General features: G+C 38.5%; 1 protein-coding gene and 2 pseudogenes across 1 annotated transcript; all 3 read right to left on the reverse strand.

Annotated features, from left to right (window-relative positions):
- Nucleotides 1-12,302: 12,302 nt before the first annotated feature.
- Nucleotides 12,303-15,749, reverse strand: LOC115957502 (annotated as a pseudogene).
- Nucleotides 15,750-23,690: 7,941 nt separating this feature from the next.
- Nucleotides 23,691-46,584, reverse strand: LOC115960089 (annotated as a pseudogene).
- A 1,855-nt stretch (nucleotides 46,585-48,439) lies between these two features.
- Nucleotides 48,440-52,896, reverse strand: LOC115974704 (probable inorganic phosphate transporter 1-9). The gene is made up of 2 exons (XM_031095183.1): nucleotides 51,870-52,896; nucleotides 48,440-49,530 (listed from the first exon to the last, which is right to left on the reverse strand). Exons 1-2 carry the CDS (start codon nucleotides 52,580-52,582, stop codon nucleotides 48,699-48,701), a joined length of 1,545 nt encoding a protein of 514 aa, XP_030951043.1. The 5' UTR covers nucleotides 52,583-52,896; the 3' UTR covers nucleotides 48,440-48,698.
- Between the last annotated feature and the right edge of the window lie 3,653 nt (nucleotides 52,897-56,549).

A 56,549-nucleotide genomic window follows, 5' to 3' on the forward strand; every position in this document is an offset into this window, starting at 1 on the left:
GTCCTTGTTAGGAGAGGAATTAGTGTTGAGGGTTTATTTTTACTGCTTTCCTTATAACTGGTAGATTTCTTGAACTAACCCCACCCTTCTTGGTTGTTTGCAGATAAATCTCACGTAGCTCCTCGGCTTAGCCTTGTGAACATGCCAGCGTTGAACTACCTTCTTAGGTCGGAGATTTACGTTTCCGAGGACGGACAGTTGCGTGCGGCTCATCTAGTTTTGGGCTATCAACCTTTAAGCAGCTCTTTCCAGGCGATCGGTCACGCTATAAGGGCTGGCAGTCCGAGGCTGGCCAGGATTGACGTATCCAAGGACGGGTTCCTAGCCGACCACGATTTACCGCCAGTTGTGTTGCCCGGTGTTAGAAATCCCTACTTGGCAGAGCAGTTACCTCCGCCAGACGAGCCTGGCGTTGCCGTTCAAGTTGAAGAGGAAGCTGAGTCGTCTCGTCTCTCTCTTGAGGAAGAGATAGACGAGTTCCATTTTGGGAGGAAGTCCAGCAATCCCCCTTAGCGGAATTTTCCGATCCCGAAGGAGAGCGGGATCGACATTCGGCAGTTGGCGCTCCTTCCCTTGTTATCTGCTCGGACGATACTTCGGACGAAGAGACGGAGCCCATGGCAGGAAAGGGAAAATCTCTGAAGGAGCTGTTGGGTTCCAGAGGGAAAGGCCAATCATCGAAGGGACCACCTCCACCACAAGCCAAGGCCCTTCCTCCCGTGGTCCCTCAAGGAACTTTGGAACCTGGTCTCAAGGTCAATCCGGACCTGAAGAAGAAGAGACCGGTTGACACCCCTGAGGAGGGTGAGGTGGCTGCTCAGCCCACCAAGCAGCAGAAGACTGCTCGGGCTCCAAGGAGCAGAAGGGGCAATTCCTCGGAGAGTAGGGACGAGGAGAGCCTTGCGGATGTACGGGTTACTCCGCGTGTATGGAGCCCCAAATTGGAGTTGGAGGGGGTCGCAATCCCTTACAATGCCTCGATCAGAGAGTACAACCGCGGCCGAGCTGGGTACGTGGCTGAGGCCTTAGAGCAGCCCCTGCTCCTTCCTCGGGACATGGAGGCTTACAGGCGTTTCTCTCAGTCCGAGATCTTCCTATCCCTTAAAAGGGATCTCGCAATGGTAAGTGATCCTTCTACTGTTTCATTAACTCTTTTGATCTCGTTAGATATTTTTAAAGCATTTTGGTTTTGTCTGTAGATTACTCAGCAGGTATTTGTGGCTGAGGAATTCTGCCGAAGTGAACGTAATCGGACTGAGGCCGAGATCCAGGCTCGGACAGAGGTGGAGAAGACCTTGGGGTCCCTCAGGCACGATCACCTTATACTCACGAACGAGTTCAAGGAGTCGGAGCACCGGCGCAAGAGTGCAGAATCTGGTCTGAAGAGCGCCGAGACCCAGGCGGAGGACCAGCGCAAGGAGCTATACTCGACGCAGCTCAACCTTGTCACCGAGAAGCAGGCAGTGCAGGATCTCAAAACTGCCTTGCAAAAGGTCGAGGATGAACTGAGAAGGGTCAAAGAGGAGGCTCAGTTGATCCGAGAGGCTATAGAGGCTGAGAAGAATGCTGCTCGCCAGCTTGGGGCTGAGGAGACGGAGGCCAGGCTATCAGAGGAGGTCCCCGAGGTGTGCAGGGATTACTGCAGTATCTCCTGGGCTCATGCTCTCGATGCTGCAGGAGTTCCTGCGGATTCGGCACTAAGACTGCCCGAGAACATCTTCTACCCTCAGGAGATCCGAGCGAATCCTGATGGTGCCCAAGTGACTTCAGAGCAGGATTTGGCGGCGCCTGATACCGCCCTTGTGCCTGAGATAACGAAGAGTCCCGCCGTAGACTCAGTCGTTGAGGCTCCTCCTCCTCAGCCCGAGCAGAAGGAAGATCCCCCTGTTGAGGCTTAGTCTTTTAGGCTTTCGTTTTTTGTACTCTTTCTTTCTTTTTCTTTCTTTTTTTTTTTTTATTTTTTTTTTATTTTTTTTTATGAGAGCCGTCCTGTTTTTCCATTTTTTGTAAGGACCTCTCTTTCCAGTGTACTCGAAATATTAATCTGGAATGTTAGTTTGGCTCTCTATGGATGTATGCCAGTAGCGTTTTACTTTAAATACTTGCAATGATGCAGATATGGCTCTCGATGGATGTGTGCAGCGCATAGAAATGATTTCCTTTAAGCGATAATCTCCCGATCTGACACAAGTAATAGTTTCCCTTAAGTCTGTGGTCCGAAGTGCCATGCAGGACTTAGGTTCTGTTTAGAACTTATGCGATTCTGCTTTTTTGTACTTGGTTTCCCCATAGGCTTGAGTCCGAGGACCATGCAAGACCTTGGTTCTGTCCAAGACTTACGCGATTTTTCTTTTCGTACTTGGTTTCCCCATAGGCTTGAGTCCGAGGACCATGCAAGACCTTGGTTCTGTCCAAAGACTTACGCGATTTTCTTTTCTGTACTTGGTTTCCCCATAGGCTTGAGTCCGAGGACCATGCAAGACCTTGGTTCTGTCCAAGACTTACGCGATTTTTCTTTTCCGTACTTGGTTTCCCCATAGGCTTGAGTCCGAGGACCATGCAAGACCTTGGTTCTGTCCAAGACTTACGCGATTTTTCTTTTCGTACTTGGTTTCCCCATAGGCTTGAGTCCGAGGACCATGCAAGACCTTGGTTCTGTCCAAGACTTACGCGATTTTTCTTTTCCGTACTTGGTTTCCCCATAGGCTTGAGTCCGAGGACCATGCAAGACCTTGGTTCTGTCCAAGACTTACGCGATTTTTCTTTTCCGTACTTGGTTTCCCCATAGGCTTGAGTCCGAGGACCATGCAAGACCTTGGTTCTGTCCAAGACTTACGCGATTTTTCTTTTCCGTACTTGGTTTCCCCATAGGCTTGAGTCCGAGGACCATGCAAGACCTTGGTTCTGTCCAAGACTTACGAGGTCTTTTTAAGTGTTAATTTCCCCTAAGTCTGTGGTCCAAGGAGCCATACAGGACTTAGGTTCTGTTTAAGACTCATAAGAATTGTCATGCAGATCAGCAAGAAGTGGATAGCCAATAAACAAAATGTGGGCGAAGCCATTTTCATTAATAATAATATCTTCTGAGGTTATTTACATTCCATGGTCGAGGCACAGCTTTTTCATCCAAATCTTCTAGATAGTAGGCGCCTATTCCAGCTACGGATGTTATACGGTACGGTCCTTCCCAATTGGGCCCCAACTTGCCCCAAGAGGGGTTTTTTGCGCTGCCAAGGACCTTCCTCATCACGAGATCGCCGGGACCGAGGGGTCGTAGCTTGACATTGGCATCGTATCCCTGTCTCAGCTTTTGGTGATAATAGGCCATATGAATCGTTGCTTTTTCCCTTCTTTCCTCGGCTAAGTCTAGATTTCTTTCCAACAACTCATCGTTACCGTCCGGAGTAAACGAAGCAGATCTCAGCGTAGGAAAGTTGTTCTCAATTGGGAGTACAGCCTCTGCCCCATAAGTCAATGAAAAGGGGGTCTCACCGGTTGACCGCCGTGGCGTTGTCCGATAGGTCCATAGAACGTGCGGGAGCTCTTCTATCCATCTTCCCTTTGCCTCATCTAGCCTTTTCTTTAGTCCGTTCACTATGACCTTGTTCACGGCCTCCACCTGCCAATTTCCCTGGGGATATGCAGGGGTGGAATATCGGTTAATGATTCCAAGCTCGTGGCAGTACTTTCTAAAGCTTTTACTGTCGAATTGAAGACCATTGTCGGAGATGAGTGTACGCGGGATTCCGAAGCGGGTGATAATGTTCTTCCAGATGAATTTCTGGGCATCCACGTCCCTAATGTTGGCCAAAGGCTCAGCCTCCACCCATTTAGTGAAGTAATCGGTCCCGACTATGATGTATCGCTTGTTCCCCGCGGCTTTAGGAAAAGGTCCGACAATATCAAGACCCCACTGCGCGAACGGCCACGGGCTAGAGAGGGGGTTGAGAACCCCTCCGGGTTGGTGAATATTCGGAGCAAATCTCTGGCACTGATCGCACTTCTTGGCGTACTCCTGGGCCTCCCTTTGCATGTTCGGCCACCAGTATCCTTGGGTGAGTGCCCTATGCGCCAGCGACCTTCCTCCGGTGTGACTTCCACAAATTCCTTCATGCAACTCCTCAAGCAGAGACTCGGACTCTTCTGGATGTACACAGAGTAGGTACGGTCCAGAATAGGAGCGCCGATATAATTGGTGGTCCTCGGATAGCCAGAACCGAGGAGCATTCCTCCGTATCTTATCGGCTTCCAGCTTTTCTTCCGGCAAGACGTCATTCTGAAGGAAGTTCTTTATGGGATCCATCCAGCAGTGACTCTTTCTGATCTGATGGACTCTGGCCGGACTTCCGCTGATAGGGCTTGCCCGGGCTAAGTCTTCAACCAGGATCATTCGCGGCAGATTGTGCGCTGAGGACGTGGCGAGTGTGGCCAGCGAGTCTGCATGGGTGTTTACACTCCTGGAGATGTGCGTCAGATTGAAAGATTCAAAATTCGTCTGTAGCCGCTTGACTTGTCCCAGATACTCTTGCATCCTGGTATCTCGAGCTTCCAGCTCACCCATCACTTGTCCGACCACTAGTCTGGAGTCCGAGAATGCTTCTATTACTGTGCCGCCCAATCTGTGAACCATCATCATCCCTTGAAGTAAGGCTTCGTATTCGGCTTCATTGTTCGTGGCCGAGAACCCGAGCCTCAAAGATTTTTCAATAGCAGCACCGTCCGGGGATATTATAACTATCCCAACTCCTGACCCTCTTTGGTTAGCCGCCCCATCCACGTAGACCTTCCATGGCCTGGTCTCGACTGCTGAAATCACGCCAACCGACTTCTCATCCAATGCTTTCTTCTCAGTCATTGTTTCTAAAGAGGGCTCAGCAAACTCTGCCACCAAGTCCGCGAGGACCTGTCCCTTGACGGAGGATCTGGGCATATATTTGATGTCAAAGGCTCCCAGGAGCGCACTCCACATGGCGATCCTGCCTGTATAGTCAGCGCTGCGAAGAACTGCTCGAAGGGGAAGCTGAGTTAAAACGATGACCGTATGCGCCTGAAAGTAATGAGGGAGCTTACGGGTCGCATGCACTATCGCCAGAATTGCCTTTTCCAAAGGAAGGTACCGTACCTCGGCTTCGTGCAATGATTTGCTCACATAGTAAACCGGCCGCTGCACCCCATTGTCATCCCGTATCAGCACCAAGCTCACAGCATGGGGAGCTACGGCAATATATGCAAACAGCACCTCATCTGCCTCAGGGCTGGACATGATGGGTGGTCGAGACAGGTAGTCCTTAAGCTGCTGGAAAGCCTGAGCGCAATCCTCCGACCATTCAAACCCTTTCCATTTGTTTATCAGGAGGTAAAAAGGCCGACATCGATCCGCCGATCGTGATATGAACCGGTTTAGTGCTGCAATCATGCCAGTGAGCTTCTGCACTTCCTTCGGATTCCGAGGAACCTGTAGGCTGTTAATGGCTTTGATCTGGTCGGGACTTACTTCTATTCCCCTGTGAGTGACCATGTACCCTAAGAATTTCCCAGACCCGACCCCAAATGAGCATTTGGAAGCATTCAGCCGCAACCGGTGCTTTCTTAAGATAGCGAAGATCGCTCCGAGGTCACTCACGTGCTCGGAAACCCTTTTGCTCTTCACAACCATGTCGTCTATATAAATCTCAATGATCTTGCCCAGCTGTGGCTCGAACATCCGAGTCATCATCCTTTGATATGTTGAGCCTGCGTTCTTCAGCCCAAACGGCATCACCTTATAATGATAGTTTCCGATGGGCGTCATGAAAGCCGTTTTTTCTTGGTCGTCAGGCGCAAGGGGTATCTGATGATAGCCTTGAAAGGCGTCCAGGAAGCTCATTCGAGGGTGGCCCACGGTTGCATCCACCAATCGGTCGATTCGGGGTAGGGGGAATGGGTCTTTCGGGCATGCCTTGTTCAGGTCCGTGAAGTCCACACAGACCCTCCACTTCCCTGTCTTCTTTCTTACCACCACTGTGTTCGCCAACCATTCGGGGTAAAAGACCTCTTTGATAGCCCCTGCCCTTTTTGATTTCGCCACCTCGTCCCTTACGGCACTGGCGTGTTCCTTCGAAGGACGTCGAGGCGGCTGTTTCTTTGGAGTTGAAGAGGGGTTGACGTTCAGGTGGTGACAAATAAAGCTGGGATCAACTCCCGGGGCGTCGTAGGCGTCCCACGCGAACACGTCGACATTCTCTCTGAGAAATCCGACCAACTCCTCTTTTTCTTGGGAAGGTAATTCAGAGCCGACCTGAAAGAACTTCTTAGGGTCGTCATTGACAGCAATCCTATCCAGACCTTCGCACCTTATCTCCTCGGCCAGCCCCTCGCCTTGGCTCGCCGAGGGAGTTGGTTGCTATAAGCTCTCCGGGACCGAGGACTTGATTGGGGGCTGATGTAAAACGGCGGCCACCATACACTTCCTAGCCACGGCTTGATCTCCTCGGAGCTCTTCCACTTGTCCTCGGGAGGGGTATTTCACTTTTTGGTGAAGTGTGGAGGTCACGGCCTCCAGGGCATGGATCCACGGCCTTGCCATTATCGTAGTGTAAGGCGAATAAGCGTCAACCACAATAAAATTTACCTCCACTATCTCCGCCCCAGTCTGTACGGGCAGTCGGATCTGCCCTTTTGGCGTGACCATCCTTCCCTCAAAACTGAGAAGAGGGGAGTCATAAGCGGCCAAATCTTCTGGCTTCAGGTTCAGCCCCTTGTATAGGTCGGGGTACATTATCTCTACCGCGCTTCCCGAATCCACCATCACCCTCTTCACGTCGAAGCCCCCGATCCTCAGCGTGACCACCAAGGCATCATCGTGGGGTTGAATAGTTCCTCTCTTATCTTCGTCCGAGAAACCCAGTACCAGAGAGCTTCCCTTTCTTGACCTTTTGGGCTCTCCTTGCCTACCCTCAGGGGGGAACCGATCAACAACTAACACCCTGGGAGTGGGTGGCCCCGTCCTTCCTGGTGCAGCAAGGATGACATGTATCGTCCCGGTGGGGGGTCCCAAGGACACGTCCTTTCGGGGCTCTTGTGTTGTTTGGCCGGGATGGCCACTTGACGGGTGCAGTAGGTGACGTAGCTTTCCTTCTCGGACCAACTGATCTAGGTGATTCCATAGATTCCTGCAGTCCTCAGTAGTATGCCCATGATCCTGATGATAGTGGCAGTACAGGTTCCGGTTACGCCTGGAAGAGTCTCCGGCCATCTTTCCTGGCCACCTGAAGTAGGGCTCATTCCGTACTTTCTCCAACGCTTGTTGTACTGGCTCCCTGAATATGGCATTCACTACCTGCGGGTTGCTCTAGCCCGCCTGTCGCGAAAAATCTCTCCTCGGCTGACCAGGATGGTGCCGTTCCGACCTGAAGTCGTTTGCTTTGGGGGGGGATAACTTTATCCTTACCCCTCCCTTGCAGTTGATCTTCCTCCACTCTTTTATACTTGTTAATCCTATCCCTCAGCTGATCGATGTTGGCAACCGGTTTACCAGTGAGGGATTTCCTCAAGCCATGGTCGGTGGGGAGCCCGCTCTTGAACGTGCTGATAGCGACCGCATCATGGTTGTCATCCAGGTCGTTGTACACCTCCCAGTATCTGTCCGAGTATGCTTTCAGAGTCTCTCCCTCGTGCATGGACAAGGACAGTAGCGAACCGAGGGGCCTGGGGACTCTGGTGCTGGTGATGAAGCGGGTGCAGAAATCCCGAGTGAGCTGCTTGTATGAGCTTACGGAATTTGCCTTTAGGCCATTGAACCACCTCATCGCCATTGATCCCAGGCTGGATGGGAAGATTTTACACATCAGGGCCTCATCTTTCGAGTAGATCGCCATCTTTTGGTTAAACTGGCTCACATGCTCTACCGGGTCCGTTCGACCGCTATAGATGGTGAATGTCGGCTGGTTGAACCGTCGAGGCAGCTTAGCCCCTTCAATTCTATACGTGAAGGGGGATCTTGAGACCTGGTCCAACGCCTTCTTCATGGCATCGTTTCCCGAGCCCCTGCTGGATGTGCTCTCATACTTCCGCACGTGGCGCGGTTCCTTTACGTAGGAAAAGGTTTCACTTGGGGGGGTCCTTGACCTCCGTCGGTAACTCACATCCTCCGCATTAGAGGACCCGTCTGAGTCTGAAGGAGATCGTTTTCGCTGGGTTCGTCGCAACTTTCTCTTCAGATCATCTATCTCTCTCTGCATGTCCTGGTGACTCTTTCGCCTCTGGGAAGCGTGGCTTCCTATCTGAGTGTGACTCTGGCTTGTCCGGATAGTTTGCACACTTCCCTCACGATCTCCCCTGTGGCCTGGGTTGACGGGGTTATTCTGCCTCGGGGACTCGACGGGTTGTGTCCGTTGGGAGTCGGCCTGGTGAGGATTCCCCTGGTGCGGATTTAGTTCTGCCATGCTTGACCGTTGCGCCTGCTGATGCCCTAGTTCTTCCCACAGACGGCGCCAATTGTGGTTGCACGATTTTCTTGGCCCAAATTCTAATGATCAGGCTTTGACCCAAGACGCAACCCACAATGAATGTTCGTAGAGAATGGGTGAAAGAACTTGGCTTCAGTGAGCCTGTTCGGTCGAATGCATGGATAAGGTGGTTGCAGAAGATAAAAGACACGGGGAAGATTTCTCAAGTCTCCTTATATTCCTTTTCTCTTTAGGTCTTCATACAGTTTTTTCCGTCCCCTTCTTTGGGGGACTGTATTACATTATATAGCTCTCCTTCTTTCATCTAAACCTTACACCTGTTGATCATCTAAGCATCCACTTGAGCGCCTGTCCCATCAGCCGCCCTCACCACTCCCTTTGTGAGTTGCAGAGGCCAAGGCGGTACTGTTCAGGGGTCTTTTCCTCATTAATGCGGCCAAGAGGTTGGTTGGGGCGCAATTAATGTGGTGGTAGCTTTTTGAGGGATATTTTGAATTTTATTCATTTTATATGTCTGGAGGGTGAACTGAATTGGTTGGGGATGGCTCTTGGTCTGGGCTTCGTGATATCCGAGGAGGAGTTTCTCCTCGGATAGGCTTCTTGGGCGTTGCTGGGATTGAGTAACGCTTCATGTGTGGCCTCTCCTCGGAAAGGAAGCTCCTCGGATGGGCCTGGATTTGGAGTGGCCCATTATTTTTGGGCCGGGCCCCACAGCAACTATTTAAAACTTGAAAAAAAAAATGATAAAGGGACTCAATAATGCAAATGTGTACTGTAAGGGCATTGGTGCTTTTTATATAGTTAATAGAAATAGAAAGTGGCACTGTAGCAATTGTTCAAAACTTGGGAAAAAAATAAAAGGACTCAATAAACCAAAAGGGGCACATTATTGTAAAAATATTGTGAAATTTATTGTGTTAGTATATGTGGGTTCTTATAAACATTTAAAAGAAAAAAAAAGTACAAACAAAAGATTGAAAAAAAAAAAAAAAAAGGCGTAGCCACTGTAGCTACGATTCCACTTGCACAAGCCAAAGTGGCACTGTAGCAACTATTCAAAACTTGGGTAAAAAAAAAAGGCTCAATAACCCAAAAGAGCACTGTAGGGGCATTGCCTCTTTTTATTGTGAAATTTATTGTGTCAGTATAATAATATATATGCAGGTTCTTATAAATATTTAAAGTGAAAAAAAAGGTACAAACGGAAGACTAAAAAAAAAAAAAATGCTGTAGCACAAGCCAAAGAGGCATTGTAGCAACTGTTCAAAACTTGGGTAAAAAAAAAGTTCAAAACTTGTGTAAAAAAAAAGCTCAATAAACCAAAAGAGTATTGTAGGAGCATTGTCTCTTTTTATATAGTTAGTAGATGTAAATGTATTTGACATATATTGAAAACGTATGCTGACTATGCTATAAACTAAGTGAGGGTTTGGATACACGTTTGCATTTAAAGTTCACTGTGCAAGAGACAAAATGCACTGTTCACATACTGTTCATGGGTCCCACGATACTATTCACACATTAAAAATTTATTTTACTACAATATTTTCAGTTTTCAATTTTCAATTTTAGTAAAAATAGGTTATATCTAAACGGCCCTAACAATTATTGGGTTGTACTGTGTCGTATTTTACTATTTCTTTGGAGTGTTTGTTTTGCTACAACCTGGTTCAACGGAGCCCATTCTGCACAACATACCAGGCCCAATTCCAGCGGGGGCCTATTTTGCAGAACGAACCAGGCCTAATTCCCAAGCCCACAAGTCTTTGTCCAAAAAGTATTCACAAATATTCTGGCACGTGTATTTTGACAAAGATGGCCCCTTCAATATCATATTAGAGCACATGCAAAGTTGAGAAATGGACCACTGCACATTTATAGTACGATAATTATTTTATAAGTAGAAGTACTTGTAAGGTGTAAAGGGTAAGAACTGAAATTTAAGTCTCTAGGAAAGAACTTCACACACATATACACTTAGATCAGACTAGAGTAGAATTTCTATCTTATATAAAAATTAAAAATTAAAAATTTAAAAAAAAATTTGAGAAAAGGTAATCGTCCGCCAAATTTGGCGTTGGCGTTCATAGATTTTGCGGGTCTTTGCAACTTACTACTAATGTACCACATCCAAAAACTTAAAATAATTTTACTTTCCAAAAAAGAAAACCCTTAAAATTATTAATCGTGGTAGCATTACTCTTTCATTTAATTAATTATGCCTGATCGAATATAAATCATTTACTCTTTCCACTGTATACATAGAATGAAAAAAATAATAATGAACACATGAAATCAGTGGTGGTTCTAGGAATATTTTATAAGGTGGTCACTAAGAAACTTAAATTTTATATACAAAATCTAAAAAAGAGATAACTTAAATATATCAATGTCAAAAAAAAAAAAAACAAAACAAAACAAAAAAACAAATACATGAAGTATTACAATTTCTTTCTACTAATAAAAAGAGAAAGATAAAAGGGATTGATTATAGATAAAATGGGAACTGAGAATGCTATAAAATGAGAGTAATGAAATGTGAGAGAATCTAAAATGATAATAGAGAAGAAAAATGAAGAAATAAAGAGAGATAATATTTTCTACAACTGCAAACCAAATCACTGAGGAGAGCAAAATTGTTGCAAATACAAAGCTAAAAAGAGCATAACTACCGACACCACCAAAGAGAACTCATGACCACAATACTTCTCTTTGTACCGTATTTAAAAGGAAAAAAAATAAAACTAGAAATTAATTTTATTGAATGGGTTGAATAAGTTACAAATTTGAATGATTATGGATTTTTATTTATGAATGGATTGAATGAGTTACAAATTTGAATAATTAGAGATTTTTATCCTTTTATTTTTTTAATAGGCTTTTTTGTTGAATAATTTGTTCACTTGTTATTTGGACTACTCTTATTTTTGTTTGAGTTATTTTATTGTTATTTGGGCTAATTTTTTTTATGTTATTTAAGCCATTTGTTTTTTAAGGTGTTAAGGATTATGTTTGGGATGTTAGAATTATTTTTAGAGTAATGCTACGTTTTCAATATTATTACAACAAATCTTATGCGAAAAAATGTTATTGGTAGATAAAAAAGTAATGTCAATATTAGACCCAAATTATAATCATTTTATCACATAAGATTTGTTGTGAAATTATTATAAAAATGTTATGAAAGTAGCATTTCTTTTATTTTTGTTGAACTCAATTTTTTGTAATTGTCTATATAACAATTGATCTAAAAGATTTGAAGAAGCCAAAAAAAAAAAAAATACTTTAGTTGTTGAGCCGAATAAAAGCTCAAATAATTAGGAAAAAAATTGTATTATTAATTACCTTAAATGAAGATAATTTTAGAAACCCATTACAAAAAGCGCACACACACGTAACCCCACATGCAAATAAGAATATATTCTACATTTATTTGACGATTAACATTTTATTATCTACCTACAAAAGAATCAAGTATGAATTGAAGAGTTTTCAACATACTCATTTACAAAAAAGTCGCTGTGATTCGGAAAAATGGAGATAAATTTATGTAAGAAGAATAACATAGCTAGATCAATATATATACTAACTGGAAATTGCACTATGAAAGTGGCAGACAGAAACTGATCAAGCTTGAAGAATGAAGTGAGCTCCTTTGATCTGCTAAAGATGATCTGATCTAAGGTTCTTTTTTTAAGTAAAAAAATGTTTAATGAGTTGGTATTAGGTCCAAAACTAATTAAAACCCAATCAGCAAGATCGAACATGTATTTAGCCCGAAGCAAAAAATAAGTCCACAAAGCCTACAATCATTTTTGGAGATAATTTTTCATTTATTTAGCTCTATGCACTGTATAAATTTACTTCTACAAAGAGATCTGCACAAACATTGCTAATTAGTTAATCATCATTCTCATTCTCCTCTAACGATCTCCCCATAGTTTCACGCGTGAAAAGAAATGTCACCACCATTCCTAACAAACAAACTATGGCAAGCATTATTAATGAGAAAGTCATTCCAATTGCTTCGGGATAAACCTTCCCTTCTCCATCATGTGAAGCCCATAAAAATCCTACAGAACCAATAATGGCCCCTACCTTCCCAGTGGCCCCAGAAATTCCATGACATGTTGATCTAAATCTTGCAGGGAAAAGCTCTGCCGGCACTATAAAAGTGGTTGTATTTGGTCCAAAATTTGCGAAGAAAAAGGTCAGAGCATAGAGGACTAAAAAACCTGTATTCGGTTTCTTGTCCCAATATTTGTAATAGGGTATCCCAAGTGCTAAATAAACCAATGCCATGAAGAAAAAACCCATCATTTGGATTTTGACTCTTCCAACCTTGTCAATGAAATAAACAGTGAACCAATAGCCTGGAATTGTGGAACATGCTGCAATAATTGCTTGGAATTTTGCAACTTGAAAAGCATCTTGATAGGCATTCAATTGTTCCTTCATTGGGAGATGATGATTATATATTTTAGATTGGAAGAGATTGCTGCTGTAAAAGACAATATCAAGAAGAAACCATGTGAAGGAGCATGAGAACAAATCACGACCATGGCGATGAAGAAATTGCTTGGAAAGGAGGGGATAGGATTGTGGACTTGGTGAGGAGACTCATGGAAGACACAAATGCTTGGAGGACGACCAAAGCTGTAAATCTGAAAGCGATATTCTTAACTAGAAAGATCTCTCATATATCAATTTCAAAAAGGACAAATTAACAACAGCAAAACCAAGATTTCACTCTATGGTCAAAATTTATAACTAACATACATGCATAGTATGTGCGCACACATATATAAGTAAAAAAAATACTCCCATTACTAAATGATGGTATATTAAACTATATATTAAACGACATTTTAACGCATACAAATATGCAAGAAACATATCACATTCATGATATTGTGAATTTTTGCTAGTTTTTTTTTTTTTTTTTTGCATGAATAAACTATTTTACATTAATTTTGAATCAAAATTTTACACACAATCCAAATGAAAGATTTATGGTTGCTAAATTAGGTCTCAAGTATTGCCAATATGAATTTTGTTATTTTGTTTTCTATGGGCCGGGCTATGAAATTGTAACAATGAGTCTTTTTTTTTTTTTGAGCCGTTGAGTATGGAGTATTTTATCCGTAATCCTTGATTTTTCTAATGTTTCGTTTTAGTCTTCCTAAGACAATTTCAATCTCATCCAAATAATGTCGTTTGTCTCCTAGAAAATACTGATATGTATAATAAATTGCTTATGTATCATTTAATTACATATTTAAAATCTTCTATTACAAAAAAAAAAAAAAAATAGTGCATTCTAATTTCACAACACACAAAGTAATAGAAATAAGAAAATGCTAACGAATGTCTTTAAAACATGGTTAACAATAAATAGTCCAAAAAAAATATATATGTATCGATTTTGAAAATGAAATCTGGCCTCACGTCTCTACACATCCTTTTTGTTAAAGTCAACGGGTTATCTAAATCTAACTAACTTCCACGACAGATTTTATTTTATTATTATTTTTTTTTTAATTTTTTAATTCCTTACAAATATATATATAGAGAGAGAGACAGAGAGAGAAGTTTTTTTTTTTTTTTTTTTGAGGATCAAAAAGGGTGGCTCACGTGTGATATCACAGCCGACCACACCCCACAGATACATCGCCTGTGAGTACCACCAGCACATAATGGTGCCCGCGACTTGGACTCCACCCATGCATTTAGAAACCAAAGTCCAAACCCCACACCTATGGGGTATGAGGACTCGAACCCGTGCCTGGCACAGCCATCAAGAAGGGGGCAACCACTAAGCCACACTATATATACACCCTACTATCCTAGACTCCTAGTATTTCAAAGTAATAATATAGTTAAAATAAATTTATTTGACCTAAAATCAGAATGTCTACACGTATATGATTTGCATCGGCAATTCTTATGTAGAGCATTGTTTCGGGACTAGCTAAGTTTTTTTTTTTTTTTTTTTTTTTGGTGGATTTATAGAAAGAAAGAAAAGATAATAATGGAAGGATAAAATTTAGTTATAAAATTATCTTATTCAATATTTATTTATTAGAGGTGAATTTTGACAAATCTATTGTTAAATTACATTTTCTTCTTGTATCTTCCATGCTTGCAAAATTTCTATAAAATTAAAGAACAATAACTGTGACCACCGCACACCCTTGACGCGATGGTCACTTCACAAGTATAACTGCTTGTGGGGTATAAGGGGGCCAGAGCCGGGATTCAAGTCTCCAGGAGGGAACTTCATACATATATACACTTAGATTATGTTAGAGTAAAATTTCTATCTTGTATTAAAAAAAAAAATCAATAACTATGTCATCAATAAATTATTTAAATTGTAAGTTTTTGTTGTTTAAAATTATGCATAAAATATAAGCTTATAAATCAAATAATAAATAATATATAACTGACACAAAATTTGATATGTACATTAAAAACATAAAGAATATGCAATTTAACGGTTAGATTTTTAAAATATGTAATAATATGAATGATATTAAATAAGATTATAGTCCTAGGTTACAATTAATTTTGTAACTAAACTTTGCCCATAATAAAATACCTGGCAGTTTCGGGCATCATCATTCGCCAATAAAATGTTAGACCAGCAGGAATTGCACCAATCATCAATATCAATCTCCATGCGAAATCTGCATCCTTGGGCGTCAGATCTTCTGCTACTCCATCAGATGCGTGTTCAAATATTGCGCACACCACCATGGTGACCATGGAAGCAGCCAAGATTCCAAAGCCCTGCATTGAAAACACGGCGGCTATGAAAGCACCACGTGTCGTGTAGTTAGAGAACTCCGACATAATCGTAGCCGACAAGGGATAGTCTCCACCAATCCCTATGCCCAGAATGAACCTGAACAACCCCAAACTCAATAGAACACACCACCTTGTAGAGCATACAGAGAACCCACATCCAAAGGAGCTGAGCACCATGATGATCAATGCGACCCCGTACACGCGGCGCCTACCGATTCGATCACCTAGCCTACCGAACGCCACTTGACCAATTGCAGTACCCAAAAGAGCGATAACCACCATGGTTGACGTTATGATTGGTGGGATCACGTACTTATGGTCCTCAGACTCGTGTTCGTAGTAGACACGTCCGATGAGTCGCATAATTGGAGGGATACAGAAAAGATCATAGGCGTCAGTGAAGAGACCCATGCCAGCAACAATGATTGCCTTGAAATGGTATAACTGAGTTTTTGCAGTGTCAAGGGCTGAAAGAACTTTTAACGACGCCATTGTGATTTCTTGCTAGGTTTGAAAAGCTAATATATAAGAAGAAGAGCCAGAAAGTGGGCATACAAAATTATTTGGGCCTCTCAGTCCCTTACTTACCAGGTAGTTTCCTTGATGTTGATGGAAAATGTTATTGACTGGGAGGTATTAACTATTTGTATCCATGATTTCAGCAACATGCTGATCGAACGTATAATGTTTACTTCACATGTTTTAGATTTTTATATCTAGAGTTCTAGATATTTAAATCATATGCTGACCCTTATTTCTTATGTTACAAAAATTTGTATTTGTAATGTGACTATGACACTAATAATGTACAATAATTATACCATTTTTATGAGAAATATAAAATATTGTAAAAAAATTAGTTGTCCTTTTCTTTTCTTATTAAAAGTTTTTAAAAATAAATTCTAAATCAAAACTTTTAGATTATCAGTTAACTTTTCTCTTATATTTATATCATATTAAATTTCAGGAGTCGCCACCAAAGGGTACAATGATTTTATAAATATTACCCCAAAAAAGAATGGTATGTATAACTGTATAAGGCCTACCCTATTCGGCGTACATAGACTTTCGGGGTTTCTTTAAGAAAGGTTTCAGCACCAAGGAAACTGAATGGTACGACCTTTTCATTTCTTTTGGATTTGAATGGGGGAGTCGGTAAGTAATATAGGTGTTAAACAAAAGGAATGGGCCTATTTGTCTCAACATGCAGCTTAATTAATAATTAAAAAGACCCAGAAAGAGACTAGAAAATTATTCTGCCTTCCTGTTTATGGTTGTGGTCTGCCTTCTACGTGCCAAATAGTTAGTTTCCTTGAAGTTGATGGAGGTGGGGGTGGGGGTGGGGGTGGGGGGAGTGTGTTATTGAAGAGTCCAAATCTTCTATCTCACTCTTTCTGCTTCACTATATACTACACAAATAAAAACATGATACATGTTTATCTATTTTATTAAATGCTAAATTTATGTCTTCTCAATTACCTAAATATGATGGGTTATTTATTTATTTATTTTAGGAAATTAAAATAATAAAAGGCATAAATTTAACATTTAATAAAATAAATGGACATGTGACATGTTTTTATTTATGGAGTATATAATGAAACTGGAAAAGTGGGACAGAAGATTTGGACTTGCTATTGAAGAAGGAGAGTTGGTATCTCATGAGCCAGGCGCATGAGACTTGCCTCTCACAAGCAGATGGGGAGCCCACTTACCAGTGAGAGGCAAGTCTCATGCACCTAGCGCATGAGAGATTTTTCCAAAGAGGGGTGCGGCCCACCTGTTTATGAGAGGCAAGTCTCACACATCTAAGCATGAGAGATTTTTCTAAAGAGGGGAAGTATTGACTATCAATCTATAATGTATCCATCATTATAGATTGATGGTCAATACCTTCCCTTATTAAGAAAAAATAAATAAATCTATAATGTGTCCATTATTATTACATAAAGATGCTGATCGAACCTAAATAATATTAATGTATAAGTCAGTCACTTTCCGTACTTATATTTGTACGGTGCAAAGACGTAATCTATATCCACTTGGTGTGCATAGATTTTCGGTTTATTTTTTTTAAAGGTTTCTTCACCAAATAAATTAAATGGTTCTTCTCAAAAAATTAATTAATTAAATGGTATGTTATTTTTAGATAAAATTGTATTTTGTATTTTTTTTAAAGAAAAATTTTGGGATAATTTTGTTTTTTACCATGAAATTTAAAATTTTAGATATGCAACTTTAATGTTACCAAGCGTTTTAATTGGAGCTCTTTTTCTAAACTCATTGCTAATGTGTTGGTTGAGTATCTTTTGAGCCTTATTAAGAGCATTCTCATCACATATGTAAAATGCCAAATATTTGGCATTTGACACACCAAACACCAATATTCATGCATCATGAGATGTTTCAAATCTCAAATTTTTTTGCAACATGCTACAGTGCGGTTCCATAAATGAAACTGCACTGTAGCATGTTGCAAAACTTTTTGTCATTTGTTTATTTACTCAAGGTCTCTCATTTCTTCTCTTTCTCTGTCACTCTCTATCTCTTCCCTCTCCTCCCTGCTCAAGAAAGTTGCTCAAGATCTCTCTCATATTTGCCTGAAGTTACGTTGTCCTCCATAGCTCTCGCCGCCGATCTCGCTACCTCATTCTCCAGCCTTTGCCGCCAATCTCGCCGCCTCATTCTCCACAACTTGCTGCCGACCTCCACAACCCTCGCCGCCGACCTTCAAATCTCTCTTAATCGGGTTGTGGATGTGAGATTTTGGGATGGGTTCCGATGTGTGGGTTTTGGATTGACATTGTGTGGGTTGTGGGTCGAGGTTTTGGGTTGGTTGGGCTAGGGTTTTAGGCCGATCGTTGGTTGAGTTTGGTCATTGATAGATCGGTTGGGTTCAGGTTTTGGGCCAGTGGTGGTGTCATGGTTGTGGCGGTGGTTGGTTGAGTTTTGGGTTGGCGGTGTTTGTGGCTATAGTGGGTTGAGTTTTAATCTCTGTTTTGTTGAAGATTTTGAGTTTTTCCCCCCTCTTTTGTTGAGGTTTTTGGATTTAGAATTTGTTGGAGAATCCGGTTATTGTGGTTGTAGTTTGTGGCGGTTGATTTGCCGTTGGTGGTGGTTTAGTAATTGGTTTGTTGTGCATATTTGGTTGTGTTTGTTTTGAGTTGTATTTTGGGTGGTGGAGGAAGCTCTTGGTTGTGGCGGTGGTTGTAGTGATGGTTGGTGGCAACTGCCACTGGGTTTTGTGTTTGTATATTGGCTGGGTTTTGAGTTAATATATCATTTAATGTGTTGTATATATTATTTTAATGTTTAGAATCAAGAATAGAACATATGATGAATGGTGTATCGTAAAATGATGTGGTAAAATAATAGTGTATGTTTTTTGATGTGTTAAAATGACATAATTTTGCAATGCCTGATGGGAATGCTCTAAGCACATGTACAAACTATCTATTAACCAACAATTATTATTTTTTAATTCTTTTACGGTTTTTTTCCTAAATTTTTATTAGTTTCCTCTTTCCTCTCTATATCCTATCGATCTGCTCCTCCCCATGGGCAGCTCCACTTGGAGCCCAAGGGTTCAAACCCTTGAACTAGCCCTAAAAATGAAAAACTATATATAATATTTTTTAAAAAAAAAAAATTGTTTATTTTGACCCCCTAAAATAAAATTTTGAACACCCTGACTCTAATTTTTTTTTTTTTTATAAGCTCAGCTGAAATAAGTTTGAATATGATCCTCTTAACAATACCCTGACATTTTTAAACACAAAATAAAAAGACTAATAACAAACCAATTTGATCTAAAATCTATAAAAAAAAAATTAAAAAAACAAAAATTAATAAGTCCAAATTAAAACAAAAGTAAAAATTTATTTAGATCTTAACAAATTTGAAATTAATCACTCAAATGGGAGATTAATGAATGAATGATTATTTGGCTGCATACATTGAAAGAGATGTAGCCATAGGATTGATAATAAAAAAATCATGTAACGATTTCAAAATATGAAAAATTGTAGAAAGCAATTGCAAAATTTTATGTATTTCAGTTTTTGTTTTTTTTTTTTTTTTTTTGCAATATCAAGATATTCAAGTTCTCTTTTGTTTTATATTTTTTTATAAAATATGTTTTTGATGCGGGATGTGGAAGCGACAAAAAGCAAAAAATGTCTACTTCTAAAAAACAAGAAACAAAACACGCTTTCTTCTGAAAATAACCTCGAATCCACGAGGATTCCTCGAATCCACGAGGATTCCTCAAATCCACAAGTAGAAAGGGTTCTGGAATCCACAAGTAGAAAGGGTTCTGAAATCTACCAAAGAAATAATAAACAAAAGTCTGAATTTTTATTAATATCAATAGTACTGAAAAATATTTACAGACTTAAGGGCCTATTTGAGAGCTTTGTAAACTTGACAGACAAGAAAATATATTCTAAAATAACTCCTAATTAATACATAACTATAATAGGAGCCAAATTTGACCTAAAAAAAATATTAAAAACACCTAAAAATAAGGAAATAAATCACTTAAACCTAAAATAACATTTTTTACATAAAAAATATCAAAATTAAATAACTACAAAAATTAAATTGTAAATTTTTTCCTACATCAGACCCCTTCACTTGAAACAAACTCATACTCGAGTTCATCTTTGAAATCTGAAATCTTCCACTCCAAATAAACAAATACTTTGAATGCTTAAGCCCCTTGATCTTCTTTCCATACTTGCAACTGATCAATAGAATAAACAAATCAACTTGAATTTCTTTTTCCTTGGTCTTAATGTAATTGTAGAGATTTATCAAATAAGAACTAACAATTAAATCAAATCTATCAACCCTAAAAAGTCAATAATTAAATTTCGGTGTATCACTTACAACCAAAATAAAAGGATCTTGAGATTGACAATCATATGATTTGATTTCATTGAGATCCTTGAAACCTTCCTCTTCAATTTCTTCCTCAATTAATGGTCTCTACCATCTTGACTTCAAGATCTTTCTCTATAATAGGATCTTCATTATTCCCCTCCACAATAATCTTGATCACAGGATCTTCTTCCATAACAAGACCCTCATTAATTTCTTCAGAAATCTCTATACTTTGTCCTTTGACTTCTACATAATCTTTAAGAACAATATTTTCTTCAACATGCAATTCTTCCTTTAAAGGTGGAATATATGGCTCTTCAAAATAATTCAAGTATGAACTTCTTGGCCAATAATAATCTTGTTTTGTATACGATAAAAGTTCATCACAATCCAAAGGATAAAATGGATAGCCAGAATCTTTTTCATCCTTGGCCATGAAAATTTTTTTTCTTTACCTCATCTATTTCCATCAGACTGTATTTGTTCCCACCAATGTAAGGCATACTCACTAATTTTACACAAAACAAGTTTAACTTTTCTCTCATAATAAATATTCTCAAAGTCAAATAAATCTTCTAGATCAAGTAACCAATCAAGAAAATCTTCTTTATAAAAATAACCATTAAAACTTGCAATTCTTCTATAAGACCTATATGAAATTTGCTTACCAATAGGTTGCCCGTGAGTGCTAGCTATACATCACGTAATACTTGCTAAGTTTTCTGTCACCAGAATTGCTACTGTTACATACGTTAACCAACAGACCATGATAAGTCAAGGCTCTAATACCAACTAATGTGGGATGCGGAAGGGACAAGAAACAAAACACATCTACTTTTAGAAAACAATAAACAAAACACGTTTAAGAATAGCAACGTGTTGGGTTTGCGGCGGGTTTCTTTATCCTCGAACCCATCCTGCCACCCACCCCCCGAAACCCAAACCCACCCCGTTAACTAAACAGGTTTTTTTTTTACCCCCAAACCCACCTCGTTGGGCCCGTAGGCCCCACCCCACCATGCCATTTCAGGGACCAATCTAAAAGCCCCTAAACAGTGGCCCAATCTTAAAAATAAAAATTATGTTTTCTTGAGAAAAAAGAAAAATCAGTAAATATTGAGAAAAAAGAATCACATTTGAAATCTCATAGCAACACAAACAACAAATCCAAAGAAATCTCAAATCAAATCCACCATCCCCATTCAAATTTCCTATTCACAAAAACCAAATACATTAGAAATCAAAATCTAAAACAAGCACATGCAAAGAACATCAAATCTTAACAACCAAATCTCTAAGTCCCCAAACCCACAGATTAAACAAGAGAATCTAAATCCCCAAATCCACTGGTCAAATAAAGAGAAAATAGAAGAAGAACGTCAATAACCATTGTTGTAAATCACCGTGGTTGTGGTCGTTGGGTTCAACTATCACTAAACTCAGTGCAAAGCAAATAAAGGGAGCAAGATTGAACGAAAGTGGGTGAGATCAGAGAGACTTTGCGGTGAGGAATGAAGAAAACCACAGTGGAAGCGAAAGAGCATATACCCATAGAACAAAACCTTAAATTGTTGTCTTTGTCTTCTTTGGTGGAGAGAGTGAGATTGAGAGGCTGAGAGCATGAGAGAGGAGCAGCTAAGATTGGGTGGCCAACGACAGAGAGAGTGAGAGTGAGAGTGAGAGAGAAGCGGCTGAGAATCTAAGATTAGGTTTAGGGTTTAGAATGGTTAGGATTATAGGAGATATATATATAGTTAGGGCAATTTTGTAATTTACTGCATTCGAGTTTGGGTTTGGGGCAGGTATTCCTAATACCCACACCCGACCTGAACTCGCTACGAGTTGGATTAAAAAATCCCAAACCCGACCCTAATGTTTCACGGGTTAGGTACCCACGGTCAGATTATTTTTTTCATCCCTAAGTATGTTTGCTTCGGAAAATAATTTCAATTCCACGAGGGTTTCTTGAATCTACAAGGAGAAAGGGTTCTAAAATCCACCTGAGAAACAATAGACAAAAGTCTGAATTTTTATTAATATCAATAGTACTAAAAAAACGTTTACAAACTTAGGGGCCTATTTAAAGGCTTCATAAAACTTCATAAACAAGAAAATATATTATAAAATAACTTCTAATTAGTACCTAACCATATCAGGAATCAAATTTGACATAAAAACATTAAAAGCACCTAAAAACAATGAACTAAATCACCTAAACCTAAAATAAAGTTTTTTACATAAAAATATCAAAATTAAATAATTACAAAAATGAAATTGTAGATTTTTTGTCCTACATCAGTTTTTATTGACTCCCCTAAAAGATAATTTTGGAGCCGCCATTGTTCTTCCCTCTTTGCTTCCGCTGGTCCCTACACGATCTTGGCCCCGACGAAGCCCTTTTTTTCTTTTTTCTTTCCCACAACGTCTTGCAAGGAGAGGCAGATTTTGGACTTGGAATCTAGCACCCTCCATCGCTTGCACATCACTACACGTACCAGAGAGCAACCATTAATCATATCATGGCACCCCAACATATATAAGGCATTTATCTGATAGGTCTGTGCGATGTCGTTGCCATTGCTATTGTCATTCTTCTCATCAAATTTATTATTTAGGTACTGTTTTTTTTTTTTTTGCACAAATTATTTTACACAATTTAATACACGCTCCAAAAAATAATGAAATCGTGACTTAAAGTCATCTATATCTTCAACTAATTTTAATAATTTAAATTAACTATGTTCCAAATAAAAAATTATATGAAAAATTGGACAAAAATAGTTTGAGCTAATATTTATACAGAAAGACATCAGACAATAAATGGAAAATAGCAATATAACCCAATTTGTGGTCATCTATATACTAATTAATCTAAAGAAGCTAGAAAAAAAATTAATTTACTAATTGAGCCAAGTAGCCAACTAAATTTGCTAGAAAAAAATTGCTCAAACTATAAACTTTTTGTATTAGCACAATAATGAAGATAATTATAAAAACCCATTACAGAAAGTTAAAAACACGTCGTCCTACATGCAAATAATTAATCTTATATTTCTACAAGCACTTGTCGATAAACATTGATTTATCTCAAACCTAAAAAAAAATATTAATTATAAATTAAAGAGTTTTCTTATCCATACTGATTCATAAAAAATCACTGTAATTGGGAAAAACGAAAAAGAATTTATGTAAGAAGAAAAGCATGTCTAAATTTCAACCTACTAAAGCCGAAGGAGCATCACTATATGAAAGTGGAAGACCGACGCTGATTAAGTTTGAAGAATGAAATGAGATCCTTTGATCTGCTAAAAACATTCAGATCTAAGGCTCTTTTTTATTTTTTTATTTTTAAAAAAAAAATGTATAATGAGTTGGTTTGGGCCATAACTACCCAAAGAATAAAATCCAAGTAACAGTCCATGATGCATTCAGCCCGAAGCAAAAAATAAAAATAAAAAGCCACACAAAGCTCGTAATCAACTAATCATGTGTGAAGATATGTTTCATTCATTTCGCAGTATATAATGTGTATAAACACAGCTAATTAACTTAATCATCATTCTCATTATCCTCTAATGATCTTCCCATAGTTTCACGTGTGAAAAGATAAGTCACCCCCAATCCAAACAAACAAACTCCAGAAAGTATTATTAATGAGGCAGTCATTCCAATTGCTTCATCATAACCCTTTTCTTCTACACGATGCGAAGCCCAAAAAAATCCTACAGAACCAATGATTGCCCCTAACTTTCCAAAAGCCCCTGAAATGCCATGACATGTTGATCTAAATCTTGCAGGGAAAAGCTCTGCCGGCACTATAAAAGTGGTTGTATTTGGTCCAAAATTTGCGAAGAAAAAGGTCAGAGCATAGAGGACTAAAAAACCTGTATTCGGTTCATTGTCCCAATATTTGTAATAGGGTATCCCAAGTGCTAAATAAACCATTGTCATGAAGAAAAAACCCATCATTTGGATTTTGACTCTTCCAATCTTGTCGATGAAATAAACAGTGAACCAGTAGCCTGGAATTGTGGAACATGCTGCAATAATTGCTTGGAATTTTGCAACTTCAAAAGCATCTTGATAGGCATTAACTTGGTCATTCGTTGGGAGATGATGATTATATTTATGTGACTGAAAGAGGTTGCTGCTATAAAAGACAATATCAAGAAGAAACCATGCGAAGGAGCAAGAGAATAAATCAAGGCCATGGTGGCGAAGAAATTGCTTGGAGAACAAGGGATAGGGTTGTGGACTTGGTGATTGTGGCCGTGGGTTGTCTTCCACAATCTGACTCATTGGAACTTCCAACACCTTTTCCATGTCCATGGCCACGTGGAGGACATTTTGCTCCACCAAAGCTGTAAATCTAGCATTAAAGAAAAGTAATGCGTAACTAGAAGGGATAATTAATCATCCATTTATTAAGATAAAGTCTCATATATCAATTTGAAAAAGGTGGAAACAAAAGTGGAGTCAACATTTTACTCTAGGGAAAATTATTAGGTACTCCCAGAATATTATAAATGCGTATTTCCTCCTCTCACATGAATAGTGGGTCCCACCATGAATTTAATTAGTAGGACCCACCATTTATGTAAGATGAGGGAGTACGCATTTATGATACTCCGAGAATACACAATAATTTCCCTTACTGTAGGGCAACGGCAAAGTCAATCAAATATTTTTAGGAGGACTAAGTTAAATATGTTAAGACATTTTAAATCTAAAAATAATCATTTTATTTGTAAATAAAGTATGTTTGTAACATAATTTAACATATATTATCTTCACCTATATTAAAACAAAAAAATTTACATAAGTTATTGTGGGGCCGAGGAACTTATGATCCGGTCCACGCTCTATTAGGACTCAGGGCCCATGCCGAGGAGGGCGTGTGCCGAGGATGAATGATGAAAGGCCGAGGTGTCAAGGAGAACAGCTGAGGACGACCCTATCCTTGGCACTCCAGGACTTCATGGGGAAAAGCAACGTCTCGATGAAGGCTATCCCCGAACAGCCCCCTGAAGGGCATGCGAGTAGAATAGGGCCCACATGGAGTTACGGTGCAAAATTGGTTCAAAGTAAATACGTTCCCTCTGCATTAAATACACACGCCAGCGTCCTGACCATGTTAATGAGACAAGATGCCTGGACAGGGTAACTTCGATCATCACGACTAACAGAAAGCAAGAAGGGACAGCTGAGGGGACGGGTACAGAAGTAGGCACCTGCCTGACCAACAAATGGAGGGCTATGATCAACCAAGAATGGCTATATAATGTGAAGGATAATGCACCAAGAAGGAGGCTGGGAAAAATGGCCAAAAACCAGAGCCTCCCAGCCCGCCTCCAGGAGAAAGACTCCTAGGGCGATCACGATTTAATTATGTATGAACACCACGAAAAAGCCACCGTCTGGTGTCCAAGGCCTAGCCTTTCAAACCCACGCTCTATAAATGATATTGTTAGGGCCTTTTTACGTACGAACCCAATATCACTTTGGGTCGTTACAAATCGAGTCCTTACAATTGGTGCCGCCTGTGGGGAAGGCTTGTGTCTTGGCACAGGTGATAGGTTGAGACAATCACTTACATCATTTCAAGCAACTGAGTGTAGTGTTTTAGCACAAAGTTCTACTAGGGGCTACGTTTCTTCACTAGGGGCTGCGCTTCGTAACGTCAGCAGCACGGAGGGTTCTAGGGGCTTGGCCGAGGAGCTAATCCCCCTAAACCAAAGTCTCGCGCCATAGCCGAGGGGTTAGTTCCCCCAACTACTTATAGAAATCAAGTGTTGGACAGAACCAAGGTATTGCATAATCCTCGGACTCAAACCTATGGGGAAACCAACTACTTATCAAAATCAAGTTTTGGACAAAACCAAGACATTGCATGGTCCTCGGACTCAAACCTATGGGGAAACCAACTACTTAAATATCAAGTTTTGGACAGAACCAAGGTATTGCATGGTCCTCGAACTCAAACCTATGGGGAAACCAACTACTTATCAAAATTAAGTTTTGGACAGAACCAAGATATTGCATGGTCTTCAGACTCAAACCTATGGAGAAACCAACTACTTATCAAAATCAAGTTTTGGACAGAACCAAGGTATTGCATGGTCCTCGGACTCTAACCTATGGGGAAACCAACTACTTCAATATCAAGTTTTGGACAGAACCAAGGTATTGCATGGTCCTCGGACTCAAACCTCTGGGGAAACCAACTACTTAAATATCAAGTTTTGGACAGAACCAAGGTATTGCATGGTCCTCAGACTCTAACCTATGGGGAAACCAACTACTTCAATATTAAGTTTTGGACAGAACCAAGGTATTGCATGGTTCTCGGACTCAAACCTATGGGGAAGCCAACTACTTTAAAGAAACCTAGATACTAAGCAGGACCTAGCAACTACACGTGACATCTAGGATGATGCCTATATCTCCATTGAATGGGGGACAAAAATGAGTTCAAGGCTCTACAGGTGCAGGTAAGCTAATGTTTTGAAACATGATTCTAAATTTATCGCATGCACAACTATTCATATGTGTTAAGATAATTAGTTCAAAATTCATAAACAATAGTAAGTATCGATAAGGACAACTAACAAGTAACCAAAAGGAAAAAGGAAGAAAAGGATTTCATATATACATGTTCAACAGGTTCAAACTACTAGTAGATTACAAAGTTTTCAAAATGGAAAAGAAACAAGTTAATCGTTAAACTAAAAACAAATACGAAGCCTAGCCAGGGTTTCTACTTCTTTAATTTTGCGTCGGCCACGTCCTGGGAAGGCGAAATGGGATCAGCTTCGACGCCCTAAAGGATAGTCCCTTCTGGGGAAGGTTGAACAGGGTCAGTGTCGGTACTCTTGGGGACCACAGCAAGGGGAATTGCCTGTAGGGGCTGGGCAAGTATGGCTGGCTTCTCAGCATTAGGCATTTGAGTGCCAACCACGGGCTCAGCAACCTCTTTGGGTACCTCGAGATCCGTACGCTGAGATGTTTCTATCACATCCTAAAGTTCTCCCTCTTTGAGCGTCTCGCTAGGAGAGGCGCCGACCTATACAGTTTCCGACTGAGTGACCCCTTCCTCGGGTTGGTCGCTCACAACCACGGAGCTGGTAGAGGTGGCCTCACGGATGGCTGTAGGGTAGAATATGTTCTCCGCTTTCCATAAATCGAATGAGGCATTCACTCCAGCTTGTTTCAAGGCCTCTTCCCAAACCTGGGAGCAGTAAAGCCTGCATACTCCAGGAATCTGGGCTTTAAGGATGGCTTGGGTTTCAGCTACCCCCGCATTATAACCATCATCCTCGGCCGTTTCCTTGGCAGCCTCAACCTCGTTTCTGGCAAACTTGGCCTCCCGCTTGGCCCTTATGGTTTCGTCACGGGCATACTCCGCCACACCTTTGTCATGCTCTGCCGTGACCAGTCTTTTATTTAAGTCATCGATCAGCTCCTTGGCTATTCGCAACTGATCCTCGGCTTCTAGCAGACGTTTTGTTTGATCCTCGGCCTGTTTTTGAGCGCTAGCTAAACTCGCCGAGGCGCTATCCCTATCTCGGATAGCATTTGTTAGGGCAATCTTAGCCTTGGCCAGGTCCTCCTCAGAAGCTTGGAGAGTCCGCGCGGCCACTAAACGTTTGGAGCGTTCATTCTCGGCCACCTTACTCTTATTGTTCACCTCTTCCTGGAGAGCCTGTCAAGCGAGATAAATACATCGTGAATGACAAACCGAGAGTGAGAGTTAATAAAGTTTTAGGTTTCAAGAGCCTTACCATGCCCAGGTGCCTCTTCTTACTAAGGAAGACCTCCTGCATCCTCATTTTCTTCAACCCATCCATGTCGGTGGGAAGTAGCATGGTTCTCCCTAGTGCGTCTACCACGTGACCACCCTCGCCATCTCCAAGGTCCCTCATAGACGCGGTTTCCAGCAGTGGACCCCCGTGGAGCATTGGGGCAGGAAGCCAGGCGCTTGGCGAGGATTGGGCCTCGATCCCCTTTCCCTTGCATTGGGAAGGTTGGACTTCGGTCTCCTTATCCTTGCTTTGGTGCCCAATCTTTAATTGCTTCGCACGCGGGGCTTCCTCCCTCTCCTTAGAAGGTTGGGATTTTCCCCCATCCATGGTTTCCTTGCCCTTGGGGCTCCTTTTTCTCTTTGAATCAGTGCCTTCCGGCCGAGGAGGCAGAGCCGGTGGGGGAGAAGCAGGAAGTTTGGGGCGAGGGGATTGTGGCTGTGACTTTGAGAAGGATGACCTAGTCTGGATAGCTTGGGGCGGAGGTGGTGGGGAAGGAGCATTGGGTTGTGGCGTTCCCTGCGCAGCCTTCCCTGGTTGACCCTCGAGGAGTTCGAATAGGCTGGTCGGGGCCTTTCTCTTGAGTCTCATCTCGGCTTGAGAAGATGTGCCTACTGATGACAATTCCTCCTCGGACAAGGCTGGGTCACCTATGTCACCAGGAGGATCCTCGGATTGGTTAGCTAGGTCAAATACCCCAAACCCTTCCTCGGGCTAATCTAACTTGCCTTCGTCCTCCGCTACTTGATGAGATGAGGAGAGGTCCACTAGTGGGATGCTCTCTGGGACAGATGGTACTTCGGAGATTAAAAATCCTGTCTCGACCACGGTGATTTTCGGAAGCCGAGGACGACTGGCGCTGATCACGTGCCTAGCGTCGGCAAATGACTTCTGAACGGGGGCGTACCTTAATATTTTGTGAGCAGCTCGGACTTGATCATCCCCGTCATTTACGAAAACGGCCTCTTGTAAAACAGTCTCCAGGTCCACCCGGTTAACTAAGTGAAAATACCGTTGATAAGCGTGTGGATCTACAAAAGAAAAGCACATAAGCATGGTTAGTTACCAAATCATATCAGATTAGAACGGCACAAAGGGTCAGCGCCTTTCCATTCCCTACACCCCACCTGGTTCTCCTTCTACTATGGGGCACGGATTGCCATCATGCCATTCACCGGAGACGATAAGGAAATCCTTGTTTAACCCCTTGTTGGAATCAGGGAGGCATTGAATTAGTCGAACCCTTTCGTCTCTCGTCTTCATGTAGTAGGATTTCCCCTTCAAGTTTTGGAGATTATAGCATCAATTCACGTCGTGGTGGATCAGCCTTAACCCCATCTTTTCGTTTAAAGCATCCACGCAACCCAGAATCCTAAACATGTTGCCGGTGCACTGGGTGGGGGCCAATCGAAAGTGCCTGAGGTAACCCCTCGTTACCGGCCCCATAGGAATTTTCATACCCCCATCTACAAAGGCGAGGACGGGAATCACTACCTCGCCCGTTTCCGTCTTATAGTGCCACTCCCCCATCTTACAATGCCTCAGACTTACGTTGGGAGGAATCCTGTAATTAGCGATGAACTTATTCATCGCCTCTTCAGTATCGACTAATTTCCTCAATCTCGATTTAGCCATCTCTATGATTTACTAAATTAACTCAACCAGCGATGGGAAAAGGAAGGGAACCAGAGAAAAATAAACCCAGAAAAGAAAAAGCACGAGTTAATGGAGGCAGGGAACTTACATAAAGGAGGAAAGACGCTTCGGACTGGCTTTTTGTGCTGGAGATAGACTTGAGTTTGGGCGAAAGTTCAGATGAACCCAGGGTATACGCGCTAGTACTCTTAATTGTGAAACTGAAGAGACAAATCTGTTCCAAAAAATCTTTTATACTTTCTAGGGTAACTGCACAAATTTTCCCGCCCATAAAGACCAAGGGGTTACCACCGTTCGATCTTCATCATGCCATAGAACGTGGGAAACACAGAGCCACCCGTATTTAATGAGGCCACGTTTCGTCTTCCAAGGGCTCCAGGAACGTGTCTCGGGCAGATGAAAAGTCTCGGGAACTGATAGGTGACAAGGATTGACAGGCATTGGCAGATGTCTGATGTCATCAAAACCCTCCTATCCGTTCGAGGAGTCGGATAGCAGGATTTTGAGGGGCTATTGTGGGGCCGGGGAACTTATGATCCGGCCCACGCTCTATTAGGGCTCAGGGCCCATGCCGAGGATGAATGATGAAAGGCCGAGGTGTCAAGGAGAACAGCTGAGGACGACCCTATCCTCGGCACTCCAGGACTTCATGGGGAAAAGCAACGTCTCGATGAAGGCTATCCCCGAACAGCCCCCTGAAGGGGATGCGAGTAGAATAAGGCCCACGTGGAGGTACGGTGCAAAATTGGTTCAAAGTAAATACGTCCCCTCCGCATTAAATACACTCGCCAGCGTCCTGACCATGTTAATGAGACAAGACGCCTAGACAGGGTAACTTCGATCATCGCGACTAACAGAAAATAAGAAGGGACAGCTGAGGGGACAAGTACAGAAGTAGGCACCTGCCTGACCAACAAGTGGAGGGCTATGATCAACCAAGAATGGCTATATAATGTGAAGGATAATGCACCAAGAAGGAGGCTGAGAAAAATGGCCAAAAACCAGAGCCTCCCAACTCGCCTCTAAGAGAAAGACTCCTAGGGCGATCACGATTTAATTATGTATGAACACCACGAAAAAGCCACCGTCTGGTGTCCAAGGCCTAGCCTTTCAAACCCATGCTCTATAAATGATATTGTTAGGGCATTTTTACGTACGAACCCAATATCACTTTGGGTCGTTACAAATCGAGTCCTTACAGTTATTATTTAAATAACTCAAAATAAAATTTTTCCCCCAATTAGAGTATAACTCAAAATAAATTATAGTATACCCAGTTAGTATAATATAGTTTTAAAAAATTATGAAACATGTAAAATTTGAATTATTTTTAAACAATTTAAATAATAAACATCACTTTCGTGCATAAACATATATTATAATTTATAACAAGTCAGTAAAATATATATATATATATATATAAAAATATGATGACAAAAATTATAGGAATACATCATTTTTCATAGATGATAAAATACAGTATTCAGAAAATTTATTTTACAAATTAAATATCTGTCAAATATTACCAAAACTGCATAATGCATTTCACTTTATTAAAAACTATGAAATGCATTCTCAATAAATATGTCAAACACATTCTAAATCTATCGGTGATGAATTATAGGTGATTTTTTCTTAAATAAAGTAATGAAACTCCTTAAATAAAAGTAACACACGACATAACTAGAAAGTGTCAAATTATTGAATCAATTTTGGTGATAAGAGGATATACCATCCATTTAATAGTCATAATTTTTTTTTCTCAAAATTATTGCTATGTAATTGCCTCCCTCGACCCCCCCCCCCCCCGGCTCCGCCATTGGTGGCCGCTATTCCCCACTCCATGGCTTCAATGATGGAAAACCAGTGAGCTTCATTTCAAATCTCAAAAATATTCTATTATAATCTGTAATTAAGTTTTATTATCATATTTCAAACCTCACTCTCTGCCAAAGGTTGTCGTTGGTAAGGTTTCATATCAGTATGCGTCTTTAATTTTTTTTTTTTTTTCTTTTCTTTTTTCTAAATCGATTGTGAAAATTGAAGGATTTTTACTCTTGATGTTGAGGAAGTATACATGGTATATTTTCCCCATGATGTTATGTTTAATTTTCAAGAAAATGTACAAAAACTTGAGTTGAGGTATTTGTAGAGTATTTGTTAATTTTCTTTATTTAAGTTTCTTAACCTGATGGCCTACTTGAGGCCCAACTATCCACCAGCAAATAGGTCACAAAAAATTCCATATTTCCCAATATTTGACAATGGGACAAAAGATCAATCACTCAATATGCATGGTTGGATTCAGATTGAGTGACGAGTTTACCCCAAACTCGAGCACAACCAACTTGAGCAGCCCTAGTTGCCATTAGCCTTACCAGCTGCTCATAAAAAGCCCATTAAACTTCTCTAATCAGTCCCTCCTCCCTTTTAAGTGAGAAACTATCTTGTATAACCCCTTACAACATAAGGAAAGCGCTACTATCTAACGATCACACAAGATAATTTTTCCCTCAAACAACAAACCCATTGCAAATCACCAAGAATCCGAGGGATAACAACTTTCTATCAAACATGTGAGTTAGGTTGGGTTGTCTCGTGGAGTGTGAATGCGAATGTGAATGTGAGTCCTATTAAGTTTTAACAAGAATGGAAAATAGAGTGTAGAATGATAAATTTTAATTTTGGGAATTTTTATCTGAACTTTTTTTTTTAGAAGAATTTTTATCTTAACTTAAAGAATAAGAAATAGAAAATAAAATTTTAAAATCTTCTGCAGAATAAAAATAAAAAACAATGCAAAGAATGCAAAAAAGCATTTTAGCATCTGACCCACTAATAGAAATATTGGTGAGTTGACTTTTATAAGAAATGGTGCCCAAAAAGAAAGTCGAATAATGTCGATTTTTTAAACCCCCAAAATCAACAAAATTTGATTTTTTTTTAAAACCCAAAAAAGAAATCGAATAATGTCAATTTTTTTTTTTTTAAATGAAGGCTGGTGCACGTCCTTACACATCTTTCTTCTAAAAGTCAATAGGTTATCTAAACCCAACTAACGTCTAGGGCTATCCATTGACCCGATCGAACCAATTGACCTGCCTGCCCGAACCAAAAGTCCACAAGCGGCTCCAAATTCAGTCTACGGTCGATCACGGGTTGGCAAGTGAAATAATCGAATAATTCGGTTCAAATTTGGGTTTAAAAATATTTAACCCGAACAAACCGAACCAACTGAATTATTTATACAAAAAAATATATGATTTGACATGCTAGCAGGAGCAACCCAGCAGTGCCAGCCCACACGTTTTGGTATCCGAGACTCAAAGAGGAAAACGTGTAAACCAAAGACCAAAGTTAACTTTTTCTCACACAAATTTCCAATATGCATATCAACCGTTTAACTCATATTAAAATTCAAAATCAACGGCATTGATGAGAGTAGAAACTGAGCACTCAGTGATATGACTAATATCAGTGGCACGGTAACCCATTTCTAAATCAACGATTATAATCCAAAATCAAGACCCAATCTAACGGTGACAATTGATATCTCTCACTATCTCTAATGAGTCTCTTCAGTTTTCACTTCAGACTCTTAGTCTCAGAGTTCAGATTGAAAGGTTCGTGGTTATGGCTTCACCTTCACGCTTCCTCACCTCTTCACTTCTTCAGTCTCAGTTCTCTACTTGGCTCTCTCAAACTCTCATAGTCTCACTTCTCTATTTGGTATTTTGGTTCGCTTTTCAACACTCTCTAAACCAATTCTCCAAATCCAAACCCTAGCTACCTCCAATGTTGTAGCCCACTACCCTCTCTGTCTCCAATGCCTAGCCGCCGCTGCCGCTGTCCACTCCTCTCTCCATAGCTACCGCCAATGTTTAGTCCTCACTCTGCCACTGTGTACTCTTCACTGAGTTAGTTCTTTTTTTTTTTTTGAGAAACCACCCCAAGAAGAGGGGGGAAGAGACAATAACATTAAGGGATATCAAAATAGTACACCGATTCACACACTAGTGGGACTTCCTCCATCCAAACTTGGAATGGGGAGAAGTTACATGCTGATCTGGCTAAACAGTGGGCCAGCTTGTTCCCTATCCTACGTGTATGACTAAATGTAAGGGACTGGAAAGCCAAAGAAAGAACCTTAATGTCTTCCAAAATGTGACCGAAGCTTGAAGAGTCCCTGCCACCTGAGGAAAGAGCGTTGATTATTATTTCCGAATCGCCTTCAAGTTGCACCTGATTCAGATTTAGATCTTGAGCCAAGATCAGTGCAGTACGAGCTGCTAACACTTCCACCATCTCTACAGATGTAGGCAGTGGAATAGTTTGTGTACAAGCAGCCATGACAAGACCTCTGTCGTCGCGAATGACACCAGCCAAACCAGCCAAGTTCCTATCACTAAAAGTAGCTCCATCGAAGTTGATTTTCACCCAACCCGACTCCAGAGGAGACCACCTGGAAGCTAAAGCCGGTTTTGGTGGAGGATGGGAGGAAGGCTGGGCAGATTGGAACTCTAATAAGCAATCTGTAGCCAAGCCGATAATCTTTGCCAAGGGAGCCACGCACTCCCCAGCCTGCGACTTGTTTCTACACATCCAGAGCTGGGACAAGACCATGGCAAAAAGATCAAAGTAGTCGCAATAGGACTGGCAGCATTGGAATATTTCCAGCAATGAAGAACACCCTTTGGTTAAATTCATGAGCCAGGTGAACTTGGAAGACCAAACAGGGGCCAAAGCAGGACAAGACCAAAGAGCGTGAAAGATATTCTCACTCTTAAGCTTGCAGCCCGAGCATAGATCATCTGTGATAATTTTCCTTCTCAATATATTAGACTTGGATGGCAGCGCATCAGAACCAGCCCTCCAAAGCAGCGTTTTGACCTTATTGGGGACGTGTAGGCTCCACACACCCTTCCAAATGCTTCTGGTACTTGACAAATCTGAGGAGGAAGGCTCTCCATTTAGAGCTTCCTCCATGAGCCACCAGTATCCAGATCTGACAGAGTAAGAACCATCCGGGTTATGCGGCCAAAACAATCTATCCACACACGATCTAAGGCTGAGTGGAATAGATAGGATTAGAGCAGCTTCATGGGGCAAGAAAATGTTATGAATTGTTTCCTCCATCCAGTAGCGGAGATCACTATCAATTAGTACCGAGACCGTTGCATCACTGCCAAGGAAGTCCCTAGGAGACACCACCCTTTTGCTATAGGGGTCAGGCAGCCAGTTATCATGGTAAATCCGAATCAAGGACCCCGTACCCACTCTCCATTGAACCCCTTTCATGATCACATCTCTACCCTTCAAAATACTTTTCCATGCGAAGGAGCCATTGCCTTCTTTTGCATCAAGAATGGACCCGTTAGGGAAGAATTTCACCTTAAAAAATCTATGGAAGAGAGATGTTTTATAATCAAGCAGCCGCCAAACTTGCTTTGCTAGCATGGCAATGTTGAATCGTTGAAGCTCTTTAAAACCCATACCCCCTCGGCTTTTTGGATGGCACAAGAAGCTCCATTTGGTCCAATGAATCTTCCTTTGATTACCTCTTTGGCCCCACCAAAATTTCCTAATTAGTATCTCAATGTCATTGCAAAGATTGGCCGGGAGCTTGAAGCAACTCATGGCAAAAGTGGGGATTGCTTGGATCACAGCTTTGAGGAGAATTTCGCGGCCCGCTTGGGATAGAAGCTGTTCTTTCCAGCCTTGGAGCTTAGCCTCGACCCTTTCTTTAATGTAACGTAAACTCGCTTTCTTGTTCCTACCAACTAAGGAAGGAAGCCCAAGGTATTTTTCGAATTGCTTAATTTCCTGAACACCCAAAGCATCTTTGATTTGATCTGCGATGAGGAGAGGGGTGGATTTGCTGAAAAAAAGGCCTGTTTTACTACGATTCAGCTGCTGCCCCGAAGCCTTTTCATAGCACTCCAACAGTCCTTGAAGTCTATGGCATTCCACAAGGAAGGCTCTGCAAAAGATCACACTATCATCGGAAAAAAATAAATGGGTCAAACGGGGGCCCTTCTTGCAAATAGACACACCCCTGATCTGGTTGGACTCGGCTGCCTGTTGCAGAAGGCTGTGAAGACCCTCAGAGCATATGAGGAATAAATAGGGTGACAGTGGGTCACCCTGTCTAATGCCCCGAGACGGCTGGATGGTTGGGGAGGGTTCACCATTGATGAGGATGGAATAACTGACAGTTGTGATGCACTCCATTATAAGGTTAACCCATTTTACGTCAAACCCCATTTTCTTCATAATCGCCTCTAAGTAAGCCCATTCAACCCGGTCATAGGCCTTACTCATGTCCAGTTTAAAGGCCATGAAGCCGGATTTACCATACTGATGGTGTTTCATGAAATGAAGGGTTTCAAAGGCCATTAGGATGTTGTCAGTGATGACCCTACCCGCCTGAAAGGCGCTCTGGTTTTCAGAAATTATCGAGGGGAGTACATCACGAAATCTATTGGCAAGGACCTTAGAAACTATTTTGTATACCACATTACAAAGGCTAATCGGCCTAAAGTCAGTGATAAACTCAAGGGATTTAACCTTAGGAATCAGGGTGATATTGGTATTGTTAATCTCTGAAGGAATTTTACAGTTATTAAGGCAATCTAACATAGCAGAGTAAATATCCTCATCAATTAAAGACCAGAAAGTTTGATAGAACAGGGGAGGCATACCTTCAGGACCCGGGGCAGAGATAGGTTTCATTTGCTTGATAGCCACCTCCACCTCTTCTCTGAGGAAAGGCCTAAGAAGCATGACATTCATCTCCTCAGAAACCGAAGGTTTAATAATATCCAAGACCCCTGAAAAATCCAAAGACTGTGATGATGTGAATAGGGATTTGTAGTAGTCACAAGCAATATTTTTAATCATACTGTCCTCAGTGCACCACAAATTGGAAGAGTCTCTCAAACCAGAAATTCTATTTCTACGGAATCTGTGAGAGGCCTTACTGTGAAAATAACTTGTGTTCCGATCTCCGCATTTGAGGAAGTGAGCTCTGGACCTTTGCTGCCACATCTGACTTTCCTTGTCCAGGAGATCATTAAGCTCAGTTCTAAGCATTTTGACTTGTTCAAAGCCAATTTTCCCACAAGCCGCATCACATTCCGCTTTGGAGAGGAGCTTGCTTTTCTTTTCCACTTGGTGTTTAACACTGCCAAAAGACTGCTGACTCCAAGCTGTGAGCTTCTCCCTGCATAAATGTATTTTCCCAGCAATCTGGAGCATATTAGCACTATTGGAGGTAGTGCCCCACGACCTCACCACCGTGTCACCACAGCCACCCTCCTTTAGCCACATTTGTTCAAACTTGAAGGGGCGGTTTGGCCTAGGGAGAATACCATCCGGTTTGACAAGAATGGCTTTGTGATCGGAGGAGTGAGTGCGGAGGTGCTGGACCTTGGAACCCGGGAAGCGGGAGAACCACCCGTTGGATGCAACCGCCCTGTCCAGCCTTTCCAAAACTAATCCACCAACTCTTTTACCGCGCCAAGTGAATTTCTCCCCGACATAGCCAAGGTCCATGAGACCACACTCGTCTAAAACATCTCGAAAATCTTTCATCTTACATTCCTGTCTGGGAGCTAGACCGAGCTTTTCATGGGACCAAAGAAGCTCGTGAAAGTCACCGGCGCACATCCAAGGCAGAGAGGAACGGTGGTGAAGGCCTCTCACTGAGTCAGTTCTTACTCCAAACGCTTAGGTAATTATTCTCTGTTTCTCATCTTTCTTTTTTGTTAGTCTCGTTAGTTTCATTTGTTATGGAAATCAAATGTTAAAATCAAATAAACCCAGAGATTTATAATACGAAACCCTAACTAAAAAAAACCTAGAAACCCTAACTACTTTACTTTTGTTCTTTGTTATTTTTTTTAATCAATTTTGATCATGTTTTAATTTTATACAGGATTGAAAGCTAACTCCAAGTAGTGTTTTCTGCCTTCAAGTTCGAAACCCATACACCCACGGTTTTCTTTAAGGTATGGTTTTTGCTTTCCTTTGTGTTTAGTGTTTAAGTTAAGGTCTTTTTTTTTTCTTTTCTTTTATATCCCTTTCAATTAAGTGGCTGTGGACACTCTGTTATAGAAACTTTTAAGGACTTCTCCTGAAATTTATTCTAAGTATACCTTCTGATTTTTTGGTTAAACTCGTCCTGAGGTGCCCCCTCTATTGTGTTAAACCCAATGGAAGCCTTAGGCTGAATCATCTTTAATATTGACAACTGATTTGTGTATATAAGAATCTCTCTACCCTGCCTCTGTTCCCATAGTTGTTGGTCATGATTATCATATGGAGTGTGTTTATGTTGCTTGCCCCTCAAACTGGAGTGACCTTGTTTGTAATTGTATAAGATTGCTTCAAAGAAGGTTTCTATTAGCATTTGTTTATGTAATATTGTCGTAGCTAAAATGAGATCTGATGGTTTGTGGTGATACAACAATGGTGTTCATGATCAAGATAGCTTAGTGATTGTGTTTCAATATGTTTGAAGTGCCAATTCAATCATTGGCAATATATTTTGCTTGATGAAGTTACCATCTCCTAGTTGATATTATGGGTTTGAGTTGGTTTTCAAATTTCTCATGCATGAACTATTTCTGTCACGAAAGATTAGAAAGGACAGCTAATTCAATCTCACACTTGCTATCATTCTTGCCGGTTTGTATGTTTAGAGATCTACAAAGTGACTCCTGATTTTGTTAATCTATTTTGATTTTAATACTTGAATATACTGAACTATTGTTGTATAACAATGAAGTTTTCTTCATCTAGCCTGTTCATGTCATAGATTACATGTCATTTTATGTCATTTTACCTGATTTGGTTTTTCTTATTGTAAATGTTATGTGGAAGTCATCTGTAGGAAAATAGTGATTATGAAAACTGGGAAGTAGCCCATCAAAAAAAAAAAAAAAAAAAACTGGGAAGTGGGAAGTGGGGTTGGGAATTCATTTAGCCAACCCAATTTAGTTAGGGTTGTGGTCCAGTAGTTTTTATGAGTAGTAACACAGTTATTAATTAATTACGGAAAATAAAAATACTACGACAATAAAACAAGTTGTAATTATGTGGATGAAGAAAATTGAAGTTAAAGACTTAGGAGGGATAAGAAAAGAAGGTTTTGTACTTCACTGGTCTTGGTTGAAATTTAGAATTCCTTATCAGATAATATTTTGCTTGGTTGAACTTTGAAGATGAATAGAACTAAGAAATGTTCACACAAGTTGTCGTTGTTTAAACAACACAACACGTATTTCTACAATATTTCATTTTTTGCATAAGTAGGATACTGTTTTTCCTTTTTGGTTTGTGTGGTTATTTATTATTATTATTAAAGTTATGAATTATACTTGTTACTCTAGTTTTGCTAATACATATCTTTGATTTTTTAAGGTCATGGAAACCTCCACTAATGAACCCTCTATCCAAACACCAGCAGCTACACAAGATGATGGTGCTATTCCCACCCAAGTTGAAGCTTCTGTTGCTACCCAAGCTAAAGTAGTTGCTGCTACTGAGTTGCCCCTAGTTCCACCATGCCAAGTGAGGATGACAGTTCTTGTTAGTGGTACTTGTGGTGGTAGGAAAAAGTCAGTTATTTAGGGCCATTTTGAAAAAACAAAGATAGGAGAGGGTGATACTAGTAAAACTAAGGCTATTTGTAATTATTGTCAAAAATCGTATAATGCTAATAGTAAGAGTTGTGGTACTAGTAATTTGTTAGCTCATGTGTCAATATGTCCCAAGAACCCTAATAGAGAAGATCTAGTTAAAGGGTAGAAAACATTAGCTTTTGAACCCAAAAAGGATAGAGAAGATGGGTTCCAGCTTGTGTCAACAATCTTTTCTATTGAGGCTTCTAGAAAGTCATTAGCTGAAATGATTATAATTAATGAGTTGCCTTTTAGGTATGTCGAGGGGTATGGGTTTAAGAAATATGTAACTACCTTACAACCTAAGCTTCGATTAAAGGATATCTCATCTCATCAAACTATGGCCAGAGATGTGATTGGCACTTATAAAGTGAGAGAGAGAAACTAAGGAAATCCTTGAAGGGTTGTAGGGTGTGTCTCACTACAGACACATGGACTTCTATTCAAAATTTAAATTATATGTGTCTCACATGTCACTTTATTGATGATGCTTGGAAATTGCATAAAAGAATTTTAAATTTTTGTCAGGTTGAAGACCACAAGGGAGAGACTATGGGTAGAAAGATTGAGATGTCTTTGCGTGAGTGAGGTATTGATGGAATATTCACTTTGATAGTGGATAATTCTAGCTCAAATTTAACAATTAAATTTTTGCAAAGGGTGACTAAAGATTGGAATGGGACAGTTTTAGGAAATGAGTTCATGCACATGAGGTGTTATGCCCATATCCTAAATCTCATTGTGGGGGAGGGTTTAAAAGAGATTGATGCTCTGTTACTAAGGTGCGTGAAGCTGTGAGGTATGTGAGGTCCTCACCCAATAGAAATCAAACTTTTAGGAGTTTTATGGAGAGGTTAGGTATGGAGTCCAAGAGTCTTCTTTGTCTAGATGTACCTACTAGATGGAATTCAACCTATCTCATGTTAGAAACTGCTAAAAATTTTGAGGAAGTGTTACTTCAAATGGATTTTGAAGATGATGGTTATTCGTCGTACTTTAGGACCAAGGAAGATAGTGGTGGTTTGGAATCTCCTTGTATGAGTGATTTCCAAAATTGTAGTGCATTTGTGACTTTCTTAAGGCTTTTTTATAATGCAACGAAAAAGTTCTTCGGTTCTTTGTACGTTACTTCAAATGCCTTTTATGATGAGATATTTGTTATTCAGGAGAGTATTTCTAATTTAGTTAAATCCCAAAACACTCTCTTGAAAAACACATCTACAAACATGCAAACTAAATTTGAGAAGTATTGGGGGGAAGGGGAGAAAATTAATCCTCTTTTGTATGTGGCGTGGTTCTTGATCCACGAAAAAAATTGAGATTTTTGAAGTTTTCTTTTTCTGAAATTTATGAGAATGCAGTGGTAGAAGTGATGGTTGATAAGGTGAAAGATCTTTTTTATAAGTTGTATAATTTTTACTTTTCTATTCATTCACCAAATGTGCAAGAACAAAGTGGGAGTGAGAGGACAGAATTGGAAAGTGATGCTAGTAATCCATATGTGATGGTTCACTCGCGATATGAATGTTTTTTGCAAGTTGAGCAATCTGTAGGTTGTAGTAATGAGGTTGAAAAGTATTTGGTTGAAAACTATGATGGTAGAAAGGATGTGAATTTTGAGATATTAGAGTGGTAGAGGAACAATTGTAGTAGGTACCAAGTGTTGTCTAAAGTTGCTAAGGATGTGCTGGCTATACCAGTTTCCACTATTGCATCTGAGTCAGCATTTAGCACTAGAGGCCGCATTGTTGATCCATTTCAAAGTTCACTATCTCCTCTCATGGTTCAAAACCTTGTATGTTCACAAAATTGGCTTCAAGCCACAGTTCCAATTTCTCATCGCCAGTCAAGGGATGATGTAGTGGCATTAGAGGAGGATTTACTTGACTTAGGTAATATGTTTAAATTCTGAAACTTATTTTCTATTAATTGTATTGAATGTCTCATGTATTCAAGAAAAATTTAATCTATTATGTTTATTTCCTATTCTTTTCTAGTTTTAAATCAACAACCAACAACAAGTGCAACAGCAAATACCACCTCAAGCAAGGGTTCCACTTCAGGCAAACAACCCTTAATTAGCATTGATGATTAATCACTAACTTGGTATGATTCTACCTTTAGTCCCTTACTATTATAAACTTGGTTTCCTTACTAGTTGTTCTTGTATTTGGTACTAATATATTGTTTGTTGAATATTTTTTTGTCTACTGTAGGAGGATGGTGATTTATTTTGTAAAGAATGCAACTTTTTGGGAATATTTTGGAAGTTTTTTTTGGATATATTTCTTTTCTAAGTTCTAACAATACTCAACTGTCAATGCTTATAGAAAAGAAATCTTAGTTCATAGGTTTTCTTTTCTATTAGTTATAGACTTATAAACTATAGAGTAGTCATTCAATGCTTTGGAAAAGTTATTTTTTGTAAATATCTATGGTATTTGATTATTGTAACTAATTATATTACTTGGAACGTTGTATAACTGCAAGCTTCCTGCCTTATGGTTTACTACCCAAAAAACTTGTAGTAACTGCCTCTATGGTACTAAGTATATATATCCATTAATTGGAATATTGCAGAGTATTATATGTTGTGATTTATTTGTTGCTTGAAATATTATTTGTTGTGGCTGGCCGGTTTAATAGGTTTTGAGCTACTAGCTTACTGCTTAGGTGCTTATTGTGTTGTTTCAACAGATCACATATGGTAAAATTAGGGTTATTTTGTTGTGCTATCTTTAGTCTATTTTGTTGTGTTTATTTTTTGTAGTTAATGTGGGAAAGATTATGAATTTGGATTGATATGTACTACTTAGGTGCTTCTATTGTTTCAGAGATCACAAGTGATAAAAAAAAATAATAATAATAATAAAGGCTTTTTGGTGTGTTGATCACAAGTGATAAATAAAAAATAAAAAAAGGCTTTTAGGTGTGTTGTGTTGTGTTATTCTGTCCAGGTTTAAATTTGTGAAAATTTGTGAGAAACTGCAAGATTATCTTGGGTTTGATATGTCTTGAAGGCCCAACAGGTCTAGTGTAATTCATAATATAAGCTAAGCTTGAAGCCCTATTTTAAAATAAATTAAGTAAAAAGAGGCCCAATTTGAAATATATAGGGAATTCAAAAAATCTGAAATCAATAGGGTTTATTAAACTGCCAAACCGAGTAATTTGGGCTAAAAAGTAAGGTTGTAATCGGTTCGGTTCGGTCGGTTTTTTTTTATCCAGCCAACCAAAACCGAAATTTTTGGTTTGTGAAACTCCTAACCGAAACCAACTGAAATAGTTGAAAAACCGTCGATTTCAATTGTATTTCGGTTTCAGTCCACATCACAGACTCACAGTCACAAAAAGAAAAAAAACAACTCAACATCACATGGGGTTATCGATTTTTCAATAAGAAAATAACAACTCAAAATCACAATCACAGATTCACAGAAAATAGCATTGATTTAATATTAAACTTTAAACAAAACCCAAAATACAAAAAAGAGAAAGGATTATCAAGAAATTAAAAAGAGAGGTGGTCACCGTGAGAATGAAAAGATCAAGCCGCGTGGGGAGGCCGGTGTGTGAAGGCCGGCATGTGGAGGCGGCAGCAGAGGTAGATTTGTGTGGAGTGGAGGCTGTGAGGCGTGACAGTGAATACGTGTGGGCTGTGGGGTATGTGGAGTAGCTGTGGACGCCGGCGTGTGGAGGCCGGTGGCAAATGTCGACTGATGGAGGCTGGTGTGTGTGAGAGGGAGTGATGGAAGCTTTGTGTGAGTCTGTGAGAGAGAGTGATGGAGGCGTGAGGCGTGAGGGAGATGAGGGAGATGGAGGTGTGAGGGAGATGAGGGAGATGTGGAGTAGCTGTGGACGCCGACGTGTGGAGGCCGAAGTGTGGAGGCTAGTGTGTGTGAGAGGGAGTGATGGAAGCTTTGTGTGAGTCTGTGAGAGAAGGAGATGGAGGCGTGAGGGAGATGAGGGAGATGTCGTGTAAATGAAAATGGGGTAGGTAGGGTAAAGGTAGGGTTTTTATTTTCTTTATTTTCAATTAGTTTTTGTTTAACTTAATTAGTTTAAATTGTTTAATTTTAGTTAGTTAATCTAACTTATCTAATGGGCAGTGGGCTTGAGTAACATTGGCAAGGCCAAGCCCATGTTTACAAACTTTATAGTATATATTTAATATAATAATATATTTCAGTTCGGTTCGATCGGTTCGGTGCATTCAAATCTACAACCGAAAACCGAACCGAAATTTTCGGTTTTTTATATAATAAAACTGAAACCAAACCGAACAGAAACCGAACCGAAATTTTTGCACCGATTTGGTTGGTTTGAAGCGGTTTTTTCGATTCGTCGGTTTTTTGCACACTCCTACTAAAAAGACCCAAAAAAATGAAATTACAATAATTTTAACTATGTCAAAAATTCCGACCCAATCTGAGGCCCAAACCCGGCAAATCGACAACTCCGACTCGGTCAACCGATTACTCAAAATGTCAGATCCGACCCGAATATTCAGTCTAATACGGGTTCGAAATTTAGCAACCCGATCCGGCCCAACCCTTTGACAGGCCTACCAACCACCCCATTAAAAAAAATGAACCACCCTAACATTACCATTTTTTTAATATAAATTCAATAGTTAAATAATAAAAAAAAATTAAAAGATAAATTTAAACTTTAGATATCAAGGTTGAAACTTCAAAAATATATATATATGTCAAAAGTTTTTTCTTTTATATAAATGTCAAAAGTTAGAAATATCAAATCGTACCAATTAAGTTATAAAGCTATTGTCTTGATATTAGCAATTTTTTTTTTTAAGAAACAAAAATACATACAAAAGATATGGAACGAAATTTTAACACAGATGACACACCACAAGCTCAACCCAAAATTTATGACAATAGCAAGGTTTTTCTTTTTTTTTTTTTTTTTTTTTTTTTTTTTTTTTGTAGGTGAGAATGAAACATTATATCTCTTATTTGAGAGACAAGAGACTTTACCATTTTTTTTTTTTTTTTTTTTTTTTGAGAATGAGACTTTACCAATTGAGTTGATTAAAACTTACATGATAATAGCAAGTTAGAGTATTGTTATAAATATATAAATAACATAAACCTATAGTGTCTATTTGAGAACAACTTTTCTGGTTTTTTTTTTTTTTTTTTTTTTTTTTGCTGAGTAAGTTAAAATATTCTTATATTTTGAAAAAACCAGAACAAACATAAAATTAAAAACTAACGTAACACAGTGTATAAATAATGGAATACCTGGCAGTTTCGGGCATCATCATTCGCCAATAAAATGTTAACCCAGTTGGAATTGCACCAAGCATTAGTATCAACCTCCATGCCATGCGATATCTACCTCATCGGGCGTCCGATCTTTTGGCAACACAGTGCACAAGCGATCAAATATTTTGCACACCACCATTGTCACCGTCGAAGAAGCTAAAATCCCAAAGCCCTGCATTGAGAACACGGCTGCTATAAAAGCACCACATGTTCTCTTGTTAGCGAACTCCGACATAATCGTAGCCGACAATGGATAGTCCCTACCAATCCCGATGCCCAAAAAGAAACTAAACAAATCCAAACTCACTAAGACACAGCTCTTTGTAGAGCACACAGAGAAGCCACATCAAAGGAGCTCAGCACCATGATGATCAATGCAACCCCTTTGGTGTATAGTTTTCGGTTTGATAAGGGTAAAAAGATGGTTCTGGTACCTATTCTAACTTCCCTTCGGTGTAAAGTTTTCGGTTTTCAGTTTTCATTTTTGGATGGTTTGGACTTTCGAAGAATGATGAGTTGACTGGGTTAAGTTCAGGTCCACTGCACTAAATACTATAATGCATTAGATCTAGATGGTATCTGAATTGACATTGAAGCTAGTTTCAGGCTTTAACCATTTAAGCATCTATCTTTCATTCTTTTCTTTTCTTTTTTTATTTTTATATTAATTTTTTTTATCTTTAAAATTTAGATTGTTTTCATTTTGGTCCCATAAGTTTGAGATTTTTCAATTTGCTGAAACTGAAGTAAAACATCTGTAGAAGCAATTGAAGAAAACGGCATCGTTTTCTGTCAAAGGAAAGAAGCAGCTACAGAGGAAAAGCGACGTCGTATTGTTAAATGAAACTTTAGTTGCTGGCACGTGATTCAGGCATTAGAAGAACACGTATTGTAATGTTATTTGTTTTCCCTTTAAGCTGTTAGATTACTTTCTGTTTTTAGTTAGTTAATTTTGCTTAATTCTCGCCTAATTTTTTGGGTTTGTGTAACTGATTGCTATGGTGTATAAATAGCAAATCAGTGTGTAAGATTAAGTAAGTTTTTCATTTACTTCGTAAATACAAGTTTTCCTTTCAGAGAATTTCTCTTTCCTTCCAGAACTTTCTTTCTTGTTACAATTTGATCATCCGAGTTTGATTATGTTTTCCAAATGACCATTTCATCTATATCCATAACTAGCTAATATAACTACTAAAGAGACTAACAAACCAAAAGCAACGTAACAATGTCTAAACAAGACACCACTTTTTTTACAACCCATTGAGATTGGCAACTGATAAGTTTTGACCAGTAGACATTCATTTCACATGCACTTGTCAATAATACAACTTTTATTTTTAACTATTTTATAACCAATTACCTCAGCAAGTTGTGGAATAAATTGTATCACACATAAATTATAACTTACAAGAAAACAATAATGTTTAGTTTCTAGTATGGACCAATTTATCAAAATTACAAATAGTTTATAAGAATTTGATTATTTAAGGCTAAATAAGGGTGATATTGGGTCTGTTTGGATTGAGTTTATTTTTGCTGAAACTGAAAATTAAAACTGAAAACATTGTAACAAAATAATTTTTAAATGTGTGAATAATACCGTGGGACCTATTTTTAATGAAAAAGTTGCTAAAAAGTGGAATTTGTGGATCCATGAACAGTGCACGAATGTACTGTTCACCGTGAAAAAGTCAACCTTAGCGGCTACTGTTCACGAACAGTGCATAAACAGTAACCGCATTACTCCCTGAAACGCATGAAAAAAATAAAATAAAATAAAATAAAAACCTAAAACTGAAACGCATAATCCAAACAGCCTCATTGGTTCAGTGCGATTAGTTTTAAGGGCATTTTTTACACCATCCACTGTTGATTTTGTCATAGTTGGCACCCAATACCGATACGTTGGAAGACCAATTTGACCCAATTAATTTTACCTCAATCGATTTGATGCAGTTGCTTTTTTGGTTTCCTCTTCTCCTTGTCCAAACGACACAAAGATAATCAAAATCGTCATTCAATCTGCCACCATTGATATGCTTAAATTAAGCTTGGGTCCTTAGCTATATACAAATCCTCTTGCAAATTATATGCTTAAAAATATGGAATAAGTTGTTGCCATTACTTCCCAATTGGACCAATCCTCGAATCTCTCAATTGCAAAGTAAAGGGAATTGTGCTTCTTGTTGTCGAATGTTGTCGATCTGTGATGTGTGACCCGGTGCCTTTGGACGTTGTGGATGGGAGACTCTTGAAAATGACTTAAATACTTCAACATCATGATGAGATTGAGATAATGATCTTGAAGGAAGATGTGTTAGAACTTTGATGGATGAAGTTTTTAGAGTTGAATCGGGAAGTGTTCCATGGTGTCTAGAATTTTTTAGGGTGATTGGGATGCTTGGAGTGATGTGAAAATAGTGATTAAGAGGTTGGGAGTGATTGCTAATAAGGCTATTTGTGCTCCTTGCAGAGAGTGGTGTTGCTTGAAAGCAACCTAATTTCTCTCTACAAAAACACTACAAAATTGAATGCTGAAAATTTGACAAGCTCAAAGTCCCTTCTTCAATGCATTTTTTTTTCTTGTATTTCTACATGGGATTGAATTAGGAAATTCAAATTTCCCTCCCTTCCTACCTACCAATGCCCTGTTTGTGGTATTAGATATTTAGATACAATCATACAAGTATACAACTTCTTTGACGATTTTGGCTGGAAGGATCTTACGAAAGGGATAAAACAGTGATTGCCCCCAAATTTAAATGGTGCAATTCTAACCATTATTTTATAGAAAATTAGAAATCAATAACATGCAATAGATGACCTATTGGTCCATAACTCATTAGGTTGTAAGTTATCGATTATATCAAAAGAACCTATTGGTTCAGCAGCACTTCTTGGTTACAAATCAGTCCACTTTAAAGGAAATACCAAAATTATTATTGATCCCATTAATGATTCAAGCCTGAATCTAGGTTGGGAATTCCAATCCACAATTGCAGCCATCAGATCTTATTTCCCCTGTTTCACTGATGCTTTTGTTTTGGGTCCCAAATCCTATTATTGGTTTGGCTCAAAATTTAGCTCGTTGGGCTTCTTTTTATAAGATCTGGGGACCCATTACAGTCCCACCTTGGGCCCTTGAAGATGCGATGGGCTGTTCCTCCAGTCCTCTCTCTGTTTCTCTAATAAAATTATTCCTATTTACCAACAAAACAAAACAAAACAAAATAAGTTTTAAGTCATCGATTAAAAAATAAAAAAGATTCTATCAAAAGAATTGTGTAGTTATCACTTATCAGGCATGTTGTAATTCTGAAAATGACTAGCATGAGTGCCATAACCTGGACTCAGAGTCATGAATTAGGATGTCATACACATTATTGAAAGACTTGTTTTTTATTGTTGTCATTTTCCTAAATTGTTTTTATGTATTTATCTTCTTCATTTCAGATATTTTTAGGACTTTTTTAAGTCAAAGTCTTTATATGATAATCTATTAGAATCTGTTTAGAAATGTACTTACTCAGAATAAAATGTTTTTTTAGAGACATCAAATTAGCCCCTAAGCTATAAAATGAAAATAGAGAAACCTATTATAAGTGGAATATAGATTTCGAAATTCTGAATTCCATGTGTCATTAGGATCTAACCGTGTATCTGCTTTCCTCCGCTATCACAGCATCGGCATAAGTATTTATATAAAAACTGCTTTATGTTAATAGCTTTTACTATCCAGATTCCAGAATGTATGAGGTCAAAGAGGCATTTGCGCACTTCTTTAAAGCCTTCCAGTTCTGTATGACCAAACTACAAGGAATGTGTTAGCTAAGACTAGGAATTTCAGACAAATGATGCTATCAAGGCAAACATTTCACTCTCTGGGCAGACGTGTTTCCAGCTTTTTATACAAGAACTTTGCCATTTCAAATACAATTACAAGTTCTCTGCCATACCTCAGCACAAAATCTAAATTACACAAATTTCTCTAGCCTAGTTTGTGCGTGAGGCCGGAGGAGATAAAAGAGACTCATCATGTCTTTGATATAAAAGTACACACGTAGAAAGATCGAGCTCCAGGCAGCCGCTGAGAAATGAATATGAGTGGGTATAGACAGTACACTAAAAAATTTAATTCTCATTCTCATTCTCACTTTCATTCTCATTTTCTTCTAATGATCTCCCCATGGTTTCTCTTGTGAAAAAAGTTGTTACCAACAATCCCATAATACAAACTAAGCCCAAAATTACCAAAGAGATTTCCATTCCAATTGCTTTGGGATAACCATCCTCTTTCTTGTTATGTGAAGCCCACAAAAATCCAACAGACCCAATAATTGCCCCCACCTTGCCAGCAGCACCAGAAATACCATGACATGTAGATCTAAATCTAGCGGGAAAAAGTTCCGCAGGCACTATGAAAGTGGTAGTGTTGGGCCCAAAATTTGAGAAGAAAAAGGTGAGCCCATAGAGGACCATGAAACCTACATTTGTGTTATGCTCCCAATACGTGTAATAGGGTATTCCAATTGCTAAATAAACAATTGCCATGAATAAGAAGCCCATTTGTTGAATTCTCACTCTTCCAATGCGATCAATGAAATAGACGGTGAACCAGTAACCTGGAACTGTGGAACAGATTGCTACGATTGCTTGAAGTTTTGCTACATTGAAAGCATCTTGATAGGCGTTCTTTTTTCTTCGGTCACCAAGGTACTTTTTATATATCTGAGATTGGAAGAGATTGTTGCTGTAAAAGACAATGTCAAGAAGAAACCATGAGGTGGCACAAGAGAATAGGTCACGGCCATGGCGACGTAAGAACTGCTTTGAGAAGAGGGGATAGGATGGTTGATGTAGTGGCTGTGGGTCATCTTCTGCAATCTGACTTATTGAAACATCTAACACTTTCTCCATGTCCTTGGCTGCTTGAAGAACATTTAGCTCTACCAAAGCTGTATATCTGTCATAAACGTACAAATGAATTATTATAGATTATATCAAAGCACGGACATACTTTTTTTAAAAAATAAATTCAATAGTTGCAATAGAAAAAGTGAAATTTGAACCCTCAATATCATAGACATATTAAGAGATTTCAATTAATTGAGTTACAAGACTCTTAACAATAAAAACTCATACTTTGGTTACTAAAAAGTATCACTTTTTCAAAAAAAAAAAAAAAAAACTTATGGTATTTATGATAAATTTAAACATTTATTTTATATTTTCTATATATGAGTGAATTTTCCTATTTTGATAAGTGATAAATTATCGATTATATTAAAGCTTTAAACTGTGACAAAGTAGTAAATTTAATTAACATACACCGGAGTCCGGACCATTCCATCGGGTCCTGTTCTTAGTCAAAAGTAATTAACTAATTAAGAAAAGCTCATACATTGGAAGAGCACTTTTGATTCAAATTTCAAAGGGGCCATAGAATTCCAATTCAATCTGATAGCATCGACTGTTTTCCTTTTGTTTTCTTCCAATTCCATGTAGAAAATTAATGAGCGGTTGGTAGGTTGGTCCAAAAAATATTTATTGTTCAAATTAAGCCCACCAATATATTTGTTTCGTCAACATTTCTTCTCCCAACTTTTTTATTTTTAATTTATTTGTTAGTGTGTGGGTCAGTATCACTTCTCCAAATCGATATTTTTTCATCCATTTTTTTTTCATGGTTGTGTTTTTGGTGTGGTTAACTTGTTTAGTCACATATATAATTTCGTTGAATTGCGGTTGGTGTAAGACTTTGGCTAATCTTACTTCTTCTTAAGCTATTCTATTAATTTACATGTATAAGAGTTATTGTACGCTTCTCTTATTATTATTATATTTACGAAATTTCTCTTCCATTTGGCTTCTTTTTTTTTTTTTTTTTAATAAATTCAATAGTTATAATGGTGAAGAGGATATTTGATTCTTAAATGTTTCTATTAGAAATATTAAAAAGTACCAATTTAGACTTTATATCTCTTTTGTTTGTCAAATATTAGTTTACTGTAAATTAAGGATCAAAATTTAGGTTTTATATTGTTTTTATGTGTGAAATTTTCAATTTGACAATTTTTTTTATACTTTATTAATAGGATATTAACTGAAGTTCAGTTGTGAAACGTTTTGCATACATGACAAGAATTAGAACATCTAATTTAAGGTTTGAAGAATGAATAAAATCTAAATTCAAACGATGAATCGTAACACCAATTATTTGCATACACATCATGAATATGTGTGGAATGATATGCATGTGTGTTCTAAAATAGCAACGTCATGATGACATGCATACACGCTTGAAAGCAAAAATCTTGGGCAAAACAAACAAATTCGCAACGTTAGATGATGCATGCTGGACCTACATTGCTTATTGCCAAACTCAGTCCTGTTTTTGTTCCCCAAGTCATTAAAAAGTAAAAACTACCAGCCTATGAAGGAAAAAAACCATTGAAGAAAAAACCACGGTACATGTATTTCAAGTTCACAAGCTGTATCGTATACTACACGGAAGTATATATATATAACTTCTGTCAACTATACGAAACAAAAATTCCCTAAATAATATAGATTTTTTATTATTAAACATGTACAACACATGTATATTAAATTTTCTATATTATACTTGTGCAAAAATCCTTCAACTTGACTGATTGAGTTTTAATACTCTTATCAACAGTTTAATTGTTTACTTTGTTAAGGTTTGTCATTATATATGGATCGATCGTGACGATAAAATTTTCAAAATTAATATTTTTAGTTCCATATTTTACTATATATATTAAAAGAAACATTTCCGTAATTTTAGTATAATCTTCGCTTTTTTTTTCTATTAGGCTTTCTATATAATTGGAACAATTTGATCTTATTACCATATACAATAAATATATATATATATAATAACAATAATAATAATAATAATAAAATAATTCAAATCATAATAATATGATATAATAAATAAAAAATTTCTTGCTAGGTGAGTAAATGAATTAATACTTGCTACTTGAAAATAAATATATATATTAAAATGAATTTTCTTTCTACTTGAAAATAAAAATTAGAACTGAAAACTAAAAAAACACTATATTTTTTTTTTTAAATAGCTGAACATATATAGCTGTTGCTGTTTTTATTTTTTATGGGATAGACTACATTGTTTGTTTTTAGACGAATATTATTACTACTCTAAAACCAAATACTTAAACCCTGAAAGGCACAGTGTGAGGACACATGTATATGAATTGTCAACCAAAACATAAATAAATAAATAAAATAAGAAGATAAGGAAAAATGTGTGGTTACCTGGCAGTCTCAGGCATCATCATCCTCCAATAGTATGTCAATGCAGCTGGTACAGCACCCAGCATCAGTATCAATCTCCATGCAATATCAACTCCTCTCGGCGTGTGATCAATCGAAACTGTGTGTGATGTATGATCGTGTGATCTCGACACATGCTCGAATATGGCACACACGACCATCGTGACCGTCGATGATGCCAAGATTCCAAACCCTTGCATCGAAAACACAGCGGCTATGAAGGCTCCACGTGTCCTCTTGTTAGCGAACTCCGACATAATCGTTGCCGACAGAGGGTAGTCCCCACCAATCCCAACCCCCAAAAAGAACCTGAAAAACGAGAGGCTCACCAGAACGCACTCTCTCGATTTGCAAATCGAAAAGCCACAGCCCAGCGAGCTCAGCACCATTATCATCAATGCTATGCCGTACACGCGTCGCCTTCCTATTCGGTCCCCGAGTCTACCGAACACCAGTTGACCAATCGTGGTGCCCAACAGAGCAATCGCCACCGTAGCTGACATAACCCCAGGTGGGATCTGGTACTTTAGCTTGTCTTGCTCATAGTACACCCTTCCGATCAGACTTAAAATCGGAGGGATACAAAATAGGTCATATGCATCAGTGAAAAGACCCATCCCAGCTACGATTATGGCCTTGAAATGATATAACTGAGTTTTTGCAGTGTCAAGCGCTGAAAGAACCTTCAAACCCATTTCTGGACTGAAAAAAAAAAATGGGGTTGTCTTTTTTTCTCTTTTGTTGACGGGGTAGGGTTTTAGTTATATATACGGGTATATTTATAAAAATTAAAACTTTGAAATAAGTCGGATAGGTTAATTCAAGTTGATCAACACGATGGCGTCAGGTTGTTTCGTTGACAGTGATGGAAGGTGGACTATTGACTTGTTTGGGTCTATTATTCCAGTGAAGATGCGGATCCCATGATTTCAAGAATATTTCTATATTGAATTATCTGAATACCACTGTATATATTATGGTGCCTCATGTTTCTTGTACTATTTGCTTTGCTTATTCTATTTGTTCAAAGGGTTGGGCTTTTTGAGAGATGGTATTGTATTCTCAGTCATGAATTTCCAATACTAATTGCATTGCTGTGAGTTTTCTTGTTTCGTTTTCCTGAGACAACTTTAAGGTTATGGTTTCCTATTTGATTCGTTGGATTTTCTAACTTAACAATGTTAGCCCCATTAAAAAATAAATAAATACATTGTATATATGACTATGTTTATGATGGCATATGAATATATTTATGGTCTTATTGGTCACTATGTCCTTAAAAAACAACAATACCGGGTTCTGATTTTTTTTTTTCCCCCCAAATGCGTTTCGTCTTTTGATAGATGTGCACATAGTTATCAGTATCGTATGATACGCGATACATATCGTATCGTGTGTAAAAAGTTCTGTCTCATATCAACGTATCATAAGTGCTCATGAATCGTACGATATAGTGTGCGTATCATATCGTATCATAAAATCATATGTATGGTACAATCCATAGAAAAATGTTTTAAAATGAGATTTTTTGTTAAAATTTGTACTTTTATTTGAATCTAACAAGTTGTTAGACTTGCTTTTAATACAAAATTATTAGTTTACTTCATTTCGCCTAATAAAATAACATATTTATAAGTTTTTTTCCCCTCTCTTTTTCCTATAAAATTTAGACTACACAGTTCCCACTTACACTTCACTTTAATATTTGCAAATTTATTTTATGTACTATGAATAAGATATTAATTGACAATATAATTATTTTTTTTATTTTTGTCATTATTGTTATAAGTCCAAGAAACTAGAATGCCAAGAAGATTTTTTTTTTTTTAATTATTAAAATAAAAAGAACAAGGAGAGATAGTAAATGTTAATGACGATGAAGAAAATTTTAATGAAGAGATAAGTTAGCAAAATGATAAACATGATGACAGCATTGACTTAGATGGGGTTTATTAGGCAATGTGATCAAAATAAATTATTATTTTTGGATCATTTGTAATATATTATCATTTTTAAATTTAAACCATTTGAATGTGTATGTTATAAACGCATGCTAGGTTGATTTATTTAGTTAGCTTGTTAAATATTATTACTTAAGTGATGAATAAATTAGTTATTAGTTGAATATTTTTAAAATCTATAATGAATATACCATTTATATATGTATATCTATAATTTTTTATAAATTTTATTAAATGTTTATGTATCTTACGATACACGATATGGAAAAATCAAAAATCGATTCACGATACGATTCACGTTTTGATAACTATGGATGTACACAATAAAATGTGGCTTCTTCTTTTTTGCTTTTATTTTTCCTTTTTCGGCCAGCCTGTTGGGGAGAGGGGTGTTCTTTCAAAATGTCAGTTTTGAATACAGAACAAGGGGCCTTGTTATAACTATGGATTTCTTAGAGCATCTCCAGCAACTTCTCTATATTTTTATACTGTTTGAACAATGAAAAGTGACATTTACCTTTTACCTACCTACTTTTTCAAATACATCTTCCAACAGATTCTCTATCCTTTTTCTAGCTCATTTAAATATTATTTTTTTCATTCATTGTTTATTCATATTTTAACACACGTCCCCATACCCCCCATCCCCACTCCTTTCTTTGCTAATTTTTTATTTTGTTTTATTTTTTTGCTAATGAACAGTAGCACATCAAGTTTGGAGAATGACTGTTCATTAGCAAAAAACTTTTTGAGTTTTAAAGAAGTTGTTGGAGGACTATTTTTTGGTTTCATTCTCCATTATAGAGATTATTTTGCTTTTACCTAAGCTATTGGAGATGCTCTTATAGGTCCAATATCTAAGCCTAACCAAAAATATAACAATCTTGGAAAGACAGATCTTTGGGTGGAATAATTATCATAGGACTTATATATATTATTATACATTTTCTGCAAATGTGTACAACATTTACCATTTTTTGTTTGTTTATAATATAAGTTTACGTTGCCAGTACAATATAATTAAACTAAGAATTTTCCATAATCATATAAGCAGCAAGATGTTTCTCAATCAATGGGTTTCATACATGTGAGTTGTGAGAGACATGTATCTGTAACAAAATGAACAGTGTTTATTACACTTCACAATTTTAGTTATTTTTTTATTTTGTTAGTGTGTAAGTGTGCCTAAGAGCATGTGTGTAATAACTTTTTCCCAAGAAACACCTTTTTTGAGTGAGTTCTCTTCTATTTTGGGAGTTTCTACTAGTACAATCCTTCTTCTCTTTTTGCCTTTTTTTTCCACTAAAAACCATTTTTTATTTTAATTTATATATCCATATTTTCAAATACACATCCCAAGATTATTTTTATTCTTTAATATTTCATTTAATTATTATATTTTTTTTCTTATCTTCTTTTCTCTTTAGCAGTTAAACATTCGTTCTCCCAAATAAGTATTGCGAGAGCTTCAAACCAATTGCCAAGATCAAATTAACATCAAATTTATCCAGGTCAAGTTAAAAATTAGTTTGATTCTATGTGATTAATTTAATTATAATTTCAAATATATTTATTTAAATAAAAAAGTTTATAAATTGTAAGATGTGTGGGGCTAGGTGGATTAACACGAATTAAAGTTTTATGGGACGAGGTCTGCTGAGCCACAAGGGGCAAAAATGGGGTAAGGCAATTTGCCTGTCATGCAGGACAAGGTAAGAAAATAATCATGCAGATGGGGTGAAGACCCCATCCTTCAACCCTGCCAGGACCCATTGTTATCCCCAAACTTTGGCTCAACTAAACATATCATGAATGTTTGCCAAAAGTTTCTGTCTAAGCACTCAATTTCTATTACTGATCTTGTATTTTCACTCGATTGAAATCTTTAAATATGCATTCGGTCTAACAACCTATATCCACAAATGAAATCCTTAAGGGCTACATATTTAATATATGAGTGAAGTATAATTCATATATTATAGTGAACTCAATATAAGTATTTATAATGGGCTTAACCCTACATTAACTATAGTTAATGGTAGGGGTATGCAGAAAACCCACCGACCCGCCAAACCCGACCCGACCCAACCCGACCCGCCGGGTTGGGTCGGTTTTTAAGGCTTGGTGGGTTGGGTTGGGTTACAAAAAAAAATTTTATGGCGGGTTGGGTTGGGTTTGGGTCATAAAATTACAAACCCGCCAAACCCAATCCGACCCACCCATATTTAATATATATTTAAAATATATTTTTATATTTAATAATTTTTTTTTTTAAATCAATTCTAGGACACTTATATATATATATATATATATATATATATATTTAAATATATATTATATATTTAATAATTAAAAAAAAAACAGTTGTAGAGCAGCATTTCCTTAGTTTCTCCTACTAATACTAATTTAATATATATATATATAATATATTATATAATTAATAAATTTTTTTAAATAGCCAGTGCTTCCTATCCTATATAAAAACCAATTAGTTCACACAAATCCTAATAAATTACTATTGTTGTTTAGTCATTAATGTTGTTTGCCTTTAAGGAGTTACATTGATACTAATCTTTAGGTTTTTTTAATATTTTAATATTTTTTTTCTACTCAATTTAATAATAATAATAAAAAATTTCAAACTCATAGGTTCAACCCGACCCATGTGGGTTGGGTTGGGTTGGGTTGGGTTTTTTTTGAC

Source organism: Quercus lobata, chromosome 2 (genome assembly GCF_001633185.2).
Source record: "Quercus lobata isolate SW786 chromosome 2, ValleyOak3.0 Primary Assembly, whole genome shotgun sequence".
Lineage (NCBI taxonomy): Eukaryota > Viridiplantae > Streptophyta > Magnoliopsida > Fagales > Fagaceae > Quercus > Quercus lobata.

Bases quoted from the DNA above. Each gene is read 5' to 3' on its own strand.
- LOC115974704 (XM_031095183.1), bottom strand. From the start codon at position 52,582: ATGGGTTTGAAGGTTCTTTCAGCGCTTGACACTGCAAAAACTCAGTTA. The intron at 49,531-51,869 runs GTAACCACACAT...CGTTTATGACAG, and splicing joins ATGATGCCTGAGACTGCCAG to ATATACAGCTTTGGTAGAGC.